Source organism: Dysidea avara, chromosome 2 (genome assembly GCF_963678975.1).
Source record: "Dysidea avara chromosome 2, odDysAvar1.4, whole genome shotgun sequence".
In the NCBI taxonomy this organism is placed as follows: Eukaryota; Metazoa; Porifera; class Demospongiae; order Dictyoceratida; family Dysideidae; genus Dysidea; species Dysidea avara.
The window spans coordinates 16,755,057-16,827,145 of NC_089273.1; the positions used below are offsets into that span (position 1 = coordinate 16,755,057).

Below are 72,089 nucleotides of genomic sequence, written 5' to 3' on the forward strand. Positions count from 1 at the left end.
ACATTGAACGGATACACAAAAATCAAGTATTTTGGGATGATTGTGTTAAAAAAGCTAAGAACTTTTTTAATGCCTGCCTACTTCCAGAGCTGATTGGACACTGGTATACACAACCTAGAATCATGGGAAACAAAAGTCAACATACAGAGCTACGAATCTGCTACCATTATCACTCCTACCAGCAATGATGTCTACTGTTATTGTCATGGCCCAGAGAAGGGCAGGATGATAGGATGTGACAACCCAGATTGTTCTATCCAGTGGTTTCATATAAAATGCTTAAAGTTAAAAATTGTCCCAAAAGGGAATTGGTACTGCCCTGACTGCACAAACTGACAGATTATAATGTTAATAATCATGATCATGTATTAATATGTACATATTATATATATATGTGACCGGGCCTGCGAAAACAGGGCATGTGGGCACAAACTACACTCCGTGACTCTACATGTCATATCTCAGTACTGGAATAGAATATTTGTATTCTGTAACTTGCATCATAAAGCCAATTAAATGCTTACTAAGAGCTAAAAATTGCATTGCCATAGCATAATAGTACAAAACGTTATGAGTGATGAAAGTTTGAAAAAGTAGGCAAAAATCATGTGCCCACATGCCCTATTTTCGCAGGCCCAGTCACATATATATATATATATATATATATACAATGTATAATTTGCTGACCTGCATGCTGCTGTTTAACAGCACAATAACGATAATATGTACATATTATATATATATATACAATGTATAATTTGCTGACCTGCATGCTGCTGTTTAACAGCACAATAACGATTTAGTCAAAATGTACCACAGAGTCACACACATTATTTAGTGCACAGCACACACGAACAATACGATCTATGAGAGGAATCTCTTCATCTTTTCGTTTTGTAACAAAGTGTATGGGTAAGGTGCAGTGAAGTATGGAAAACCGCTGTCTGACACATCCAATGACCCGTTCTACATGTATCCTTACATTAGCAATTTTCCTTGTGTCTTCAACTTCAAAAGCAGAAAGTTGGGACTTACCCTTAGTAAAAGCAGGGATGTGTAGCTTAGCACGCATGGCTGCAACTGATTCAGCTATGGTAAACCCATGATCTACAAAACAACATCACCTGGGAGAAGATTCTTGAGGATACCACAGTGTTCAGTAAGGTATACATCACTCACACGGCCTCCCCAACATTCCGAAACAAATGATATTACAACCTTGTGGTGTGATTCCAAGTAACACCTTTGCAGTGTTGTGGTGCTTATAACTAGACCAGGTGCAACATCTTGCCTTCAATTTTGATGGCCTTTCAATGGACAATTCAAAACAGTCTATTATGACCACAACTTTGGTCCCAAATGACTCTCGAAAGCATCCAGGCATTTACTTTTGTAATGCTTCTCGATCAGGCCAGATTATCAAACCTTTCAATTTCATGTCTAACTGTTTCATCCATTTCAAAAAAATCCTGGAGACAATGGCATTTGAAACATTGAAGCGATAACCTAAGTCATCAATTACTGCATTGGTTCTCAGCTTGATTAAAGTACAAATGAACTCCTGAAAAAGTGTTAATCTTGCATTTCCATCCTGACTCAGGCCTTTCGAACAATGTGTAAAAATAGACCTTACAATACCAATGTTTGGCAAACCATTATAAAATTTAGTAAAATCATCACTTTTAAAACTTTCTTCACAGAATGGAACTGTGCTTATTCGCAATTGCTCCATTAAAATATAGCACAGTAAGCTCACTGTGGCGCAGCTTTTCTTCAAGAGCTTTGATCTTGGCAGCACATGCCACACACTTTCCATGGCATTGTTGTGTCCCAGTTTTGATATACCGCTTTCCAGTCTCTATCTCTTCTGATCCTAGTGCATTGCTCTCTTCTATAACGACCTCTTCAATTAGCTGTTCAACAATAGATGGCACTTGTAGCAACAACTCCTGCAAATCCTGGGCTAACACCTGCACCCTACGTTTCTCTTTCTCTCTTTGCTTGGCTCTCATGCATCTTGCAACATTCTCTATAGCTTTGCAAACTGCTTCATCGCCATTTCCTCCTTCATGGCGGCCAAGATAGAGTGTTGGTAACCAGTCGGGGTTCGTCACGTCATACAGTCCTGCTGGTTTACCACTGATGAAATGCTTCGAACAAATCCTAAAATTGTCAATTGCTTCATCGCTGGCATGTTTCCTTTGAACAGCTGCTACAAAGCCAGCCCGCCTTTTCTTTCTCAGCTCGTACCCTGCCCATCCGTATCTACTTGTATGGCAGGAAACCTGTAGTATGACACATCGCGGTCAAGACTAGAATCCTTCTTACAACAGACAACCGCACACTGGACCATAAAGGTGTTTAATAATTTGTTACAACCACTATACAAGACTCACCACAACTTTACAAAATAACATGTTCAGTGCAGCTGGTTCACCAACATGGCGACAGTTGGCGCAATACGTAATTATCTCATGTGCGTGAAACTGCTCTATAGTCACGGGCAATCATTCAAAATTTTGAATGCCTATCGATACTTTTTGAGAAGCCCATAAAACCAGTCTAGCAGCGTGAAAAGTTTTAAATGAAGGTGAAGCCTTCATATTTAATGTTTTTATGTAGCTACAGTGTAGTTTGAGACAGGTGGAACACTACAATTTGTTGTAGTAACACAAGTAAGCCAGCCCGTACATCGCTCAGCTCCAGCTGTCACTACCATGTTTTTCCACCACCAAATACAGCAAAAGCTATAGGCTCTATTGGCATTTCTGGGGGATAGTGATGCTGTATATTAAATTTATTAGATCCTATGGAAGCGTTTTTGGTGTATTTATTCCCAGTGACTCAGATACAAGCCTCCAAAGAGCTTGTTTCACTCGAAAAAACTACTAAAAGTTCAATAAAATGTCTATACAACCAGTAACTTAAAAAAAAGCTTCCACAAGACCTAGATATTTTAGTTGTTTAGTCACTTGTGTTGAAATTATAAGGATTCAGTAATCTGTTAGTCTGGTTTTTGGCGCATTTTTATAAAACATCGTTCTATTGTGGACCACACACCCAAGAACAGTCGTTGTTCTACAGTAAAAACAAACAAGCACAATTAGTTGTATTGCTAACACAACACAGTTGTTGAAATTATTTATCCCTGTTTGGTTTAAAGCAGGTTTTGTAATTTGTTCCACCCACGCATTATAAAACTATTCCGTAACCTTAAACACACCTCACTATTTTAGCCAGTCAAATTAGTATTATAGATTTTTGTCAAGATACCTTGACAAACAAGCGATAATCGCTTGACGTATTTCAATATAGTATGTATGTCATGCTGCTATTGAGAGTATTATACAGTAACACATTCAGTTGTTGGATTAAAATCATAACAGGTTGGTGATCACCATCACTCATACAAAGGGATTGTTAACACTAGAAATAATTAGTGATTATAATTGAATAACATCATGTGATATATCATGTGATCACATCACTACTAATCCATACCATATTTTACCAGTTAATAGTCATGTAAACTAAGGATAGTAGCTACATCACAGAATTATAGTCATAAAAGCTGCCTTTAAATAAGAGCCACTATTTGTATCTGAATATTCTGATAAAAGTGTTGTTAGTATTACATGTAGTTTGAAGTAGAAACCATACAAAGAGTTGCTTTAAGCCAGTTGTGTTGTTGAAGTAGCTTATTAGGAACCAAATGGAAAGATGATTAAATGAGGTCAATCATTAAAATAATTCATATACACACAACTAGCTTACTACTACACAAGCTCATAGTAACTATCCTCAGATAGTAACCACATTCACATAGTAGCTGTATACTATTGTGTTGAATGGTATAGAAGTCACAATTATTAACCCTTTAAGGACCGCTGCCGTAATATTACGTCCAAAGTAGGTATTGCTCGAAAGACCAGCGCCGTAATATTACGTCCAAGATTATTGGCAGTAAACAAAGAGTTATAACTCTACAACAAATGAAGATATTAGATCGAAACAGGGGCCATTGTATTCGCCATTCATAGGCGATTCTTTTGATATATAAGGCCAACTTATCACGCAAAACTAAGCCTGTGTAAAATTCCTAACAAAGTACAAACATTTAATATTTACACAACAATAAAACTAACCTTGTAGAAATCGCTCCATAACTTTGGCTGTGTTCATCGTATTAACTTCAAATAAAGCTCAGAGTGCTCACTATTTAGAGGCGAATAATTTGATATACAAGATCACGTGATGCGGTTTTAAAAAACTAAAATGGCAGACTGTTTTTATTGATTGTGTCACGAAGAAATCAGTCGCGTGTAGGTGTTTGAAACTCACCTTAGTGCTTTTAAGACATTGGTTCTACACTTTGGTAAGTTAGATAATGTAGTTTATTATTGTCAGGCGAGTCTTTTAGTATAATTTGTTATACAATTGAGCATTTGTAGGGGCTTTGTCAATGCTATAAACTTATTATATTTTTCTAAAACACTAAATGCACAATAATCATAAAACGTGTGGGCTTTCAGGGTAGACTATGCACACAATTTTTGGTCCTTAAAGGGTTTTAACTGGGAACATACAGGTATGGTTTTTGTGTTATACTACCATGCCATTATACTGGATTAGTATGTAACAATACTCACAAGTTTTAAACGAGCATTGATATCAATGTTGTTATCTATTATGATAGTTTTAATCCCATCAGCGTCTCCTTTCCTAATAGCACCACACAGTCTATCCTCCTCCTCCTACAACAATATGTACCATTGCTCACACATGTATCACATGACCTTCACCACACCCACTAATTTCACAAATAATAAACTAGTTTCACAACACCTCTATACCAACCCTACATGTACCTGTATAGTACAATAGGAAATGTATATGGTGTACATGTTGTGATCATTTGTAATTTTGAAACTGGGAAGAGTCCTACACAGGACTACAAGTACATATTGAAGCCTATGATATGTAGGAGTGTTAGTAGTGGTATAGTGGAAATGAAGAATTTGGTAGTTGCTACAGTAAATCATTCTTAACTGACACTACAGTAGGTTGTGTCATAACAATTCTGTACTAGTGTATATTACTGTGACAACTGGACTGTCTGTGGATAATAAAACTTCTTCAAAAATTTTCTTGAAACTATTAGACTATCTACAGACATGTACACACAATAAATTATATTACTCACCAAAGTTGGTTTCCTTCCTCTCCCACGTTGAGCCATACCAGCACTACTACTATAGTAGTAATAAAACATCTCATAATGTGTGCTCTATACAACATTATAATGTACACACATGTTCAGACCACAACACAATCATTAACAACACAAACTGAATTACTCATACTCAATCATTATTATGACACACATACATACACATCTAATGGTAGGTGTGTGTACACCAGTGGTTCAGGTCACCTGGGTCACATTCAAGTCATCCAGGTCTCACCCACTTTATAGAATATTCAGGTCTGATTCAGATTGGATCACATGTGAAATGTGTTAATTAGTTTGATGATGTGTTAACCCTTTAAGGATCACTGCCGTAATATTACATCCAAGTGTATAGGATGTAAACAAAAGGCTGTAACTCGACAGTAATTAAAGCTATGAGCTTGAAATAAAAGTCATTATATTCGCCACCATTTCCATTTTTCACTTCCATTTTCTGTTTCCAGTTCCATGTATTGTTTCCAATTGCCCCATTCAAGGTCTTCAGGACACATCAGACACTGTCTGTCTGTCTGTCCAGCCAAATCAAATTAAAAAATCAATAAACAAACAAATGTGTCAACATAACAAGGGAGTGTCACATATGCTGTAGGTAAGTCTGTTATTGTGGTCAAAGACTGACTGGCCAAAGTATCACTTAGACTTGTGACTTGTACCCATACCCTGAGTATTACCTGTTACTTGATGACAACTATTAAGTTTTATGTACTTATCAATCATGAGTCAAACTTGTATCTTTGATCACTGACTTGGTATAAATCTAGCAGGATTGACTTGCAAATTTTATAACATTCACACATCAATCTACATGTATCATACCAACTGGCTTATACCCAGCTTTTAATAAATATACAGTACACATGAGTAATAGGCCTGGCCATAGTTACAGTGTTATTTTGATTATGGAAACTATGATCAACCAACGATTTGGTAGAGTTTAAACTGCTACCCAGGGATTGGAGACCGGTTGTTGATGACACCTCTAGATACCATCACAATCCAGTTTGTTTCCATATATGGAAAGTTATTTGAAGCTGTATACAGAATCGCATGTAGCGACATTACAAGATGGTGGTAGTGTTCCCACTTGAGGGCTGAGCTTTGTACAGAGTACAAGGAGATGTACAATGAGTGAGCCAGCACCAAAGTGTGCACAGTTAGACAATGAAGGGACCCTAAGGCACCATAGATCAAGCCAAGGAAGGAGACTGGCAGTGACGCATGGTGATGGTGAAGTTGGCTGAGTCTTCATTGTGGTCCTTCTCTTCTTTGATGGTGGTGAACTTGTCTCTACCTTGACCTCAATTAGTGTAGCTGGAGCTGTTACATGTTGAATCACACATGTCAATTACATAACCATTATTTTGTATGATGTTCAGCAGATTTTTGTAATCTTGCCATTTCAAATATGCATGTGTGGATTTTAAAACAGCCATGTGAGCTGTTTGAACAAAGTGATGTATTTCTGGTGAGATGTAAAGTTCTGTTATGATGGTTTTACAACGAAAATCTTCAGCTCTGGATGGCATGAACTCAACCATGATATTTTAAAAGTACATGTACATATTGAAAATAGCCATTGGGATTGCGCACCTAATAAAATTTACTGGTTTTAGCAGAATTCCACATATCTACCAACATGGTAAGGCCAAAAACGCATGAGAAACCCACTAAAAGTTGGTTTAGCAAACATGATGTCTGTTTATATAGGCCTACAGAAACTAGAACAAAGTCATTATAAACTAAGTTACTAATGCAGCACTATTCTCGAAGCAGCTCTCCTTAACTTTACTGAATGGTCCGCTCTAGGGCAACAATTCTTCATACAATTCCCTCGAATTACTGAAGTAATATTTAATGTACACAATGTTCCATAACATTTTTTGTATTTAGACTAATCAGTTTAAGGTGAATTCCTATAGTCTTTGTAACGGGTGAATCCCACAATACATTACACATTGAGAAAAAAGACAAGCCAGGGTCAGAAAATGTGCCGGGCCCATGTATCTACAACCATGAAAATAAGGTGGAGTATTCCTTAGAGGTATGTGAGTAATTAGTAGACATTTTTGTGGGTACCACTATTAATGTTGTGGGCGCTTCGAAAATATATGAAAATCAATGTGTGTTTTTATGCCATTTTAAGCATTTAACATAATTTTGGGGCATCTCCCATTTGATATTAATGTATTGATTATAAACCAAATAAATTCAATGCGAAAAATCGCTGAAAAACCACTGTAAAGCTATTTATTTCAAATGCTGTTATGTAACTATGGACTGTCACAGAACTCAGTTCCATGCTCCATCAGTGGCTAATAAGCTCCTGACTAGAGCTATAGAAAAAAAGAAAATCCTAGGTAGAACACCAGGCCTTAAATTAATGTGCGGTCAGGACAAAATCTGCACAAATAGCACAATGTTCACACATAATGAGATTTGGACGGACACACATGTCCTTGCTAAACCAATAGTGGTACCATAAAAGTTGATGTGTACATGTTTTTTGTAGTGCTAACAATAACTGTCACTTGGTTGCTAGGAGATACTACATTTTCCCAACCCAAGGATTTACAGGTAGGTATAAACAGTGGACCTGGGACCAGGGGAGCCTGGGGACCCACGAAGATCCAGTTTTTTTTGGAATTTATACAGTTCACAATATTCTATACTTGTACTAGGTACCTCTACAAGTAGTCTTGCATGGCCAATCCACTTTTTCCCCATCACAGTGTCTCACATGATGTTTATACCAATTAGAAATTATAAGCACCTCTGATAAAGTGTCTGAAGCTGACTGCATTTATAGGCCACTTTGACTACTGCACAATAAGCATACTAGTCTATTATGTTGTCTGGCTACTAAAGTTTAGAAACATTGTGAAAATGCACTATTTTGTATGAGGTCCCGTTGTAGAGTTCGCTCCAGGGATGAAACTTGCCAGCTACAAGGCTTTGTTGGAGCATGCATTAAAATGTTTGTCAGAAAAAAATGGGCAATCTTACAGCAAGATCCTGTACTGGTTAAGATGTAAACTGAGATTTTCCCTACTCTCAGCAGCCATCACTTGTTTGAAAGAATCTAGATCTTCCTACCACCCCTTTGGCATCAAAGAGTATGCAGCTATTGACCTTCTGTGCACAGAGAGTAGGATCAGTTCATTTCATTGAATGTTTATCTTTAAGTATTAGTCTCTTTGTGTGTAATTGTTATTTGTAATTTTGCTTGTTTATTCAGTGGAAAAAAACAGCAACTTTAAAATGTTTGTGGTAGCTAATTGTCTGGGTAGTGTAATAGGGGTCACACCACTACAGGTATCCAGGTAGAGATGTACTTTGTAACAGCACTTTTGTTTTCTCCATACTAAAAATCATATCAGAACACAATAACTAATTGTAACATCACTATAATACACCTGTAGTTTATTGACATTCATTGTGTATACAAATTAATTTGTATACACAGTGAATGTAGAATTGGTACCAACCCTTTAAGGTACAGATAAATAAGATATCGTTACTGTTATGTTGGCTAGTACCAGTCACAGGGGCGGTGGAGCAGGTCAAAGAGTGAGGGGGCCAGGCCAGCTGTAAGTTGAAGACAAAAAAATGTCACAGCCTGCTGACGATAGGTTCTCTCCACCAATCATATTTCCTTATACATACGTAGCTAAGTAATTTTGTTACACTGCTTCTCTGAATGCTGTGACTACTCTATCCAGATTCTGACTGTTCTATTAGAGTATCTCAATCTTTTCTTGCAAACAGTGTCCCAAAAGGTGGGGGGGGGGGGGCATCCCCCCCCCGTCTCCACCACCTATGACCAGTCATAACATTATAGTATTGTGATACAGTATTGTATACTTCAGTTTGGACCATTCAACAGAGGAGACTTTGTTCTCCTTCAGACCTAAGTTTTAATTAACCCTTTCTTACCAAAGCCATTTCGTAAAACTGCAGAAAAACCTCAGGAAATGAACTTTTATGGCTTGTGTGATCTTTGCCTGATACGTGAGGATCCCAGCCATTAATTAACACGGAACACAACATACCATATGAAAGCCATCTTTCCCTTCTACACAAGCATCTAAAAATCTTACAAGAAAGCACATAACTCACGCGCTTTGAAGTGAAGAAAGGCGTGTTGTTATTCTTCCCCATAGCAGTGAAAGATGGGCACCACCATCTTGTTATAACCCCAGATTACATCATACTGTATATTTTTAGAATGTGAGGAACAATTTTATTCTTAGTAGAACAAACCATGATGCTCAGAACAAATCATGATGCTCAGAGCAAAAGTTATCAAAATTTAAACAGGTACAATTATTTTTTTGATGCATTTTTGCGCATTTATAAGTGTTGGTAGCTCCCCATACTCATTCTTATTGCTTCGCGTTGAACTTTATTATAAACGCCAGGGCCTACTCAACAAATTAGTGGTTATTTCAACTTCGTAGCCCTCAGAACGAAGGAGTTATGGGTCCATTTATACAGGGCACTCGTAACACATGTTTTTGGCAATATATTACCCATTCGGTAATAAAGGGTTAAACTGGACGAGTAGGCCTCCAGTTATAGTAAAACAGTAGCACCTATAACAACCACAGTTTCAGTCTAACTCTTGTGAATGGCGTATTGTCTGTAATTCTCTCACAAGTTATTGTTCAGTAGTTGGACATCATCTCATAGAAACCTCATAGTAACAGGATAATTCACTAGTAAGTTATTCATTGGAATGTGTGACCTGTTTGAACATTGATCAGTAAGCGAAATATTGCTGTTAGAAAATATGTACCAGAGTTTGAGGAGTGGTAAACCATAGGCTCTACTGTTTCACACACAATTTGCAATGTGCTAGCTGGTATTAGCTATTTCAGTACTCCATAACTCTCAACTGTCAAGCCTCTGGCATGATTCTCACAATTTGAGGTGCAATCTCAAGCTCAAGGTATTGAATCTCATGTCTACAAACAATGTAGCTTAACTTCCACAAATATATACTGTACATTATACCGTTTGTGTCACATGATCCCTCTCTGGTGTTTAAATGAGGAAACGATGCTGGATCAGAGTACTGGATTAAGACATGGCTGGGGTCAACATGAGATGTAAAATAAAAGTAACAGAATGGTTCAACTGTCTAGCACCTACAAGTGTTATTTGAGTAATGTTATGAGTTGTGCCATGTGTCATAAAATGATCACGTGATACCATGGATACACTGCAAGATGAAATTTGGAGAACAAGTGGTTATGTGTAGCTGAACATTAAGATACATTCCAGTGCCTTCAAAGGAATATATATAAAAGTGCACTACCAGAATTCAATGAATACGTCAGTATGGACAATTTATTCTATTTAGAAAAATTTATGTAATATTTCCTTTGATATCTAAGGTTATTAAATCCAATAGAAACCTGTGGCGGGGTAAATAAACAGTTAGTAACCTGTGGTCTCATTAGTGGTTTACCACATTGATCAAACAAAAATTGGCAAAGCCGGAACAAAATGTCCTTACTGATAGCCTACTTTCTGAACAAGACAGGCATCATTAGTGTTCAATACTAATGTCCAGCATGGTGTGGTGGTGACACACCAAACCTGAATGATAAATCTTTATGCTAACACTCACAATTTGCTTCTTAATAGCTTACTTTCTGGACAAGACAAGCATCTTTCTAGCCCAGCATTGTAACTATTTGATGTTAATGTCATGCCAGAATTTGAGGGTAGCCTCACACACACCGTCCTCGGGTTTCTAAATAGTGTAGACACCTTGACATCTAATACATAGTGTGTGGCCATAGATATGGTGTGGCAGAATGTATGTACAAATACAATTAATACTCAAATTAATAGCACCTTAGCCTGCATAAACAGGTGGATATAATATTATCAGTCTAAGAGCACATTTTATATATGTTGTGTTTGTTCTCTCCATCAGCAGGTTGCACGGGATGGGTGGCAGAATTTGTTGATCTCACTCCTAGCAAAGGCTACAGGTTGAGAGCAATGGTTATCCTTAAAACTTGGTACCCAGAGAGACTAAAGGCTGCTTTGTTGAATAGTCCATGTGTTACTTAATGAAATGAGTTTTAAAAAGCCAGTTAATGGCGACTTGATTACGCTACATTCGTATGTCATCATTACATTCCTTTATTCACTGACATTGTCCCAGGGTGAGGGGGCATCTCCAAATTGATATTGGCTCGCTTAATGTCATAATGACATTAAGGGGGAAGGGAGTTCAGCTCATAACGTTAATTTTTTAAGCCAGGCACATTTCCGAAAAGTGTGTGTGTGTATGTATGTATGTATGTATGTATGTATGTATGTATGTATGTATGTATGTATGTATGTATGTATGTATGTATGTATGTATGTATGTATGTATGTATGTACGTATGTATGTACGTATGTATGTACGTATGCATACATGCATGTTTGTTTCTATATTTGATTGTCTTTCCACACCCACATGAGCAAAACCTTGTTCATTAAAAGCAGAAATAAAGACCATATAGAGCCTGTATTAAACTTCTGGACAGGTTAGCTTTGGTTTGAGATGGTTAATACTTGTCGGTTTGAAATACGGGTGAAACGAGTCTATGAGGATGCGGTGAAGGTCTTTCCCAATGGGCTCTACAGATGTCAAACAGCAGAAAAATAACACAGCTGGCCTCCTAGGTTACCGGGTATAATGAATTCATTTGAGTTGAAAAGGGGCATGCCTATACATATACGAATGAAAATATACAGCAGTTTTGAGACTTTTCCTGGAGAATTTGTGTAAGAAAATATTAGAGGAATTATTAAACAGTTAAGAAGATACTTCTGTGCATTTTGTTCAAGGTATGCCTCCTTAGCAGTGCTTAACAACGTAATTACAGAATTACAAAATATTTCATCAATTACAAAATTATTTATGTAGCAAAACCCAATATCACTATTAGTTTAGTATACTGTTAATTAATTCCAGTTAGGCTTGTTTGCTGCATGGCATCTGGTTTTTAGAAGTAGCACAACAACTTGTTATTAAAGCAGTTATAGTGTAGCTAAACAGCTAGTAATAGAGATTAAGCAGCTATACTGTTTGTAGACTATGTTTTCGGGTAAAGAATATAACATTTTGTGCTTCTATTGCTAATGTATTGTTTTCATAGTGTGACGTTAAGGACAGGATGGGACGAAGGGGGGAGGGTTCTGAAGTTACTCGGTGTCATTATGACGTTATGCACCTATCAATGTATTGCCCCACCACCTCCCTCGGGCATATATGGGGCTACAGTAGGGATATGACACAGCCGAATGTCAAATGCCCCATAGCAGACATGGGGCCAAGTACATTTAAAAGTACTTAAGTAAAGTACAAGTACTTTTGAATTTTCCAAGTACAAGTACAAGTACTCCAGCAGCAATCAAGAGAGTACTTAAGTAAAGTACAAGTACATGCTGGAAGTACTTAAGTAAAGTACAAGTACATTTTGCTGTAGTAAAATATATGCTGTATTCAGTGTATTGTAGTATGTAAGTGTGCCTAGGGGGGTTGGTTTTTGTCAACCATTCTCTCTCTTAAACTCTTAAAACGCACTGACTTGAACAACAGCATTGGCGACATCGTTAATCGTGGCAACATGATACATAGTAAGGTTGGGGAAGACAGTAGAAGAATTGCAAGAAGTTGTAAACTGCACCTTCATAAAATTTTGATATTCTCATTGTATACCCACTGTGTACAAACTATGTACAATGTTTGCAGTACTTACAAGTACTTTAAGTACTCAAGTACATACAAGTACTTAGCAAAGTACTTGAGTATAAGTACAAGTACAGTGGGGAATTTAAGAAAGTATTTAAGTAAAGTACAAGTACTTTCAAATCTGTACTTAAGTGTACTTAAGTATAAGTACTCATGTACTTGGCCCCATGTCTGCCCCATAGTAGGGTAAACCTATTGTGCCAAATCCCCACTGTTGGCCCCAGTTGTAAAAAGGGGATTTGACATAGTGTAGAAAGTTACAACAAAAAAATACTTGGGTGCTTAAATTAATGAACAATCGTCAAATGCCCATAGTGGGGCATCAGTTTCGTGTCAATTCCCCCTGTAAAGTCCCACTTACTCCCGAGGGGGGTAGTGGGGCAACACATTGATAGGTGCATTAAGCGCCGGTAAAAAAAATCAGTTTGGAGATGACCCCATACTGATATCCTGTTGCTTTGTTCTACTTCATTAGTTTATCGTTATCAGTTGTTATCGATCAACCTAAAAGCTGAAGCTCGTGTTGCCATAAAGTTCTCGCTCGCCAGACTAACCGATTCAGAAGTCAACTACCTACCGGTAGTTTATCAGTGTGGCCGGGTCGTCTCGCTACTGATACCATAGCTTAGTTACACACTATGGCGTACATACAGTAATACACTCATGTACCTGTTATGTTCAATCAATCGGCAATCTCCACTGAAAACTCAAACTATATAGTAGTGGGAAGGTACTCCAGAGTACGCCAGTGACTTAGAAGTAATATGCATATAGTAGTCTCTCACAAAAAAAAAAAATTTAGGCTTGTTTAATTAGAACTAACTACTGCCTAAATAATTATTTCGAGGGGGGAAATTTTCGCTGATTTCGCGGTTTTGGAGTTTATCAGTGAAAATTTTAGGTTTGAAATATTTGCGCCTCCATATAGCTAGTCTAATCAGGGGAGGATCTAAGGGGTGGGCTTTGGGGGCTGAAGCCCCCCCTCACCCCACCTTCACATTTAGGCTTTACTTGATCAATATGTTGAGGATTATAATGAAATTTTGTCTTAGCATAATTATATAATCTTATATACATCTTTCCAAGGCACACTGATGATTATTAGTGGATTTATGCTAAAGGTTATGCAACAAGGACTCGGATCAGCATTGGAGGTGTACAAGATCGAGATACTCTAATAGAACAGTCACCTAACTACTCTAATAGAACATTCAGTGTGAACATAAAACTTATGGAATTATTCCAAATCTGCCTGCGCCTATACATACAATGAAGTGCATTGATCTGTTTCAGTACACAAAAAGACTTTTTCATCTACATGTGTAGTTATCATTACCAGTACTGGTATACTTAATTCAGGTAGCTAAACGATTTCCATTGAAAATGCTCTCAGATTCAATCTTGTATCATTAAAATTTCTAAATTTTCCAGTTTCAACATAATTATTCCATCATGCATGCAATTGTGGGAGGGTGCATCGTGTATTTTGTTGTCTGAACCTACCCAAACCTTTCTAGCTATTAGCAATGCTGCAGAGAGCCATATATATCTAAAGGCAGTATATAAAATATCTACAGGCAGAAATATGCATTTTATGTGGAAATGTCTCCAAATTGCAGTATTTTAGCATCTACATTTTTGACAGATTTCCTGGAGGGTCATGCCCCCAGACCCCCCTAGTTCCAGCATGCTTCACATGCTGGGAGGTGTGCTTTGCACACCTTCACCCAAGAGATTAGTACCTTGAGTTAGTCCCCCCTTTTATAAATCCTAGATCCGCCCCTGCTAATACATTTTGGGAGTGTTTGCAAATCCACAAAAAAATTATTTTTAATATTGCTCAACCTCGAAACATTTGCCCCTCGAAATATATACGGTAGCTCCTCCTCATAAGGCAGTTGTACAAGTAATTTTAGCCGTAACACTGGTAAAAAGGAAATATGGAGTATTGGGTTGTTGGATAACACTACCCAGGGTTAATCCAATAGAACACACAAGGAAACACCACCTGAATCGCTTTATCCTGCCACAAGCCACCCTTAACACTTATAAGTACAGTTTCTATCCTAGAACAATTAAAGCAAATAGTTAGTGGAATACTTTTGGCAATGTTTTATTGCCCGAATGAAAAATTTGCCTTTTTGTCAGTGGCAGAACTTAGTTGGGATATATACATTTTTTCAGCTATTTTCATGCTAATGAGGCGTCTATGTTTTTTTTGTGTGTTTATTTGCATATGGGGAAAGGTCTTTATTATGGTGGGTATAGAAAGATAGAGGTATGATATGTGGGTATAGTGATATATGTAATTATGGTAGTAACGGCATTTTTAGGAAAGATTGGAACAATTTATCAATTAATGTGAGTGAATCAATAGACATAGATGAATTTACTTACTTAATTAATTATTATAATATTAGTTAGTTTAATTAGCTATAGGGTTGTAAGCCTTTAAAAAAGACCTTCTGTGCACTTTTGGATAAAAGCATGAAACTTGGCAATAAGTTTGTGTAGCTATATGACAAAGATTATTTTTTCGATAGGGAACCACCTCAGATTTGACCTTTGGTGACCTTTACAAGCAATTTAATGTTCAAAAATTGCCAGTTTTGTTTCTATATTTCATGTTTGCATGATCCAAAATCCACAAACTTCCCCGGGTGTTAAATTGAAGCATTTGCCCTAAAAAATAAGTTGGTTTTTACAGAAAGTCTATAGCTTATTCTGTTCTAAAGTTACAATGATTTTTGTGGTAAAATATGCCACTATTGTCTCCCTCCCACACACAGTTTTGAAATATGTACAGAAAGAATGTTTACTTTTTCAATTTTTTATTAAGGCTTTACAGCAAAAGTGCTGAAGGTCTGTAGGACACCTGGTCCTACAGCCTGTTGAAATTTGTTGTGTTTGAAAAAGTGGAGAAAGGAGAAAAAATCCATGACTGGAATGACCTAGGCAGCCTCAAACCTGCAGCCATCCGATTAAAGCTCAAACACTTACAGGAATCTGCCAGGCAGCCAGGATGTTCACTTTCATGCATGTAATTGTATGTATCCATAGGAACTCTATAGAGAGTGACTTATTATCTCAAAGTATATATACCCCAGGTGGAACCAAATGGACATTTGTATATTTATTAAGGCACAAGTACTGAAGGTCTGTTGGACACCTAGTCCTACACCCTGTTTAAAGTTGTTACATAAGTGTACTTATTCTGTATAACAATTTGACATGTTAAATAGGCATATGATACTTAGAGATAGATCAATTGATTGCCATGGGTTACATGCCCATGCAGGTCATTATTCTGAATGGTGGGTTTATGTATGAGGTACAATTTGTGTAAGTTTTGCAAACTCTTGATCCACTAAAGTTTAGCTGCATGTTTTTGTATGAATTCACACATTTCAACTAAGCTTTCTGGATTCTACTTTTATTGAATCATCATAGTGAAGGCAATTGCTTGTGTTTTGTAGACTAAAGTTTGCTGCTGTGGACTATTTAGATTTATATGAACTCTCAATTATATAGTATCACTCAGGGGCAGTGAAACAGGCCAAAGAATTAGGGGGCCAGGTCAGGTCAGCTGTAAGTGAAGACTAAAAAAAAAAAAGGTAATTACCTGCTGACAATATAGTTGCCCTCTACCAACTATATCTTCTCACAAATACGTAGCTAAGTAGCTTGCTTCTCTGATACTGTGAACTGCTCTATTAGAGTATCTAGATCCTGATTGTTCTATTAGTAGAGTATCTCGATCTTTTCTTGCAAATATTATCCCATAAAAGTGGGGGGGGAGGTTGGGGGCATAGCCCCTATTCCCCCCCCTCCCCCCCCTCCATCTCCACCGCCTATGGTATATATTACTAATGTTTAGTATCTATCACTGAAGAATATTTGAAACTACCCTATACAATAGCAACTCAATATATTAGTGCATATCATACTATATAAGCATTGTTCTTATTATATTTTTTAAAGCTATTACTGTGAAACCTCTCTAATTCAACACCTGCATCTAATCCAGAATATCTCTGTAATCTGACACCATTTGCTGCACCAATGAAATAAGACTCTGTCTGTTTGATATTGCTTGATAATCCAACATCCCCACACAGATTTTTGAGCAAAATAATGGGTGATATATAATAGGATAATTCTACACAGGCAACAGCTAAACTATATTGCTCATACATACCATATACAGGTACTGGTCATGGTACGGGTTTTAAAGTCAAAACATTTGTCCAAAATTAAAGTAGTGTGACTATTTATGCTGTACATTTTAAAATAAATTGTCTGGAATGTAGTAACTTAGTAGTTTTCTTAATTCTTAATTGTACAGTTTACTGTGTAATGTCAATAGGGGTGATCAATACGTGCAGATATTATAATGCTGTTTGGCTAGTGGTGTTTATACTGCTATTGTAAATATACTACCAATTCCTTTAATATCTCATTGCACCAGGTTAGTAAGCGCTGCATAATTCTGGTCCTTGTACTAGCAATCACAACACGCCAACATAATTATTGCTTGGTATACTGTATATACAGCTTAAGGATACACATAGAATGGGGCATTGTTACAGGGTGAGAACTAAACATATACTGCATGTATATATAAGTGTAGCTACTAGCTATTTTATATTCCATAACCATTAGCACCATTTTAACCAAGTGTTCTATCTTATGTAGACAGGTATGCAGTATGTTTTACTGTACAATGTACATTCTATGTCTTGGAAGTTAACTTTTATAGAAATGTGGTCTCTTAATACAGGTGGTCACTATATGACAGGTTCCACTTTACAATTATAAATGATATCACATATCTAACTCAGCATCTAATAATTATGTAAATCTGCACCGTGTATAAATACCATACTGCATGATGTGTGTGGGCGGGAGAAAATAGGGCTACTTTTTGCTCTTATAAATGGCTATAACTTTGCAATAGTAAAAGCTATGGACTTTTTAAAAATGTTAGTGTGCACTTCAGAGCAAGAGCATTAATTTAACATGAAGTTTGTGAATTTTGAACCATTTATGGGTGAGATAGATGAAAAACTGACCATTTTAAGCATTAAATTGGATGTAAAGGTCACCAAAGGTCAAATCTGAGGTGGCTCCCTATTCAAAAATAACCTTTATGATACATACAAACTATGTGGAAAGTTTCATGCTTTTATCCAAAAGTGCACAAAAAAGGTCTTATAGCACACTACTAGCTAAATAGAATGTATGCATATGATTGTATCTACCTTTGGGTTTTTCACCCCTTGGGAAAACCAGCTGCAGCTGAGCTGACTGCCCAGTATCTGATCTTAAATTTTAGAACACATCTGCATTCAGGCTAAGTAACGATACCTGCTGCAGTGGTGGGTAGAATCTACTCATGATGCAAGTAGACAAGTTTCCTGTCTGCATTCCAGAGATGTTTGCACCACAGAAGTTGACATCCACTTTAGTAGTAGAGGGTCAGCATTTCAACCAAGAATAGCTTCTTATTGAACTTTAGCATCCTCAACCATCTCATTACCCATCAGGGGCGTCAGAGTAAAGGTGAAAGTGGTAAGGCTAAGTATGGAGGCATGCCCCCAGAAAATTCTAAATTTGAGCATTTAGAGATGGACTGTAGTAGACTAGTAGTACTTTTTGGGCTGCAGTAGTACTCTTTGGGATGTAGTAGTACTCTTTGGGATGTAGTACTGTGTGCAAAGTGCTAGTTAGCTAGCTAGCTACCTGACAGATGCTCAATGATAAAACTGGAGACTGACCAAAAGACGCATCTGTAATAATTAACCTTTTATCATTTGAGTCTATTAATAAACAGTACGGAATGTTTCCAAAGCAGCTACAAATTAAGAGAAAACAAAGCCAAAGCTATTGTAACGTTAACTATTTTTAGAGGCGCAAGTTGACATGAAGCTGTTTTGAAAGAGAAACAGGTTAGATAAAGTGTTGTTTCTGTCTATTGTTGTATGCCAAGTATTGCATGTTAGTTTTGGATTCGTCACGTTTATTATTTTTATTTTAGCCCAAAAAGTGGTGAGGCTCTGGCCTCACTGGTCACACCTACTCTGATACTCTTGGTACTCATAAAAGTATACAGGGCATTAAAGCAATGAGCTAGTTAGAGACTGTACATTCATGTAACCACATTATTATTGCATGGACTATAGCTAGCATTTAATGACAGCCATACAACAAGTACAAGCTCATGCTTGGTCCTAAAGGAATACAGATAACTACAAATTTAATCAACCAGTCTATACTACCATTGGAGACAGATGAATGAAAATAGTGAAGCCAGCTGAAAGTAGTGAACATTCTAAGCTACAGCTAGTCTTATAGTTTGTAGGCAGAATCCTTCAGACCTTACATCACTAATGCAGCTTCCCTCAGAAAAGTCTTGAGCAGATATAGCTACTGGTCTTCCCCTAGGCTTGTGTTCAAAATTTTGCTTTCATGAATTTCCCAAAATTTTCACCTATAATGCTGTTCAGTGTTTCCATTATGCATGCATTATGCTTCTAGATTAGCTATCAACGTTTCTTATAAATAATCATCTTGGAACATTTAATTAGTGACTGGTCCCTAGTGGGATAGAAATCATTAACAGAATGATCTATGATGAGAATGTGACTGTTCTATTAGGACTACCAATCTAAGGAGTCATGTACAATACATTTGAGTGCTCTATTACAGTTTGCACTTCCACTGACTGCTCTATTAGGGAGTGTTGATATATTTCCATGTATTTAAGCTCCATAAATTGATAGATCAATGGTTCAATATAATTATTCCTAGCATAGCACTCCAGCCTATTATGCTTTTATTATGTTGGTATATTATGTGATGTAGGCCTACACAACTATGTCCCTGTCATTCTCTTTGAGACTTTGTTAGTGTTGACTCTAATATAAGTAGTCTGGCCTTTGTTTCCCTCCTGGCTCAATCAGATTCCCAAAAAAAACCACAGATAGATTGGATCCTTAAAAATAATATATCATGAGCACTTCCTGATGACCAATCCTTATTGGGAGTCCATACATACTGTATACGCATATGACTCCTCTTTAGGCTCAGCCAAGGCCTTCACTAAAGGTAATTCCAGCTGTGAGTTTATATACAAAAAAAACTTACTGGGGAGAGAGGTCTCCATGACTCTAATTTACCTTCCTTTACAGTCACAATGGTACCCACTGGGCTAATAGACTACTTATTAATCAAATCAAGGATTGGTGAGATATATTTTCTAAACCACAATTTGGACTCCTAACAAATTTGCATAAATGACCCGTATGGGTGCATTTGACACCTAAAATATTTAATGATCAAATCACTAACTTTATAATGCAAATCTACTTATTAATGGTTTTAAGCCATTCGGCATTCTCAATGCTTTAAATTACCTGTTCTCTGCTCTTATTAGCACCACACTAAACATAAAAATTCTAATTATCTCATGTGTGCTCATATAGGTGATTTTCCAAAATTCAGTCTTAATGAAGTAACACCCAATCTTGCTTACCAACTACAGAACTATTAATTTTAAAGAAAATAGAATAAGTGTGATATTTTCAATAACAGTATCATAATGCTTGAAGAAGGCTTGTGTCAAGTACGAGATGGCCTTCTCCTGTCTAATAATCCAATCATTGGCAAGCATTGTTTGACATCAGGACTAATTTACCATGCACTATTCTTGTTATCACCAATCTGTTGTAGGATTTGCCATGTAAAATATCCCAGTGTGCTGGAGATTGACTGTTGGGTTGGTGACTACGATGCTGGTGTGTATTATGTATATTGTTACCTTGCACCTTACTCCAGTGTTCCAGGATATGGAACCTGATGTTAAGAGGGAGTGACATGTTTGTGAATATATAAATGGCATTGTATAACTGGTCATTTTTAGCTATTAGACACTTTTATAATAGCTACTGTAGGTGGTGTTGTGTAGTTTAATTGATCTCTCCATAATTTGACACTACAATAAAATTATGGTCAAACAAAGAAAACTTGTGTGTGTGTATGTCCAGATCATGGACAAAATTTTCTGAAAATTCTTCCTACGTATTATGCTAGCTTGATGTTTTCTGGTATCTGTGGGCAGTCTGGTACATAGTATAAATAGCTATATACAGTTTGACAGTTCTTTAGTAAAATATGTATCATCCATTAATCTGCAAATATGCTGTATGTATAGCAGCTGGTGGTATGCTAGCTACAAGGAACATTAAGCAATCTCAGAATCATGATTGATGTTCTAGTTGATATTAAAACAGAGACTTTACTGGTTAATGTAATTATTGTATGTGTTTGAATTACACCAATATAATTTTATCACAACAGCCATCTTAGTGTGAAATAAAAGTAACCATCTTCTTACAGACAGCTATGCAGATCTTCTCTGAAAAAAGATTTCATGCTACTCATTATGTATAATGGGCTGGTAATATTAAAGAGAAGTCCCTCATCACACAATGTGCATAGTATATGTGTATAGCTAGTCAATGTCATGGAGTTGCATGTGTGTTAATTATTTGTCTGTTGTTATGAGATGTTAATTGTAAAGATATGCTTCCCGTCATGTGCACATCATTAAAATACCATGAGATAATGTAATTGACACTTGTTAGAACTATATTGAATAAAGAATTTTAGCAGTTCTATTAGAATAGTTGACTGTCCTATTAAAGTATTTCAAAGTTTAGCAGTTTTACCCTTAAAATATGCATTTGTAGAAGAGATTAGCTCTTCTCTTTATATGTTTTCATTTCCTGTGTATGTAACTGCACCTGTGCTGCATGTAGCTTTGATTTTTTAAATTAGTTTATTAATAGAAAAATAACGTGGTCTCTCATTATGTCCATGCATGCATATCCAATTTCTGCCCAAAACATATCCACTTCTACTATTTCTAGCTAGTAAATAGTGAAGTTTTGAGAGAGGGGATGTTTCAGCCCCCATGCACCTTTAAATCTACCTTTGATCATAGTCACAAAACAATTTACAGTTTAAAGTTATTGTCATAATTTATGCCATAGCTAAATTAGAAAACATGTATAATAAATATGTGCAAGTATAAATTTGTGGATTGTATGATATCAAAATTTCATGTGTCTTGCCGATCACCAAAAATGTGCACAACAATATAATAGCCACCATGGCTACATGCACTAGTGCTGTATCTATGACCTGCATAATTATTTTAAAGAAAAGCTATAATATCACTGTGAAAAAAGAGGAATATAAGATGGTATATCTAATGGCTTAAACTATACAAATAATCTCAGTATAGTCTTGCATTATACTAACTATCTTATACTTTAGTATAAACCCCATCTTATATTATGGGAAACAGATTATACTTTAGTTTACTACACATTCTTTGTATGGCTTTGTTTACTTAACTAAATGTGACAACTTTTAGCTTCACCATCAGATCTCATTATTGTCTCATTTTTAGCTTCACCATCTCATGTGACTTAAGATTTTTTTTACTGTACCAAACAAAGTCATGATGATTTTACAATAAGTAGCTACACTTCTGTTAATCACTATAGCTAGCTAACTAGCTTCAGTTTGTTGTGATAATTTCATACGCACACATTTTCATATGGCAAAGCATAAAATACCAGAAAAATTAATTATTCAATCTAAGAGTCATACAAATCTAGATTTTCTTGCACAGTTAGCACACCTGCAAAAGTTCGTAGTAATGCCTGTTAAAATTGAAGGGGTCAGTGGTGTGCGCATGCGTATTAGATGCAATTAAGTCGCCATCTTTGTCGCTATTGTTGTATCAGAGGTTGTAAATGTGAGTGATATGACGGTGTATCTCGCGGAGAGAGTGTGCGCGATCGGCGCCATCGTCCAATGAGCCACGATGATAGTTATGGACCACAACTGTACATCCCGCGGCTGGCTGTAGCCAGTGGTGAAGTGGCGCGGCCAAGTGGACAATTCCTTCGATGGAAGCAATCAAAAACAGCTCTAGATGAGTAAGTATTAGACTAAAATGATAGCTTGTACGATAGGTTTAGCCGTATTAAATTGTTTATTGTGTATTGCATGACAATGGCCTGCAAATGATTCGGCTTTGGTGTTGCCGTGTACGTATTACATGTTTTATATCCTGTTATCTCAGCTTATGGCGGATGACGAGTGGACACAGTTCATCAGCCATCAGTGGTAAGAGTATGCATGGTCTGCTGTTATGATTTTGTATATTATCTCTTCAGAGGTACAGTTTCTTGTCGAACCTCTTAGTTCTACAGGCTGTCAGTGTACAACATCTGCAGTGTTAGTTTCCTTCAATGGCAGCTGCTTCCTTTAAAGAATCTGGTAGCGACCATATGTGGACAGTTTTGTTCTTTTTTCACAGAGTTGTTCAACGTCATCTTCTAATTACTTACAGCTGTAAGTGCATTAAGCCTGATTGTGTTTTTATTCATTTTCTTTTCAATAGGGTAGGAATTACAGACTTGGTCTCAGTTCTAGGAGATTCTTCTTATTGCTAACATCTATAAGTAAGTATACTGAGAGTGTCCAGTATACAATTTATATTTACCTTCGTTTTAGGTTTGTGGAAACTGGTCTCATTTCTTCATACTATTTATCAACAGCTGACGGCTGCTACCTCATCTGGCACTGTAAATGAGTTGAGTGCTTTCAAGAACCTGTTCCATCTTGTTTGTCCTTATTTCACTGACCATGCTCGTGTTGCTAACAAAGTAAGTTCACTGAGAGTATGCAAATTATATTATATTTAGTCTTGTTTCAGTTGTACTTAGTGATTACAAGATTCTTGGACTTGGTTATCAGGGTATCAGATGCTTCTTGTGAGCTTACGTACACATTAGCCCAACAAAGTCACATACTAAGTGGCTGTTTTATGTCTGGTTAGACTCACTGATAACACCTGTAAGTACACCAAACAATCCAGAATATGAATTATGTTTGCCTCCATTTATGGTTGTGAGACCTGGTCTTATCCGACTTGTCTTAGTTGTACATGGATTGTCGGTCTCAGACTCGGTCTCAGTTTTAAAAGATTGCTACAAACTGTAAGTACAATGATTGTTCAGTATACGCATTATATTTACCATCTTTAATAGAGTTGTGGGACCTAGCCGCCATTCTACATGGTAATACTAGGTTTCCAAACAAGGTCTCGGTTTTATGAGATTCTTATTGTTACAAACTGTAAGTCCAACGATTGTCCAGATTACACATTATATTTACCATCTTTGTATTAGAGCTGTGGGACAGTTCTACCAGACAACTAACAGATTGTCACAGAGTTCTACATAGTGATGATAATACAGGTAATTTGTAATGGAACTTGTGAATTGTATTTACTGTCTTACCTGCTGCAGTTGGATAAAGACTGATAAATGACGAAATTGATTTGATACTGTCATGGCCAAGGAGACATTGATTTACTAGCCTATTGTGGTTTTAACATATTTACAGAATTAAATTCATTACAAATATAATTATAGAAATTATTTAATTAAAGTAGCCACAGATTATAGGAAAGTAAAAAAGTACAGTAGTATAGCAGCCAATATATGGTTGAAATAGGCTTAGTATAGTCTGATAATACACCACACTATACTAGTGATTTAATCTCTAATATATGACTGTCTTAAATGTATTCAATAAGATTGTTATAGTAAAGTCCTAATCTATTAATATATGCTGTACTATTTCATTCCAATACTAACATAATAAGACTGTTATAGACTTTATTATTCTGAGCTTTTTTCACAGTGTATCTTATAGGTAAATGCATGCACATGGCTATAGGTTGTATGGTATTTTGTCTTTTAATGTTATGACCTATAGCTGTGGCTACAAGTAATTGTCTTAATTACATTTCTGTTTCTTTGACTGAGAAAGGTGCCACACATATTCCAGTGAGGAAATACAGCTAACATGAATTATGACAAATTAATTTCCTGAAAAATTCATTTAGTTAAAGAAACATCAGAGTTGAGCTGAGGTAATTACTACTTCAGTAAAGTAACAAGTTATACTTGTTACTGTTATCACATGTAAGTCAATGGCGGATCCAGGATGGGGCATTTGGGGCAAATGCCCCCCCCCCCCCCCCCCCCTTCAAGAAATTGCATACAAGATCGAGATACTCTAATAGAGCAGTCAGTTACTCTAATAAAGCAGTCACAATGTTCATGAGGCAGTGTAGCTTACCTATGAAGCTATAAATAGGATTTTATTTTACATAACAGACGTGATATATTTAGTAAAGGATCACTAGCTGTTATTGTTGTGACCTTTTTTTTTTTTCAGCAAGGTGCCCCCCTCCTTTCCAAACTCTGGATCCGCCCCTGTAAGTTATGTGGTTGCAGTTACTATGATAACTTAACACAGCAAAGCTCGTAATACTGAATCTTGAACAGTGATCAGTAATCTAGTTTTGCCTCAAAGTAGTTGACAAAGTGGTCATAAGATGGAGTATAATATGGAGTAGGAGTAAATACAGAGTCAGTATCAGTCAGTATTAGCATTATTATGAGTTTTGTTGTAATAAGTTATTAGTTACTTTCATACAATTGTTTGTTAACTTTGTAACATATTTTCATGATTGTATGCTTTAGCAAGGAAAAAAGATCAAGAGAACTGTACATATGAAAATATAGCAATTCTCAGGCCATACATTTAATATAGCTCAGCTTCAACTATTGTTCTGTCTGTTGCTCAAGCTGAATCAAGAACAATACACAGCATGTGTCTACTTAATGTGGCTGTAGTATGTCTGATACAATGAACGAGTATGATTAACAGTTACTAGCTATATGTAGCTAACTACATGACTATAAGCACAATGCCATGGACATGTTTAACATACTAGATAATTTTTGTAAGTGGGATCACTTGGAAGATTTTCTACAACTGGGGAATGCATACGATAACTGTTTTATTAGAGTGTGCACACTGTTAAAAATGGGTTGTGCCTGACACACGCATATCGTGTGGTAGCCACACGCCCACCTGCTCACAAGTGCCAGCCCGGTGTGACGGTCACGCGATTCAATTTTGTGTGGCTGCCACACGAGTCCGTGTGCGGTACCCAGTCTAGCGTGTGGGTGGTACACACAAGGTGGTGTGAACTGGAGGGATGATTCTTGACCTGTCCTAAAGTGAAGCAATCGCTGTGAGAGGTATGTTTCGATGTATGTGCTGGGTTGTACACTTTATGCACGTACATTCCGGAGGCCCAGTGACTCCTTTGCGACACTCCATACCAGTTTTAGTTCCTGTACTTATGAAACTATCTTCTTTATGGTAGCCTCGACGGTAGCGACTTTAAACCTTACGCAAATTTCTGTGATTGAACTGACACGCGCGCTATTTGGAATCTTGAAAGTTTTTGGAATCACATGGTTAACCGTATAATTACCACAGCTAAAGGTAGTGTATACTACATCACTGCTACACAGGTCCTAATTCCTGTTGAAGTATAATAAATATGTACGATGATGGCTAGATACGACCTTGTGTGCACTACGCAGCAAAGCTACGGCTTCAGGTTTCATAATGGTTTAGGGCAAAAGTATTGAGTATAAATCTTTTTAAGTGGAATAACTCACCATGGCACAAGTATGTTATGTACTTATTACCTAATAACTTTATAGCAGCACTATATCTTTCAGTATGATTCCTTCAATTCGTATTAGCATTAAAAAATTTTTTTCTGAGCATATATAGAATGTGTATGTTTTTGCCCTCAAAAGTTGGTGGATGCATTATTTTAATGATGTAATAAAGTGCCATGTCTTAGTGCACACAAGGTCTATAGGAGATACTGAGAAACTATAATAACAGCCTGGTTGCCGGAGTATTTGGGTGTTAAATTATGGGATATTCTATTTTATGTTTTAAAAGACACAGGAGCCGGCCCTAAAGGCATGCCCATTCAGCACACTGTAACACTATGCTAAGATGTTCTGTTTAAAAGGTTGTGCCTATACCTACACCTACAAACAGAAGCTACAGAACAGAATAGAACGAAGGGAGCCTAGGTAAATTACAAACAGTGGACACCCTGGACTCAGCAAGTATGTGGTCTGCTGGAACAGGGAGTGCAGGGTGTCCAGAGCTTGACATCTGGAGCCACGGATACACATGATTGAAGACTTGAGCAATAACTAACCAATTCTTCTTTGTATTAACTGTTTGGGAGGCTCCCCTACGAGTCTTTTGTGATAAAACTCACTAAAGTCCCTAGTAAGAGAAGAGACACGCAAATAAGAGAAAATGAAAAGGACACAACCTGTGCAGGCCCAGTACACAAGGCCTGTGATATATCTACAGTGTATATGTTGGCTTGAAAGTGAGCCATGCAAATGGGCTGATGTACTGGTATGTTATTAATTGGCTCAAAGCAGTATCATGTAGGGAATTTTTTGACTTAAGCTTTAAGACTACAGCTTCTCATTTTGTTGTAAGTTAAGTATAATCTATTTTCAACTTTTCTTCAAGGTTATAGACTTTCGTAACCTCTAAAGCCTGTAACAAGCTGTAAGCTCAATTTCATTCTTATTTTTGTGTATACAGTAAGTATGTTGTAAATTTCTAGAGCAAAGTACTTCTATAGATTCAGTAAAGCATGATATGTCGTATGCAAGCCCTATTGTTGGCTTGCAAGCCAATGTTTGGAAATATTCTGGCCCTTCTTAGGCTCCGCCTCATTGTTGACAAGTGTAGTCCGCCAGCCAGATATATTTCAACCAGGTGCATGCTATGAAGCCAGCTAAAGACTAGATGTAGGGTGTGTTACTGGTTTCTGAAATCGGTTTATGAACAATTGTGTGTGTGGTGTGGGTATGGCACTAACTGGGCTAGTAACATTTCTTGTCAACGTTTTCCACATTGAGAAAAGTAGTTAGAATTTTTATATGGATTATAGATGGTACAGAAATGGATAATTATCTGCTCTTTACGGATCTCAAACTCTATACTCCATTATGGGTTGGAAAATGTTAAAGTATGCTGATTACTGCTCGGCGGTATTGAAATTCGGTATTAGTAACAGGAAAATATTGTGGTATATCGGTGGAAGCCTGTATTCCGCGGAATACGAAATAACGGAATAGCAGAATTATGGAATAAGCGAAAATCACGTTCTAAATATTTTGTTATTGTTTATAGCCTCTATAACATTTTAATATACATTCCCCACCTCGTAGAGAACACAATCATGATGGCACTGATCCTCGGGGCAATCTTTAAATAGGATATGTACAAAGATATTCACTCTAGAACAATCTAGCTAAGCTAAACTACCATCAAATACACTTCACTACACAATCGCTAGAAAACTAGAAGTCCTTTGTGCTATACTTACTCATACCAGCTGTCACACACGAATAACTGCCCAAATTTATTAGAGTTATATACAAAGTGTTAGAGCCGAGGTTGGAGCTCTGATGTTGGGAGCTGAAAGCAGTATTATTCTCCGGGTTTATTTGAAACACTTTAGGAAACGGTAACAGAGTTATAAGAAAGGTCAGATTATTCCATGCATGCAGGGTAGCTAGCTACCTAGGGGGTGGATTGTTTTGTCCTCAGGCCTAAACTATTCGGCCCGTTAGCTAGCTAGCTGCTCGTGTGTGACAGCTGGTATGAGCAAGTATAGCACACAGGACTTCTAGTTTTCTAGTGATTATGTAGTGAAGTGTATTTAACAGAAGTTTAGCTTAGTTAGATTGTTCTAGAGTGAATATCTTTGTACATATCCTATTTAAAGATCGCTCCGAGGATCGGTGCCATCGTGATTGTGTTCTCTACGAGGTGAGGAATGTATATTAAAATGTTATAGAGGCTATATAAACAATAACAAAATATTTAGAATGTGATTTTCGCTTATTCCGTAATTCTGCTATTCCGCGGAATACAGGTTCCCTATATTGGTATATGGTTAGCTTGTTATTGTAACTACTGCATCATTTCTTGAGCCTAGTATGGAGTGATATGCATCCTAAAAACCTAAAATATAAGTACAAGTAGGCATGTGTTGTAATGTGACAAGCTCAAGTTTTTTAGGGCATGTCTGCTAAACCATCAACAAATAAACAGCAAAGGCTGGATTAAAATCAATCCTATACTGGTATTCATTAAGGTTACTGGTTACCAGATAAGTAATTTTGTAGGAGCTTTGCTTATAGTTCTGTTTTAAACATTTTGCATGGAAGAACATACTAAAAATACGTGGTATATTAATGTACAAGTGATACCATAATAGTGCAGCGGCATACCAAAACTATTGTGCACTAGCACCAAAATTGGTACACATTACCTAACAATCGTTCTTGGATATGGAGGCACTCACAATTGTACTCATGGTAGTCATAGCAACAGTTTACAAAATGGCTGCCACACAAATGATTTCAAACATGCTATTAGGAATTTCAGTGCTACCAATGAAAAGTTCATGGCAGCAATTCTGTACAAAAGTGACTGTATTTCCTCTAGTAGAACCATACTAAATCTTTATTAATGCAAATAATTATTGGTCATTTTATCTTATTCATAACGGACTATTACAGTACGATTGATTATTGTAGTTATAAATACTAGAATAATATATTATAAACTCTCTGTGTGATACAAAATTGAACTTTGTTCAGTTTATTGGACATTCTCCCTCATGCTTGCAGAGAGTACTGCATTGAAGACCAGGGCTTTTTGCACTTGCAGGTGGTATGACACCCCTTCTTGCAGCTACAGCAGATCAGCTCATAAGAGGTTTTCAATGCTTTTTGAAGTGTGGTGCAGTGTGGTTCATATAGGCCACCATCTGTCTTGATCCAACCCCAACTACTTGGAGAAGGAAGCACAGGGTCTGGGGACCCCCCTTGGAAGGCAGCTTGTTTGACATACTGCTCCAGAGCAGCGCATGTTGGTGGAATTCTCTTTCCAAATGCTGTCTTTGCAAAGAGCTTCTTCCTAGCCTGGTTAACATCAGTACAGGTGCTTGTTCAGTCATAGATAAGAATGACAAACCCCTCAATGACATGCATAGTTTGTTCTGAAATTTCAGTTGGTGCATGTGCTAGCTACATCAGTGTATTAGTAAGTTCTGGGAACGAATTCCATATAGTCCGTGCAGCATGTCCAACAAACACTGACAATGGTGTCACATCCAGTTAGTGCATGGAACAGAGGAAGGGCACGTGACTTTTCTGATCCCAGACGAGCTTCAATTTGATGGGCTGCTATATATCGGAAAATTTTTCCTGATCCAAATGCTACCTTAACTTCATCTTTAGCTGGTAGAGTTTCAGCTACCTTTACTACCAATATCACAACATCTGTATCAACAGTTCGTATTAGTATTTGATGATGGCCATGTTGTTTTCTTGTGTAGAACTGTGACGGAGAGATGAGATGGCATCTACCTGTTTATGCATATGTTCAACACTGTTATACTTCAAAATCTGGGCAATGGAAAGTGCTGCTGGTGTTGAAAATTCACGAAGTTGATCCTTGATACTTCGGCCTTCCAACACCATGCATACTTACTAGTGAAAGCAGCAAGTGTACATGGTACAGACCTTTCCTGACAAATGATCCAGTGAAGGGTGTGGGAGTCAAACATGTGTCGGCGTACAATCTGTGCAGCATGTGCTAGATGAACAGCTTCACTGTTACTGTCTTGGTCTCACAAACTTTGTCAAGTGCAGCACCAATATCTTCATCAATAACATCTCTACCCTTACTCTGAGCTTGCATATCTGGAAAATGTGTTAACAGCATTGGCTTCAATTGCATTGTACATGTATCTGAAGGTAACAGATACCATCGGCCACTGTCTACATTACACTATATACACTACTTATTTACATGCATATATGTACAGTTGAGATTACTTACTATTTAGTTATGTACATTGTATATCATGACTCCAAACTGTATTATTCTAGACATGTACAGTTGTGCCAAATCAGTGAGTTTGAAAACTGGTGAAATGCTTGCTTCCAAACAAGCTTCTTCAATATACATTACAAGCTCAGCAAACACGATTCCTGATACTTCATCATCTTTACTATTTATTTGTTACTGAGCAGCCTGCACCTTCCTTGCACAGTTGAACAGAGCCAAAAACACTTGGTGTTTAAACTTCTTAGAGGATGACATGGTTGTGTTAACAAGCTAGTCAACACTGGGTCCAATGGAACTAATTTAAGAATGACGTGATACACAATGGTGCAATAATATAATACTGTATGCATATACACATGCACACAAACCTTTCTGTAACTGCTAACTTTAGAACTTCCAATAAGAAACTAAACCAAATACTGCTGAGCTGTTCAATTAGAAAATGTACCATGTACTTTGACAGTGCTCTATTTAGCCATGTGTTCTCTATGCATATGATAATTTATGTTTGCTTGTTATCAGGGGCAGCTCCAGGGAGGTTTCTAAGGTTTCCAGAAACCGGTTACGTTCAGATCGAGATACTCTAATAGAACAGTCAATCACTCTATAAAGTAGTCACAGTACTCAGAGCAGCAGTGTAGCAAGCTTGATAGCTACAAATAAGGATCTTTATGTACTTTATCAGTGATATTTTATATAGTTAGTGGAGGGCAGTTGTTCTCAGCAGGTGATTACCTTTCTTTGGTTTTCATCCAAAAAATCTAGCTATGCTCTCAGGCTTGATCAGAAACCAGCCACCAAAAATCCTGGAGCTCCTTATGGTTATTGTGTAGTTTTTTACTTGTTTATATGGTTATTGTGTACTGTTGTGGCAAAATTTTTTAGTTGTTTCAACAAGAAAGTGTGTTTCCATAGCAGCCAGGAGGACTTTTACAGTTTCTTCAACTTTAATACCATATAGCTGGAAACTTTGGAGGGAGGAAACTTTGGCGAATTTGCCGAGATAGGATTTTGGCGAGAACAAAGTTTGGTGAATTTGTTGAGCTAATACAGATTTTTATTGACAAACGATTTGGCAGATTTTAGTTTGGCGAAACATCATTCACTTGCCAAATTTGCCAAACTTTCCAGCTATACGGTACTATCCATGTTTTTGACTTAGCACAGACGTGTGTAATATAATTATCACGATAGTACAATTGTATACTACCATTATCACAATAATAATATTGTTATTCGCTATCACAATGATCGATAGACACAACTATTGCTCAGCTCTACTGAACTCGATGGTTTTAAACACAATATGCTGTGTGGTGGGCATTAACTAGAACATCTGAGTGAACAATTTCTAGCGTGCTTATAAATATTAACTAGCATGTTTTGGCATGTTATCAAAATCTGTTCAGTGTAAAAGTAGGGATTTTCCAGAGCCATGTTATAGAGCTGTCATTCGTATCTCTGTTTGCTATCTGTTATTGCTTGGATCCCTTCAACGCAGTTATACACTGTTATGTACAGCATAGATACATGTATAATGTACATACACACAGCCTGTATACCCAATCTTCACATCTCAAGTTGTTCATCTTTTTGAGTGATCCTCTGGTGGTACATTATAGTCGTTGGAGGTGTGGTCACTGTGCTTTGTTTTCTGTAGGAGAACCAATGGTTATCAGTGCAGCCATAGAAGATGGTTGGTAAGGTTGGAGTCTTTAATGGCGAGACAAGACACAAAGGGCAGAAATTTCATGAAACCCAAAATGGCACATGCCACTTGTGAGTTATTTTTGTGGCTTAAAGTTCAGCTTGGTTGTTCAGTGCATCAAACGGGTGTAGGAATAATTTGTGTGTGTTTGGGGGGTCATGTATGTGAATGGTACACAGTGTTCACCTTTGTCAACTTGTCAAATCAAATCTTGTCAAAATCTTGTTCCTCTATTTTCCAAACTCGTTGGACCCTGAGTGCATTCAAATAATCGAAACGTTTGGGTAAATGAAGCCCCATTTGTTTACCTACCCTAATACAATGCACACCTTAGACAAAATATTCTAATACAACATTCATTTCTACTGTTTTATTTTCAGTCAATCAATGGCCGATAATGGACTCAGGAGGGACCCCTGTATTTGGCTATTTGATAATACCATTTGTGATTGTTATGTCACCAATTATTTTGTGTGGCTTCGCTACTGGGTAAAAAGATAACTTTACTAATCGCACAGTTGCAGCCACTCTGTCTCAGTTATAACCAGTGCATCACTTCAACACTCCCATGTGCTGGAATCTAGTGTATGGTTTAATGTACATCCCAACTGAATGTGTACATTTATTTGCCAGGCTAATCTTTTTGCACCAGCTCATAATTTAAATTACTAAGGGTATTCCTTTCATAATGATCTCTTGTTTGCACAATCTTTAAATCGTAATTTAAGATGTGTAAAGTTACAGGAAACTCATATGAGATCCTTCATGTTACAGTTTCAGAAGAAATCATGAACAGGTAACTAGCAATACTTCTTGAGTGCATGTATATATGTGACCGGATCTGCAAAAACCCGACACAATAGCGCAAGCCTAAATTTCCAGTATAAAGAATTGAAAACAATGGGTGAAATCACGAGTTCATAATATATATACTGAGGAGAGTATCCTACTCTCATATACCCATGTAGAAGGGCGTATCGTGAAGTTATGACGTGACGACAAGATGTTGCGGTTTGTGACGTACAAGCAGCCATAAAAGTACAAGAATTGTTAGCACCATTTCACACTCGTGACGCTCAGGATAGCCGTATTCACGAATGGCCTAGCAAGAAACGCCTACAAAGCGGTCTTAACCCATGAAGGAACGATTGTAGTTCGGTGAGAAACGCTTAGATTAATTTGGCTGCTAGAGACGTTGTTAGGCACGCCTTCAATCAATACCATGTTCAACTAATGACATCATTAATTATACAAAGAAAAACGGGCAAACTCAGAAGTGTTATGTCATAACTTCACGATATGCCCTTCTACAGGGGTATACGAGAGTAGGATACTCTCAGTATATGTGACCGGATTTGCGAAAAGGTACCTTTTCCACACATTTGACATACCAGCAAACAAAATGATGTAACACTTGACTCCTTACACTGATTAACTTGCTCTTAGTATCAAATTGTAGCCAGATACTGTAGCCACATTTAGTGAAAATTGCAAGCATGTGTATGCCATGATCAAAATGTTATGCAGCTTTAAAGTTCAAAAAATGGGTCAAATTTTGTGTGTGAAAAAGGTACCTTTTCGCAAATCCGGTCACATATATATTATGAACTCTTGGTGAAATATTTGTGTATTATTGAAAAAATTCTGTAAATTTTTTGAATACCTCTTTCTTAGTGAAGGAAGGGAGTAACAATAAAAACCTGGATATCTTCTTATTCGCCTACTCAAGAGGAGTTGGAAAATCTTTGTTTCACTCCAGTAGACCCAAGGATATGCAAGTTATGAGAGTTTGTTTACGTCACATTGAAGCGATCGTACATAATCGATTTCTCTTCACAAATGTTTCCTTTGTATGCACTGAAGAAGGGTGATAGAAGGAAAAACTTACCCAGTACATGATTCCCCTATCCATGGCAAACACGTTGGTGAAAATTTCAGCCCAGTACGTCAATTCGTTCGTAAGTTACAACCGTTTTAGTGAGCTAGCACCTGTAATTTATTTCCCCATGCTTACTGTACAAATCGATTTTCTGTTGTTGCTACTTTGTAGGGCTGTAACTCTGAAAGTTGTTGGCATATGAGGCTGAAACTTTGCCAGAAGGTATACTTGGCTAAGTAGATTATAAATATTTAATAAACAGGTATTTGAAAATGCGCTATTGTGTTGGGTTTTTGCAGATCCGGTCACATGTTTGTAATGATGTTAATGTGCACCATATTATTCCTACAGATTCCAATCGTGTCGACCTTAGAAAGAAAACAGGTCAGAAAAGCTCTCATAGAACAAATGTCCATTCACTCAAAGAACACTCAAGTAGAACAAAACATTAAAATTTGTGTATGGTGATGTAATTGAATTTGTAAAGATTTAGGTAATCAATATCATACTGAAGTATGGTTCATTTAATGTTCTGTATTCTGTGTAATGTGTATACCATGCAAATTTTCTAAACATTTTTTGACAAAATTATAGTTTGTCAACATTCTGTATTGCAGTACATGATACAGTATTCGAGAAGTCATCTATGCATGGATGTGTTGAAGGATGCTGTTATATTGATTTCCTGGTGGAGCTTGGTCTTAATCTCGCATGTGTGCCATATACAGGAGCCTACTGTAGTTGATCACCTTTGAGGCAAACATTTAACCAAGGTCAACATATGCATTTCTCATGTGGGAATTACAGTTAGCCTAGCAGTAAAGATTGAGATACTCTAATAGAACAGTCACATATTGAGAAGGGGTCTTCCATGCAACCAACTTTGATGACTCATAACTTAAGATTGGAAAAGGGTGTTGACTGAAATTTGGTCAGTATAGTGAGCAACAGCATAGTTTAGCGGATGGAAAATCTTTCAGATTAATATATTTTTTAAGCACTGAGTTATGGTCTTTTGAGTTTATAGCATTGGATGTGTAGTGTGTGTATTGTTCTGTATATGTCTGTGTGTGCGTCTGTTGTCTGCAATGTAGGTCTGTATTGCATGTACTGTATTTGTTGTGCCTATTTGTGCATGTACTGTATCTGATGAGGTGGGACCTCAGGTGACCACACGAGACATGGTACCTATAGAAGGAATTAACATCTTTTGGACCAAGTGTCCTACAGACCTTCAGCACTAATAAAAGTCCTGTTCCCAGAATTTGCCCACACTGACTTGTAGCACCTGATAGCCCATTGTTTCACTGGGTAGACATGACCACATGTATATTATGGTTACAGCGGACCAGTCATCTTTGGGACAAAATATTTTGGTCTTAATAGGTTGCTTTAGACAAGTGGATTAGTGTGTTAGTATTGGAAATTTGAAGCTGGCTTTTTTTGGAGAGGTGGCCTTTCTATACAGGTGGCAACTATGACAGGTTCCACTGTAGTTTTCAAGTGTGGGTGTGTATTATATGCACGTGCAGACTTTTCCCCAGCAAAGTAGAGTAGTAAAATTGTCAATTTACTACCAACATCAGTCATTTATTAATTATATACATTCCTTTTACCACATCAAAACAAGGTAGAGCGGTGCAGCACCACTCTACCGCTCTTTAGGGAATACCCTGCACATGTGTAGTGTGTGTCATATTTATTAATAGTTGCATACACTGCATGTTCACAAATAGTTCACCTTTTAACTAGACGATGTGTTTGGTAACTTTGGTTCTGCAACTTTGCATAGTACATTGGTGAAGTATGTTTTCACACAGAAGACATGTAGGCAACAATTACCACTATTATTGACATAAGATGTGTACTTCACACATCACTTATATATTTGGATATTGTAAACACCCGAGCATGGATGAATCAGGAGTTTATGAGGCATCTCATAAGCTGTTGGATGAGTCTATCTTGCTTCTTCCCCCTATTTTTCTTTCCAACAATTCTATTATTCTCACCTATTATGCTCCTTTGTTTAGCATTAATGTTTGCTAATTGCCCATTCTAAGAGCATAGTTACAACTTCACCTCAAAGTGACTGTTGTATTAGAGTATGTTGATCTTACCAGCAAAAAATGAGTCTCACATGCACACGGACATACACAAAATAGTAATGTGGATCAGATTGCGGTTTAATTAAAATGAAGTTGTATATATAATAAAACCTAGATTTTGACTACTGTTGGTTGGTTATGTGAGAGGAAAAGATAATTGGGCTAAAATCTTGGTCTGGTTTTAAGCCTTCAACTGTATTACCAGTCACTATAGTATAGCACTGTAATAGTGCTTCCTGATCATTGAATAGTAGTAAGAATTGTATACAGATAATATGAAAATACCGTATTGTCTCGAATAGTGGCCCGGGCGTTGATTTCTTTCGAGCAACTTTCACCCAGACCCATTGCCTTGGGTGAAAAGCTACTTCAGTGAAATAAACGTGTAGACAACTACCCAGACCATTATTTGAGACCAGGTTACTATTTGAGACTGGCCACTATTTGAGGCAATACGGTAGTTATCTTTTGAGGTGTGAATTATCTGATTACCAAACATCAGAATAAGCTGAACAGTCACTGTTCTAATGAAGCTGTCAATAATAAACTGCTCCCACAACTCTGATCTACTTCATTTCTTCTTTAGAACACGCTTGCCAGCAATTAAGGATATCACTGCAGCACCACCATCAAGCAAGGCCCTATGCACAATTAAAATTCTTATTACCTATATTTTGCACAAAACTTAATGTTACAAAACTTATAATCTGAATCTATAATCACAGATATTAGGAACTTAGACAGCAAATTAAGCCTAAGGACAAGAAACAGTACATGTAGCAGTAAGTATATAATTATAAAGCTAACAAGGGAGGTGCAGCTATGCTAGTGTACATTTGATTCTTACTTAAGTCATATACAGAGTTAGCCATGATTGGAGTAGGAAATGTCTACTAGAATAGCTGTAGTAAGAGAAGCGCCTCTGAAACCTATTCATTCACTACAGAGAAACTGCACCCCAACCACTGAGAAGTGATTCCGCTTTGTTTTCAAGAATGAACATTCTACTCATTATTACACAGCATTACAAATGAAGAACAGTACAAGAAGCACTTCTGCAATCAATCTAGTCACTTCAGAAACTACGCATGATTCCTGTGATAGCCATATGCATCCACTCATGAGTTACCATATGCATGAATCAACATGTACACAATTGTGGAGAAAAAATTAGGACACAAAGAAGGACAAAGATATAGGTCCACAATGCAAGCACTGTAGTTGCAGCATACTCATCTCATGATGAAGCGATGTCAAACAGTGAAGAAATGAACCCTGTAGCATTGTCCATAATCAGGGCATCATTGGGCTTGGTAACTAATACCGCCAAGCTGTTTTGAAGTTAAAAGAGGCTGCTTTTGGATGATTTTGAAAGGGGAAGAAAATCCAAATCCCTACCATACAGTACTACCATATAACTGTATGATTAAGCATACATTTATACAATAGTACTGTACCTGTTCTTGTGCACAATTGATCAGGACTTTAGTAAGTTGTTGAGAAGATACCCAGCAGTGAAAGGAAAATGTGAAGCACATGAAATGGTGAAAGTTTAAAATCACGCATATTAAATTGTGCTTGATTGTTGACCAACACTTTGACCGGTGACTAGTCGGCAGTTAACAAACTCAATCATGCGTATTATTTGTGTGACACAGTAGTAAAGTTTAGTCCATCTGACATCAAATACAGCATTACAAACAACAAAACACTTATGGGTGGCCGGATATAGTCATTTTATAAAAAAATCACCAATACTTAAATTTTAGTTTCACAGCCTGCAGTCACAAGGCTAGAGGCCAAACGAAGCAGCGCATGGCCACCATTTTATGCCACAACAACAAAGCTAAACTCACCAGCTAGGATGTGCCTTTTGGGATTCTGACGAGCATGCGGCCTGTCTTCCTTTTATCTTCAATCAGGCTATTCTTCATCTTCGTCATGCAATGAAACCACATTGACTCAAGGCATTAATTTTCTGTATCAACACCTTTCTTGAGCAGCATATTTAGACACCACAACATTATTTAAAGTGCTTGCGCTACTGTAGAGGTACTGGACACCCGGATACCTGTAACTTCACAGTAGGTTGACTCATAAAAGTCGACAGCATACACTATGCATCTTAACAATCTATTTACTCAAACACGGATGCCATAACACTTATTGGTCTGGCTGTACTATAATGACCACACCCCTTGGTAGGCTAGAAACTGACACGAAACACTCTAATACAGCACACACCCTAATAGAACAGTCACACGTGTTGATGAATGATGGTATTGCAGTATACACTGTAGCTTGGGGAGAAAGCCAATGTAAGGATTTTCTTATAGAGCTACGCTGTAATACCATCACTCATCTCTTGTTTCAGTACTTTTTATAGCTTGGATCTCTACTGCATTTTTACTGAAAATAACAAGTCTTAAAAACACTAGTTTATTACGAACTCTTGCTATAGGAAGAAGCAACTAGCTACTGCATGCCAAGACCCCTCATGAGCAATCAGCCAAGGCTTAATTTTTTGCTGCTGCCTACCAAGCCATTCTCAAGAAATAGTCCACTATATGTGACAGAAATTAGTTGCATCAAGGCAGGTACGTATCACGTGTGTTCAATGGACGTGCTCTTGTCACAACATGTAAGCCAACTACCGCTTACAAGCAAACATCACTTATTAGACGAACCTGTTATACAGCTTTCCTCGACCCGAACAAAAAAAAATCGATGTCTCAGCTGGCATCTCACTGCTCAGGCGACTGACAGTCTCGATCGCATATCTCGAGTCCTGTTCTCGGACACCCACCGTACTGAAAATCGAGAGTATAACAAACAGGTTTGATGCTGATGTAATCACTCACCTTTCGAAGTCTTTAACCACAGCAACATACTGCAAGGCTGATTTTGGAGTGGTACCGAAATCTAATTTTTTTACACGCTAACCGCACTTTTTTGTGTAAAATTACCGGGAACTTTAGTTTCCTTGGTTACTTGACGGGCTCCGACAGCTAGAGTTTGCGTTGCTTTTCTTCACTAATGAATAGTCGCCTTAGTTGGACCTCAGCTGTTGTTAACGACTGGAAGTGCTATGCCGTACGGAAGTGACCGTACTGCGGCGTCGGAACTGACCCAGCCTAGCTCTGCTGCTCAGTCTCGCTGTAGCTCGAGCTGTAGCTGACGTGGAAATTTGTTGCCAAGAATGACTGTTTGTGTAAACCACACAGTTCCAGCGTGTAAGTTTTGTACTTGTGGCAAACCTGGTACTCAGCCGTAACGTCAGTGTAGGTGTTTCTAGAATTGTGGAATTGCCGTGTTCTGGATAATGCAGACTTCATACAGGCTGCAGCTTGGAAGAAGCAAACGACAGTTCTTTTTGTATAGCTACTACTCAAGCTGTTATAAAGTTGGTTTCCCATTAAAATTTAAATTGTTTGTAGCTACTCACGTGTTTTTTTAGGTGGCAATGTTCCATGCATTCCTGAAGAGTTTACCACCATACGCCCCATCACTGATGTAACCAAATTACATTGACGATGGGTTTGTCCGTTTCATTGGTGAGTCACCGACCTACTGCTGTTGTCATGTAACTTCATTGATGCAGGAAGAAAATAATGACCAAATTCAACTGTACAGTTATACAGCCGAAACAGGTACGCCAGTGCTATTTCCTATACAAAGTATTACCAAATTGATATTAATGCAGGTTTGAGATGAACCACTTTATAGACTCGGAGTCCTTGACTGAGGTAATAAGATTCTTATTTTTGTGTCCATTGTGACTTTATTACATTTAACAGAGCAAGATGTGGTGTGTGTGTGATGTCATGCCCAAAGATGAACTGATATTTGCGGTGTTTGAGGTACGAACATTGTGTACTCAAGATATGTTCATTATTGCTACATTTTTTATGCAGTGTAAAATAAAGTCAAGCTTGGTGCTGACAGAAGGAGCTTCTCTAGATGGCGGTTGGGACCACATACTTTCTCACTCAAGATGGTAGAGGGGTGTCTGTGACTAGCCGCCTATTTTACTCCTACCCACCTGATTCTGGTGCCTACAAAACAGACCAAATACATACATCACAAGTTGTACCTTTTATTGTATGTTTTTTATTGCTTTAAGGTATTGTATTATGGTAAATAACACGAAGCTAGTGTGGGGGAAACACCTAAATCATGTATGCATCTCATGGCTGTCATGTGCTAGACACACAAAAGTCATGTACGGGGTACACAAAAATATGTGGTCCCACCACACAAATTTTGTGTGCTAAGCACACAAGGAAATGTGTGAAATAAGTTGCAAGTGTTTCACACAAGATTTTGTGTGGTGGGCACACGTTCTTTTTAACAGTGCAGGGTTGAGGATATATGGGTATATGCATTAGTGGTGCCACAATATGAAAATTTTCATATCACGATAATCATGATTATAGGACTTAAATCATGATAATCACAATAATAAATGAATTGAATTTGTGAATATTTTCACAGGACAAGTTTTATTCAGTTTATATTCTATTATGCTTAAAACAATGATGGGTCATTCATGCCAAATCACCAAGGAATCGTAAGTTCACCTCTCAGATTTTGATGAAGCTCAGTGTGTTTGGAATACCTATGGTACTCATCACCCATACCAATTTTTGGCCCCATGCACCACATAGTTTCAGATGTATTACCACAAATATTTTGAATATTTCATGAAAAATTGGTCAGTCAGTTTTGAGTTACAAAATCAACTGTAGCTCATCACTGTGTTAATATTTTAAAGCAAAAATTTCAGTGATTAAAGACTGTTGATTGACCTTTCAAGTGATCCATAAATTATGGGATATCAACTTAATTAAGGTCTCTACATAGGCGGCGGAAGGGGGGGGGGGGGGGGGGGGTGGGGGGATAGGGGGCTGAAGCCCCCCCCCCCCCCCCCCCTCAGAATGATCTTGGAGTGGGGCTGAAAACCGTGATAAAGATCGAGATACTCTAATAGAGCAGTCACTCTAATAAAGTAGTCAGTGTGTAGCGAGCTATGTAAGGATTTTTATGTAGTTTATCAGCTAGAAATGGTAGCTGGTGAGGTGGAAAGCTCTTGTCAGTTGGTTGTGACCTTTTTTTTTTTTTTTTTGGTCTCACCTTACCAAACTATAGAAATAAGTGTGAGTCAGCCCAGCCCCCCCTCATATCAACTACTTGCTCCGCCGCTGGGTCTTTATAAAACCTTTAAACCTTAATACACTGTACTTCAAAAAGTGCTGCTTCAAATTCTTTGAATAAGTATTGGGTCATGGTCTATTGTTGATAAAATTTTGTAATGGGGCCACAATGGGTTTAAGAGATATAATTAAATATGTTGTGGTATGTAGTGGCTATTATTGCTGTAAGGGAGCATACACCACTAATAACCACTCTTAATAAAGCCATGCCAACTTTGTCTTACACAGTGAAGATGTCCAAGTACAGTGCAATTTGTATTAGTGACCACCTGTATTGAAAGACCACCTTTGTGCTTAGTCAGATTTACTGTTTTGTTTCCTAATGCAGCTGGCTTATATAGTGATCCTTCTTGAACAGGTGGATTTGAAAAAAGCCTTTCGTATTAAGTAAAAATCCACACTTCACATTATTTACCGATATTGGGTATTTTATAAATGAATAAATTAGTAAACTGTCCAACATTTCCCCCCAAAAAAAAAATTTGTGTGGTGCATCACCCCTGATTTGGGGTGGATGGCATGCAACATTTAGATTTGTATGATACTATTGTTGTCACAATGCTTCACATGGGCACATCATGTGGGCAAGATAATTCAAAGACCCATTTAGAGAAAGGAGTGAAGATTAATCAACCCACCACTGGCACCAAGATCTACTATGCTACATGTCCATAACAGTGGCGGATCAAGAATTTTTAAAAGGGGGTTTCTTAAAATTGGTATAGCTAAATAAGGCATCTGATGACAATTCTCCGGAAAATTTTGAGATTTTAGAAGCTCTGAGATCGGATTTTAGGCTATTTTTAGTTAGCAGTTACAATAAATTCAATACTTTAAACCGTAAATAGTTACTAAATACTATATAGCTAACTAGCTATAGGGCAAATATGGTGACTACAAACTGTAGCTTTGATTGCTCTATTAGAGTAGTTACTTGACTGCTCTATTAGAGTGTCTCGATCGTTTTTAATGCAGTGGGTGATGAAAACTGAAGTGTTGCTGATGGTTTAATAGCTATAAATAGTGTTAGTTAAGTGCAACTGCATGCATGCTACTGGTATATAGTGTATGCTACTGGTATATAGTGTATGCTACTGGTATATAGTGTATGCTACTGGTATATAGTGAATGCTATTGGTATATAGTGTATGCTACTGGTATATAGTGTATGCTACTGGTATATAGTGTATGCTACTGGTATATAGTGAATGCTACTGGTATATAGCGTATGCTACTGGTATATAGTGTATGCTACTGGTATTATAGTGAATGCTACTGGTATATAGTGAATGCTATTGGTATATAGTGTATGCTACTGGTATATAGTGTATGCTACTGGTATATAGTGCATGCTACTGGTATTATAGTGAATGCTACTGGTATATAGTGTATGCTACTGGTATATAGTGAATGCTATTGGTATATAGTGAATGCTATTGGTATATAGTGTATGCTATTGGTATATAGTGTATGCTACTGGTATATAGTGTATGCTACTGGTATATAGTGTATGCTACTGGTATATAGTGTATGCTACTGGTATTATAGTGAATGCTACTGGTATATGGTGTATGCTACTGGTATATGGTGTATGCTACTGGTATATGGTGTATGCTACTGGTATATGGTGTATGCTACTGGTATATAGTGTATGCTATGACAAATTATTAATACAACAATGTTTATGTAATGAGAGTGCCACTAAGCTAAATTTAGAAAGGGTTTCTTACCCATCTGGATCCGCCACTGCATCAGTATATGTCATCATTTCAAATTGAGTATACAACTCAGGGGCGGATCCAGAGTTTAGAAAGATGGGGCCATGGGGGCACCTTGCTGAAAACAGTTGAAGACCAAAAAAAGAAGAAAAAAAAGGTCACAACAATAATAGCTAGTTATCCTTTACCAAATATATCACGTCTGTTATGCAAAATAAAATCCTATTTATAGCAAGCTACACTGCCTCATGAACATTGTGACTACTTTAGTAGAGTAATTGACTGCTCTGTTAGAGTATCTCGATCTTGTATGCAATTTCTTGAAGGGTGGGGGGAGGAGGGCATTTGCCTTAATGCCCCATCCTGGATCGTCATTGCAACTTCAGCAGTGTAGCATTTTCATTTAAAGTGAACTGTTACTATTACTTTTTTTTACAGCTAAAATCCAAAATGTTTTAGTTTAAAAACAGCTGACAGTTTTGGAAGTTTTTGAAAATTACAATATGTGGTTTGCATAGGTACAGTGGAATAGTAAAATGTAGGTAGCTAGATAGCCAGGACTCTGATTAATTACCCCAATTAACAATACCAAAAGAATTAACAATTTATTTAATGGTGCACATGCATGCACTCATACCTCTGGACAGACACTTTATGAGTTTTCTAATATGAACTATTTATCATGGTTCCATATAATCAAGACTGCTTGTACTGTCTTCAAAGTGTGCACAATAGTGAAATACATTTAAAATGCCTTAGTAAATTTCACACATCTATTGTAATATGTATAAAGTAAAGTCCTGGAGCCAAAATAACAATATGAAGTCAGTGCCGATGTGTGTGTACTCCATTAAAATAATGAGCTAGTGTCATAGTTCTCAAGCTGACCACATTACAGGGTGGCTACATAATATTATGTAGTGTGGCTTTGGCCTATGTAAGTGTACTGTACTACTGTGGTGGTAAGAAGATAACTAATGGATACATGGTGGTGTCCATGTTTGATAATGTTTGCTATAGTCAGGACAAGCTTAAGGTGGGACGGTGGGACTATATGGTAAATCAGACTAAAATGGAACTAAACTGAAGCACAAAGGTGGTCTTTAAATACAGGTGGTCACTAATGCAAGTTGCACTACTGGAAAGTTGGCATGGCCTTATTAGGAGTGGTTATTAGAGGTGTAGACTCCCATACAGCAATAATAAACACAAAATTCCACTACATACCACAACATATTTAATTATATCTCTTAAACCCATTGTGGCCCCACCACAAAAAATTTTAACAATAGACCATGACCCAATACTTATTCACTAAAAAAATTAAAAGAATTTGAAGCAGTACTTTTAGAAATATTAAGGATTGAAGTTTTTAATCCCATAATTTATGGACCACTTGAAAGGTCAATCAACAGTCTTCAATCACTGAAAAATTTATTAAGACAGTGATGAGCTACAGTTGATTTTGTACCTTAAATTGAGGTGGACCAATTTTTCATGAAATATTTGTGGTCATAAATCAGAAACTATATGGTATATGAGGCTAAAAATTGATATGGATGATACCAAGTTTGGTCAAAATCTGAGGGGTGACCTTACGATTCCTTTCCTGATTTGACATGGAATGACCCTGATGTGACAAAGTTGACCTTGATGTGACAATATTGACAATGATGTGACAAAGTTGACCTTGATGTGACAATATTGACCTTGATGTGACAAAGTTGACATTACCACATGTTGACAGAGGAGTTGACTCATTTTGAAGTCACTTTCACTTAATAATTTGTGTTTTTTAATATCACTTTATGATGTTTGGTCATTGACTATCATAGGTGGTGGAAGGGGGGGCTCTGCTGAGGGGGTCTCAAGAATGATGTCATGCCAAAATTATCCTTCTTGGAGTGGGGTTGAAAACCATAATAGAATGCTCAAATACCCCAATAGAGCATTCAAGGCCTTAATGTGTTCCTAAAAGTATAGCTTCAAAAAAAAGAAAATATTCGAATACAATGGGACTTGTTTTTTTCTGCTTGTGGAGGTATGGGACCGACTGCAACCACAATGTATAAGAAACTTGCTTCCATGTTGGCTGACAAATGGGAAATGAATTGTATTTGGTGTTTGCACTGGATGAGATGCAGATTTTGCTTCTCTTTATTTAATATAAAGATCAGCCATTATGTGTTTGAGGGGTCATCGTACATTGCCCAACATCTGCCAGTATTGATCTGGCCTATTCTGAGGGCAGGCTTAATACTGATGCCCTCGATCGAATAGCTTTGTTCTTAATTGTCACTGGTGTTATCCAGTTGTCCAGCATTTGACAGCCAGTGCTGGGGAGCCTAGGGTTAGCGGTAAGGGCATTCCATCTAGCCTGTCTTACCACTGTATCAAGTGTTTCCAGGTGGCTAAGGCTGTTTATATTGCTTATATATAATATTATGTTCATTAACACTGTAGTCAACAGCTAAAAGCTTTGCCAAATAAAAATTTTAACTGGCAAATAGCCTATTTTACATAGTTTTGACTAAAAGTTGGTGTTTTAGTTAAAACGCTTTAAACAGTATCTATAAAATTGCTGTACATTAATTATGGTGAACTTTGAGACATTGTGAAAGCTATAATGGCTACAGCTTCTGGGTGGCTGTGCCCCCAGACCCCCTGCTACCAGAGACTCTATACTCTGGTCAGTTCTCCCCCCTCATATCAACTACTTTCTCCGCCACTGTTGACTATTCATTAGACAACTATATCCACTCAATGAGGAACCTGAATGGGGCAGTAAGCCAGTGAAGCAGGGACTATGACAAAAGAAAATGAAATACATGGCTGACTCATTAGGCTTGGAAAAACATCAAATGACAAAAAATTGTCTTGGTGACATCACGGCAAAAAGGTGACTGCATTACAGGCCTTCGGCATGTGGATCAAACTTTCATTAAGCCTTTTATGCAAACAATTTTCAGCCCTTTACTATAATTGGCTGTATATACAATAGTTATTCCAGTAGCTACTGAGTTGTGTGGTAGGATGTCCTGCTTTCGCAGGCCTGGTCTCGTATCCAGTCGAGCCTGCGCTTGCGGCTGGTAAGTGGGGCGGGAGCCATTAGTTGGCATGGTTGGCCACGTGGAACCTGTCAGATCTCCAGGTGTGTGACCTCAGCTGGACTTCCCGCTGCTTGAGTCATAGAGCGAACCTCTTGTGCCTATGAAAAGAAGACTAGCGAGTGGACTTGGAACTTGTCAACAGCTCAGTCTTGTAAAACCGGCCGGGTGAAATAGAAACTGAGGACTCGACTGAGGAAGTGGTGAACGTTTTTATCAATCACCTAGCTGGCTAGGTGCGTTCAGTAAGTTGTAACATAGTTTATTGCCAACAACTGAATGTGGTTGCCTTTTCGTTGATTTGTTAATTTTTGCGAACAGATTCGTGACATTAGTCTCGACCGCTTATCGAGACTAGCGGGGCCAACAGAGGAGGGTTGACACGAATTAAACGCTATCAAAAAGATTCTAAAGGTTTCGTGAAATTTGACGAAGCATAGCTACCACAAGGGATAGTCACTACCAATAATTCTTTAGAACGATTTGCGATTGGGATCAAGATTTTTGATTGACGAAAATGCACCTTGGTTGCTTGATTTCATTATAAATGTACCTTGACAATCTAGCATAGAAGCCTCGCAAATTCTCGGTTTACTTACAAGTTGGCTTTCTAAGGTGCTTGATTGTCCTTTTTTAGGATGTCTTGATTGCTTGATTCAGTGTAAAATAACCTCTTGATTGTTTGATTCGATTTTGATCCCGGTGAAAAATGGTTCTACAGGAGTGTTGGTAGTGACTACCCCTTGTACCGTATAGCCTAAATATTTCGAGGGGCAAATTTTTCAAGTTGGCCAAAACCAAAATTTTGACTAACTGATTTGCAAACACTCCCAAAATTTATTAGACTAAATGGAGGTCTAAATATTTTAAGGATAATGTTTTCACTGGTAACCCCCAAAACTGTGAAATCAGCAAAAAGTAATGTCTCCCTTGAAATATTTAGGCTATACAGTAATGTGCCTATCAATGTAATACCCAACTACCACAGATACGGGCTGAGGGTGGGGAAAGGTCAGGGATGGATTTTATCGCTAAATTTGCCTGATGTAGTGGGAATTTGTCTTCACTAAAGAAATTCACTCAGGTAGCAAAAGTGTGTACTTTCAGTTTTTAAAGGAGTGTGTGCTAGCTACTGCATTCATACTAGAATCCACTCAAACTACACTTTAACTCATCGCTAGACCAACGCCACATGACCTTACAAGTCCTCTCCTAGCCCCAGTATTCCCGGGGTTTACAAGTCAAGACTTGGTCATGGTTTGCACTGCCAGTACATCCCCAATAAGTGGGGAAATGTAGTTTTCAGTGATGCATATCCCCACCTGAGGTAGTTGGGGATTACATTAATAGGTGCATTTAACATTGGCTAATCAGTTTACTTTAATTTGTCAAACATCTGTAAATGTCCCTAAAAGTATTTGTTTAGATGATTGCTGATATTTGTCAATATTTAATTTGTCAGTACTGATGAAGTGTAGCCAGACCCTATTTCTTCACATGGCGCTTACCTGCTCCTTTTGGAGCAAGCTTTTATAATTTGCAATTGATAAGTGCTGTGCAGAGAAATAGGGTCTTGCTACATGAGACTAGATAAAGTGTGGTTTCATCATATTTTCCTGCCAAATTTCCTGTTGTACAGTACTACATTGGAAACTTCTAAGTGCCACCTAATCCATCCCCATTTTGCACCCTTTATAGTCGTTTGCATTCACCTGAGCCTCATTTCTTGTTAATAACTCTTGTTACTTGGGCCAGCTGTGGACCAACTTTACAACATGAAAACATATAGTGTTCCAGTACAAAGCCATTGGGAATGAGCACAAGCTCATCTCTTTGATATTACTATATTTGACAGGGGCTCAGGTGAACACATACTCTCTGTAGTACAGTACCAGTAGTAGATTGAATAAACACATGTGTAGAGTACAGAGGCTTTTAGGTTGGTTATCCCACTTCACGAATATGTTCTAATGGTGCATAGCGAACATGAGAAATGGCAGCAGAAAGGCAAGTTGTTATAAAAATCAAAAAGTGTCAAATGGACAAGGATGTATTATTGTTACTCCGTTATCGTCCACCCTTACTCATTTACCTGTCAATTCTATGACTACTAGTGGAAGCACAGTACCTCAACTGAGCACTCAGGTTGTGATTAATTGCATATTGTTGAAAGCAGTGCCAAAAGGAGTAGGAAAAGAAGACATTCACTCTACACAACGTTGACATGAGTACGATATGTGGCTGTGAAGAATTGAAAGGTTTAATTAAGGGTTGGTTCAGTACGGATATTACAACAGAGGATATATTGATGTAAGGTATTTGGATGTTGTAATTTTTTTTTTGTTTTTAAAAATTCAAACTAAAAAAATATTTGTTTGAGATGACTACATTTTTGATATCACCTGACCTTCAATATTTGCTATACAAAACTGAATAACAATGGTGTTTACATGAGATCAACATATTACTCTTCTCAATAAAATGAATTTTGCATAATTTGTTTTAGTGGCACTCACTTGGCCTAGATACTTTAGAGTTGGTACTTATAATCTCTAATTGATAAGTGTTATAGAAACTACATGAGAGTAGTGTAACATGGAACACAATGAGGTGTCACTAAAATATCTATTGTACTATGATCTGTGACTGTGGTCAAAACAAAGGTCAACAAACTAGACTGATTTTATAATTGTCTAGCTGTTTCCCGGGGGGCAATTGGAAACAGTGGAAATTGAAACCGAAAGTGGAAATGGAATATGGAAATGGTCAAATCATCATATAAATGTACCCTAGAGTGAAACCCTTGTTTAGTGACCACCTCTTACAGACCGCCTTCTTATAAAGACCACCTCTGTACAAAGACCACATTGTAATTAGATCACAAAGATGGCTAAGGACCACTTTGTGGTCACCTTTGATAACTAAGACCACGTGCACCCTCGTAATATTTGGTAAGCTTCAAACATGTATTTCAAATCAATGTCATCTCTTTGTCCACACTTCACTCAAGTCATATACCATCATCGCTTAGTTTGTACCAGCGTAGATAATACTATGGTACTAAATGTGTCATACAAAAATATTCCATGCAATTTACATGTAGCTAGTAGTGGTCACTAGTAGCTGGCACACTAAAATCTACTGTATCAACAAAGAGCCTATATAGTCTTTTACCTGTTTTGATAAAGCGGTCTGACATATGATGTTTGGAACCTAGCAATGTGAAGAGGTGGTCTTTGCAAAGAGGTGATCTTTATAAAAGGTGACCATGAAGTGGTCAGTATGTCATGGAGATCTAATTATAAAGTGGTCTCTGTACAGAGGTGGTCTTTAAGAAGTGGCCACTAAACAAGGGTTTCACTCTAGGATACATTTCGAAGGTTAATTCGAATGAACAAACATTCGAATGTGGGTTGAACAATTCAAACTATAGCCACTAATTAGATAGTGATACAGTTAAGCTATCCATCTTGCTGTGTTCCATAATGATGTGGGGGAAGCTAGACATATGGTATTTGGCATTTAATTAAGTTATGGTGGGCACAGGCCGTGCCTCTATGAGGTTTTAAGGTTTCTTTGTGGTGCCAGTCACTTCTCTCAATTGTATAACAGTAGTAAAATGTATTTAAAACCTAGTGACCACAAGCATTGTTACTTGTGGTATTCAATTTCAAGTTTTCTCGGTAAAACTGTTGAGTCAGTACAACTGTATGTGTGTGTTACAAACTTTTGAGACATGCATTTAACATTTAATATGCTGTGATTTATAATTTGTAAAGAGGAACCAGGCCCATTTAAAAGTTCGAAAAAATTCGTGAACTTTAGTTGATGAATGTTCGAACTCTGACAATCCAAGTTCGTTTGGGTCCTAGACTATTTGATACCTAGCTGAGTGAGAAAATGTTTGCTCACATTTCTCTAGGCCACCCAGCTGTGTATTAATGTGTACCTGGTGATAACTGGGGAAGCAAATGCCAACTGTACACATCTCATATAATGGATGATGTTCAGATACACACCATCACCTGTGAGACATGAAACAGCCTCTACAAAGTAAACTCACAATATACCATTATCCCCCACACATACAGATAGTCTGCTCATCCTGTGTACTAATGATGGTAGTGTGTTGAGTGATCACTTGTTGAAGTCAGTTCAGATGGCTAGCCTTGATAAGAAGATTGATATACCAGCTACTAATAAGGAACGGTATGTGTGGTAGGGATTATGAATTGTATAGTCCTGAACTTTAGTTATCCAAGTGATTGCTCTATTAGAGTATTTTGTCATTAGTGCTCACTCTAGTAAAGTAAATGAATTTTTTTTTAATTAGAGTAATTGATAAAAACTTGATAATTTAATTATAGCTGTGAAATTGGACAGAATATCATAACTGGCTACTGAGCAGATCATAACTGTTAGTTATCTGGTAATAACTGAATACACCAAGTGATTATAATCCTACTACAAGTGTGATATCAATGTTAAAGCATGAGAAGAAGACCCAAAGCATATATTTGAGTAAGTATCTTGGAGATCAGTTAACCGTTTATGCAGAAAAATAACTGATAACGGCAATAACTTGCCAGTTAATTGGTTTTCCCGGCAAAGTTTCACAACTCTAATATAAATCAATGGGCTTCAGTTATTGAACACTTTCAGCTAACTATATGATGTTAGGATAACTGAGTATGTGCTTGTAGTGTTAAGTGCAGCAGCTATGTGTGATGACGTATTTAGTCCACAGTATTAACATACGTATTGTTTTCTTGTGTGTTACTGTAGATTCATGACTTGGGAACTATCACACATATTTGTAGCTTTGTGTTCTACCTATTGTCTTGGATTATGGATGGTCCAGTTTAGTTTGTGGGATAAATATGTAATAATGTGTCTCAGATAGGAATTAACATTGTGGCCATTATTTGATGTAATGCAGTCTCATAACAGGATTCACATTAATGTATTTATCACTCTCCCCTATAGCCTACAGGCAATGCAGCACTTGGCAGTCCATCATGAGCTCAGAGTAGTATCCTCCTTTAAAGCTGGTCTAGCTCTCAACCTGAAGGACTAATGCATGGACTCAATTCTGTAAGGAGTACACCTCATCCACCATAAAGTGCTCTGACCTACTGGAGTTCTTGTCCCTTGTTAACAGACATCCAAGTAGTCTGATGAGCCTGACAGTGTCTGATGATAAGGAGTCCCTGACCACTGAAGCTGGGAAGGTTGTTATGGGATATTCTTTGTATCAGGTGATCTATACTGTAGTATTGTAGTGACATGTTGTGTCTGTGTTCATGTGTACTTGTTACCTAGCTTGCATACATAGGCAAACACTCTACTATAACATCTCCTGTACAGCATATAATGGCAGTATTCACAATATTGTTGTAATAAAACTGGTCTCAGATAAGTGTCCCCATAATTGGTGTATCTTGATTTATGTACAGTATATACAAATGGGACCATATGGGCTGGAGAGTGTAATTCAAATAAATTTATTTGATGACACCCTGTAATTACAGGCAGGAGTTCATAAGCCCATAGGGCGAGGAGTATACAACGACCAAATAGCGAAATCTAAATTAACGTAGGCGATCCACTGTCTGTAGCAACCCTGTATCTAATAATAGTAACTATCTATTTATTCGATATACCGTATACAGGTATATTTGTTTTTTCTTTGCGCAATAATGGCAGATAAAGAGCCCTGTACGTCTTCTCAAGTGAAACGGCCCTCCTTTCAGATAGATACTCCTAAGATACCAAGGGTTACGTGAAATACGGTTGAAATAATTCCGTATAAGGCGATTTTATTTATAGTAGAGCTCTTTGCCATGCCACTACTCCTACGTTAATTTAGATTATGCATTTTGTACTATCGGTATGGTCGTTGTATACTCCTCGCCCTACGGGCTTATGAACTCCTGTTACAGGCTATAAGCATTCTCACTGATGATAAGTAGTATTAACAACGATCATGTCACTTCCTAGTAGGACAAAGAGAAATACAATGATTTGAATTACTGAGGAGGTGGACAAGTAATCTCAAGAGTATCATAGGTGGGATGGCTAATGTACCAGACTCATTGCTATAGTACGTTCGCGTTGAGCTGAATCCTCAAAAACATTTAATAACTCATGGATGCAATTACACACGATCTTGAAATTTGGCCCATTTGTAGTACTGCTTGACCCGCTAAAAATATTTCAAAATCTTGTTGTTCAAATGTTTGACATAATATTTACGGCCAATCAAATTTTTCACAATACATTTCCTATGGAGAAGCCATATAAGTACAGTGTCCATTAGAGTCCTTTCCCGAACTTGTAATGGAGCCAAACCGTACGTGTCTGTTGTTGACACCTTTGCTGTTACCAATAATCATCTGTTGGCAGAAATGTTAACTCTGTTGAGAAAAAATCCAATTTTAATTTTTAGCTGTTTTTCAGGGTTCAGCTCAACGTGAACATACTATAGCTGCAGTACATGCACTAGAAGATGGAGACACCGCAAATGAGTGGTTGGTGAATGAGGAACCTAAGAAACTGAATGATTACTTAAAAGTGTGTAACAAGTTGCTGTAAGAGTGGCCTGTACTGGTCATCTGTCTGAGCTAGCCAACTTAAAATGTATGTGAAGTGACCTATCCAATATACCCACCTGCTTAATGAGGTCACTGTGTAATAAGGTCACTGTGTAACAAGGTCACTGTGTAACAAGGTCACCTGTTAACCATTATGACTTCAATATTGTGGTTTACTAATAATGCTGGTATATCATCCAGCTCTACATGACAGTGAGTGTAATGTATTGTTATACGTGTGTAACATGCTGTGATAGATCATTTGTTAGTTGGCATGTAAACTCTACCTTCAAATATTTATAACGGGTGTGCATTACTTAGATAACAACTTTGATGTGCTTTATTTAAAATTGAGTCTTCAAATAATTACTTGTGTATTAAACATTGTTCCTAACATTTTCTACAGCAGGCACATTTATTTGAGACCTTCAACTGGACCACTACAGAAAATTTATGGATATAATTAATCTAATCAGTAATTTAGTTTGTTGTACATGCTAGGAGACCCTGAATGTACATGTGCTATTGATGAATTTTCATTGTTCACTACCAAGCTTGACGACCTTTATTATAATATATATTTATATTTAAGACTTTGCAACACAGTCATATGCTGAAGATCTGTATGACTCCTGGTCTGTTTAAGGTTGTTACAGAAAGTATGTTTGAAAAGGTGGACTGGACCTCAAACCTGCAGCCATCCGATTAACGCTTGAATGCTTACAGGAGTCTGCCCGGCTTTGTGTAATAGAAAAGCTTTATCAAAATCTTTTGGTCCAAAAGTGTCTGTATATTGGATAGAGAAGAGGCAGAGGAGGTATGACGTGGTTCATGTGAGCCATGGTTCATGTGAGCCATAGGGTTTATACAGATCAAAATCCTATTTCAGAAGGATAATGCTAAACACTAGGTACCAATCAAAAGCTATTTTTGCCTTGTATTGTTATTATTGTTATTAGAGCTTTACAGTGACCAGCACTGAAGGTCTGCTGTCCTAGGTACTAGAATAAACAAGATAATAAGCTCTTTAGATTGTATGCAACTGCTAAACGTTGTTAGCAATGCTTACCAACAATTTGAAAGTGTCCATTGTAGTGAAGTTTTTCAATTAGTATGTCATCATAGTGAATGTTCTATTAGAATTGTTTAATTTGTATAATTTATTTTATTATTGTACTGTCTGTAGTTGTTATAATGCATTAGTTGTGGTTGTATTGTTACAGGTAGGAAAGAAGAGGTGCTACTCCTGTAATATACGTCAATACATCCTCATCTGTAGCACGCCATCTACTACAACAAGAAATTGTTAATGTCTTAAAACAAGATGAAGATAATGGGTATGTGGTATAGATGTGTGCAGTATCTTTAATCCAAAACAGCCAAGTTTGTAGCATTAACTGTGGCCTTCAGCATGAGATATTGTGGTCAAATAGTGGCTGATAAATGACTACAGACAAGTAGCTGTGTATTGACATTTATGCATTTCATGTTGACATTGAATACCATTTTGCTAGTGACAGATGTTTCCTGGTACATGTATTAAGAAATTTCCCAACTGCCTTCTCAGCTTAAAGTCCAACTGTGCAAGAAATTTTGTACTTACCGAGCTATTTCAAGGTGGCCCAAAAACTTTGCTAGTGTTTCACTTAATCTGTGCCTAATGAGTTGTTGTGATAGCCTGTGATGCTTTAGGTTAGCATAAAAGTTTCATGAAGTAAAGTGGTTCACACAAATACAACTCTGGTGTTTCAAGCCTTTTTTCAATAACTTGGTCGATTAGCAATGTAACACTAAATAATAGTTAGACACCAAGACCAAGGGAACTAAGCGATTTAGTAACCCCGGTGGCTCAAGGCTTAGCATCCCGAGTGCAGCGAGGGCACTACTAAGGACCTGAGAGGTTACTAAATTGCTTAGTTCCTGTTGGTCACGGTGTCTAACTTATTTAGATTATGGTTTAAAGTACATACCTTTATAGCCAGAGCATGAGTGTGGGGTGGAAGAGCAATGCAGAACAGCAGAACAGTTTCTTCCTGAAGTCCTTACAGTGTCCACAAAAATAATTATTCGACCAGTAACCAATGTAACAGCTAGAGCTACAGTAGATACACCATTTAGTTTACTATTTGTCCAGAATAATTTGCAGAACACGGAGAAGAAGTGAATTACAGTATTATCAAGTACTGCAGTATGCCTTTCACGTTACAATTATTTATCATGTACAAAATTGCTTGAGGGAGGGTTACTAATTGAAAATATTTAGGTGACTAAGTGAGCATGTCGGGTGACTAAGTGAGCATGTCGGGTGACTAAGTGAGCATGTCAGGTGACTAAGTGATTTAGTAAACCTGTAAATGAGCCATACCATAGTCAAAGTCATCTCAGTTCTAGCCATTTAAAATGCACACCTGTAGATTGTAATATTTGTCTGTGATATTGAGGTGTACCCAACATCAGAAATCTAATAGTCATTGAGATAAATAATTTTGAAACCAATAAAATGCAAATTTAATATACTGATATAAGTAATAGTTGTAACACACCCATGAGGTTTGTATCTGATTTGTAAACATGACACCTGAGGGCCGCAGGCCCGAGGGTGGAGTGTTTACAAATCAGATACAAACCAAATGGGTGTGTTCTACAGTAACTGATTTGTGGTATGGGACGTGCGCAGGTCAAAGGCACCCATTTGTAACATGGAAGGAGCAAGAACGTAAGGCTAATATTGGCTACCGCTGAGCACTGTGTACAAGGAACAGTTTTACTCACTAATTACTGTCTTGGTGGTTAGTTAATTCATTGTTAGCTAGTTTATTCATTGGTAGCACCTCATTGATGCCAATCATTCCAGCCATTGTATAGCTTCCACATCATTTATATGTGTATAACTGAAGTGTCTGATATTCGTTGTTGAGTGGTGCAGCCCTATAATAGTCTTGGTTAGCTTAATTTATTGGTGAACAGGCATGTGGCTCAGCCCAGCAGTATTGTACTGCTTCCCATTCATTCAGGCGAGTGCAGTGTTGTGTGTTCATTCATTCCAGAGCGATTTACCTCCTTGTCAGTCCTTGACATTATTAGCCTTTCATTTTGACTTCCTGTGTTGGTCTGGTGTTTGGTTTCGTTTGAAGACTTTGAACTAATTAGTGGCCAGGGACTGTGTGGCCGAAAGGAGGTACCTAGCCATGTTATTATTTGTGAGCTGGTTTACAACTGATTTGAAACACTGGCAGCAGCCTTTGATCTGCACACACACCATACTACAACTACTATTAACAACTGAGACAATAAGTTAAAGGCACCAACAGATGTTTTAACATATGTCCCTACCAAACTTAGTCTGTTTTACTTTATAGCTTGTAAATATGGCTGATTGTTTTATGTGTTGTGCTCTTTGGTTCATCTTATTCATTGCTGCTTCTCCGGGATCAACACTATGTTGTAACCATCTATATACTTAGGTGGCTTCATGTTGTGTAGTACTGTTGGACAAGAAAGATAACTAATATTATCCAGCCTTGTAGCATAATGGGAGTATACTGTGGCACAGATAATTTAGTTGTATATTGTATCTAATCAAAAACAGCCAAGCTGTAAAAAAAGGTGCGGCCCCCATAAAGGCCATGGTGAAAAAAGATGTGAAATCCAAGGTGGCGGCCAAGAAATGGCTGTGATGGTAGGTTAATGGTTACATTTTAATAACAACAATTCAGGTGAATTTGGTGCCAAGAACAAGCGGCACAAAATTCACCCGAATTGTCGTTATTAAAATGTAACCATTAACCTACCATCACAGCCATTTCTTGGCCGCCACCTTGGATTTCACATCTTTTTTCACCATGGCCTTTATGGGGGCCGCACCTTTTTTTACAGCTTGGCTGTTTTTTTGATTAGATATCACTTCTTTTTGTATTTGTATACTGCAAAGCCGGCCTATGGCTGGCTTTGGGGCTTTTTTAACCCATGTGTTTTTTCTTTACTACAGGAAGAAGAAAAGAACTTCAAGAAGAATTTTAGTACTTCAATTATTTTTGATTTTATTAGTAATTATACAAATAATATACATATATTTATTACATGCCCATTATGCCCCACAGGATATTTTTTTGCAGCTGATCTCTCTACTGGGTGACTTGAAATGTAGCTGAACTATATACAGGATGGTTTCTTTGTAGCTGAACTCTCTACAAGGTAACCTCTTCTAGCTGGTCTCTCTACAGGGTATTTTGTTTCTAGCTGAACTCTCTACAGGTGATTTGTTTGCAGCTAAACTCTCTACATGGTGGTGTCTTTGTAGCCGAACTTTCTACATGATGGTTTCTTTGTAGCTGAACTCTCTATAAGGTGACTTCGTCCAGCTGATCTCTCTACGGGGTGATTTGTTTCTAGCTGAACTCTCTACAGGTGATTTTTTTGCAGCTAAACTCTCTACATGGTGGTTTCTTTGTAGCTGAACTCCCTAAATGATGGTTTCTTTGTAGCTGAACTCTCTACAAGGTAACTTCTTCTCTACAGGGTGATTTGTTGTAGTTGAATTCTCTACAAGGTGGTTTGTATGAGGCTGAACTCTCTACATGGCGGTTTCTTTGTAGCTGAACTCTCTACAGAGTGATTTGTTTGCAGCTGAACTCTCTACATGATGGTTTCTTTGTAACTGAACCATCTACAAGGTAACTTCTTCTAGCTGATCTCTATACAGGGTGATTTATTTGTAGTTGAATTCTGTACATGATAGTTTCTTTGTAGCTGAACTCTTTACAAGCTGACTTCTTCTAGCTGAACTCTCTACGGGATAATTTCTTTGTAGCTGAACTCTCTATATGATGGTTTCTTTGTAACTGAACTCTCTACAAGGTAACTTCTTCTAGCTGATCTTTCTACTGGGTGATTTGTTTGCAGCTGAACTCTCTACATGGTGGTTTCTTTGTTGCTGAACTCTCTACAAGGTGAATTCTTCTACCTGATCTCTCTACAGGGTAATTTGTTTGTAACTGAACTCTGTACAAGTGCATTTTTGTGGGTGATCTCACTGCAGGTTGATTTGTTTGTAGCTGAACTCACTAAAGGGTGATTTTGCTTGTAACTGAACTCCTTACATTGTATCTAGTTTCTAGCTGATCTCTCTACAGGGTGATTTGTTTGTAGCTGAACTCTCTATAAGGTGATTTGTTTGCAGCTGAACTCTCTACATGGTGGTTTCTTTGTTGCTGAACTCTCTTCAGGGTGTTTTGCTTGTAGCTGAACTCTCTACAGGGTGATTTGTTTCTAGCTTATCTCTCTACAGGTTGATTTGTGTGTAACTGATCTCTCTACAAGCTGATTTGTTTGTAGCTGATCTTTCTACAGGTTGATTTGTTTGTAGCCGATCTCTCTACAGGGTAATTTGTTTGTAGCTGAACTCTGTACAAGGTGCTTTTTTGTAGGTGATCCCACCGCAGGTTGATTTGTTTGTAGCTGAACTCACTAAAGGGTGATTTGCTTGTAGCTGAACTCCTTACATTGTGTCTAGTTTCTAGCTGATCTCTCTACAGGGTGATTTGTTTGTAGCTGAACTCTCTATAAGGTGATTTGTTTGCAGCTGAACTCTCTACATGGTGGTTTCTTTGTTGCTGAACTCTCTTCAGGGTGTTTTGCTTGTAGCTGAACTCTCTACAGGGTGATTTGTTTCTAGCTTATCTCTCTACAGGTTGATTTGTGTGTAACTGATCTCTCTACAAGCTGATTTGTTTGTAGCTGAATTCTCTGCAAAGTGTTTTATTTGTAGCTGACCTCTCTTCAGGGTGATTTGTTTCTAGCTAATCTCTCTACAGGGTGATTTTTTTGTAGCTGACCTCTCTTCAGGGTGATTTGTTTCTAGCTGATCTCTCTACAGGGTAATTTTTTGTAGCTGACCTCTCTTCAGGGTGATTTGTTTCTAGCTGATTGCTCTGCAGGTTGATTTGCTTGTAGATGAACTCTCTACAGGGTAACTTGCTTGTAGCTGAACTCCTTACTTTGTGTCTAGTTTGTAGCTGATCTCACTACAGGGTGATTTGAACTCCTTACATTGTGTGTAGTTTCTAGCTGATCTCTCTACAGGGTGATTTGTTTGTAGCTGATCTATATACAAGTTGATTTGTGTGTAGCTGATCTCTCTGCAGGGTGATCTGTTTGTAGCCGATCTCTCTACAAGGTAATTTGTTTGTAGCTGAACTATCTATAAGGTGATTTGTATGTAGCTAATCTCTCTGCAGATTGATTTGTTTTAGCTGAACTCTGATTTGTTTTTAGCTTATCTCTGTACAGGTTGATTTGTGTGTAACTGATCTCTCTACAAGCTGATTTGTTTGTAGCTGATCACTCTGCAGGTTGATTTGTTTCTAGATGATCTCTCTACAGGTTGATTTGTTTGTTGCTGATCACTCTAAAGGTTGATTTGTTTGTAGCTGAACTCTCTGCAAAATGTTTTGTTTGTAGTTGATCTCTCTACAAGGTGATTTTTTGTAGCTGACCTCTCTTCAGGGTGATTTGTTTCTAGCTGATATCTCTACAGGGTGATTTTTTGTAGCTGACCTCTCTTCAGGGTGATTTGTTTCTAGCTGATCGCTCTACAGGTTGGTTTGTTTGTAGCTGAACTCTCTACACGGTGATTTGCTTGTAGCTGAACTCCTTACATTGTGTCTAGTTTAGGGACCAGTCTACTTTGCTTTTTTTTCTACCTATTTTTCTTTCCAGCAATTCTTTTATTTTTCCCCTATTATGCTCCATATTTTGCTCAAGAATTATAAATTTTGCTCAGTACTGATCTTTGTTAATTGAATATTTCCAAGTGCAAAGCTACAGTTTCGCCTTAAAGTGACTGTTCTATTAGAGTATCTCGATCAGAAATTACTTCTAACATGTAAAGCAAGAAGCCAGCTAATATTGCTTAACATGTGTGGCTGCTTTATTAGGGTATCTCGATTGTCACTTGTTGTTCCTGTAACAATTAGCTATGTATTGTCGATATTTTAGCGTGTCTGACTGTTCTATTAGAGTATCTCGATCTTTTGTGCAATTTTTATGTCCACTCCACAAAAGTTGCACCTATTATGCCAGCATTTTGCTCATTGCTTTTACCCAACCATTATGCCAAAAATTTTGCTGGCAAAATCGACGGGTCCCTAGTCTAGTTTCTAGCTGATCTCTCTACAGGGTGATTTGTTTGTAGCTGATCTCTCTACAAGTTGAATTGTGTGTAGCTGATCTCTCTGCAGGTTGATTTGTTTGTAGCCAATCTCTCTACAAGGTAATTTGTTTGTAGCTGAACTGTCTAAAAGGTGATTTGTTTGTAGCTGATCTCTCTGCAGGTTGATTTGTTTTAGCTGAACTCTCTACAGGGTGATTTATTTGTAGCTGAACTCCTTACATTGTGTGTAGTTTCTAGCTGATCTCTCTACAGGGTGATTTGTTTGTAGTTGATCTCTCTACAAGTTGATTTGTGTGTAGCTGATCTCTCTGCAGGTTGATTTGTTTGTAGCCGATCTCTCTACAGGGTAATTTGTTTGTAGCTGAACTCTCTATAAGGTGATTTGTTTGTAGTTGACAGGTTGATTTGTTTTAACTGAACTCTCTACAGGCTGATATGTTTGTAGCCAATCTCTCTACAGGGTAATTTGTTTGTAGCTGAACTCTCTACAAGTTGATTTGTGTGTAGCTGATCTCTGCAGGTTGATTTGTTTGTAGCCGATCTCTCTACAGGGCAATTTGTTTGTTGTTGATCTCTCTACAGGGTGATTTTTTTGTAGCTGATCTCTCTACAGGGTGATTTTTTGTAGCTGACCTCTCTTCAGGGTGATTTGTTTCAAGCTGATTGCTCTACAGGTTGATTTGTTTGTAGATGATCTCTCTACAGGGTGATTTGTTTGTAGCTGATCTCTATACAAGTTGATATGTGTGTAGCTGTTCTCTCTGCAGGGTGATTTGTTTGTAGCCGATCTCTCTAAAAGGTAATTTGTTTGTAGCTGAACTATCTATAAGGTGATTTGTACGTAGCTGATCTCTCTGCAGATTGATTTGTTTTAGCTGAACTCTCTACAGGGTGATTTGTTTCTAGCTTATCTCTCTACAGGTTGATTTGTTTGTTGCTGATCGCTCTAAAGGTTGATTTGTTTGTAGCTGAACTCTCTGCAAAGTGTTTTGTTTGTAGTTGATTTCTCTACAAAGTGATTTTTTGTAGCTGACCTCTCTTCAGGGTGATTTGTTTCTAGCTGATATTTCTACAGGGTGATTTTTTGTAGCTGACCTCTCTTCAGGGTAATTTGTTTCTAGCTGATCGCTCTACAGGTTGGTTTGTTTGTAGCTGAACTCTCTACACGGTGATTTGCTTGTAGCTGAACTCCTTACATTGTGTCTAGTTTCTAGCTGATCTCTCTACAGGGTGATTTGTTTGTAGCTGATCTCTCTACAAGTCGAATTGTGTGTAGCTGATCTCTCTGCAGGTTGATTTGTTTGTAGCCGATCTCTCTACAAGGTAATTTGTTTGTAGCTGAACTGTCTATAAGGTGATTTGTTTGTAGCTGATCTCTCTGCAGGTTGATTTGTTTGTAGCCGATCTCTCTACAGGCAATCTGTTTGTAGCTGAACTCTCTATAAGGTGATTTGTTTGTAGCTGATCTCTCTGCAGGTTGATTTGTTGTAGCTGAACTCTCTACAGGGTGATTGCTTGTAGCTGAACTCCTTACATTGTATCTAGTTTATAGCTGATGTCTCTACAGGGTGATTTTTTGTAGCTTAACTCTCTACAGGGTGATTTTTTGTAGCTTAACTCTCTACAGGGTGATTTGTTTCTAGCTTATCTCTCTACAGGTAGATTTGTGTTGATTTGTTCATTGCTGATCGCTCTAAAGGTTGATTTGTTGCAGCTGAATACCCTGCAAAGTGTTTTGTTGGTAGGTGATCACTCTAAAGGGTAATTTGTTTGTAGCTGAACTCTCTCCACAGTGACTTGTGTGTAGCTGAATTCTGTGTAACTGAATTCTCTAGAGAGTGACTTAATTGTAGCTGAATTCTCTACACAGTGCATGACTTGTTTATAGCTGAACTTTCTTCAGTGTGACTTGTAATGTTCTGAATCTCTATAGTGATATATTTGCTTAACTCTCCACATGGTGACAGTCCTTTTGTTGAACTGTCTATAAGATTAACTGTTTGCAGCTGAACTCCCTACAGAATAACTTGTGATGTAATAAAATTCTATAATGGAATAAATAAATTAGCCGAATACTCTATTAGGGTGACTGTTCTATTAGAGTATCTCGATCTCGCATTTGCTACGCGGAGTTGGCTTTCGAATCATAACTCAGTGGTTTGTTATCCGATTCTTCTGTACTACTGCAAGGACTTTCTATGAAGGTTATTCCAGCTATACACCGATTTTCAGCTCATTGCTCTAAGCGGTTTGCCTAGTAGGCGTGAAAACTAATACTTTTTTATTCATAAAAATCGATCGCGTAATTGTGACACAGGTTGGGTTTTGTGTCATATCTCCGTGGTCTTTATCTCGATTCCTTTCAAACCACCAAAAGGCACTCCTACGATGGTTACTCCATCTACATAGCAATTTTCAACTCATTCCATGAAGCGGTTTACCCTGTAGGCGTGACAACAAATCGATCTTGTTTTACGTGAATAATTGGTCATAACTCCTGAACCATTCATCGGATTTGTACCAAATTTGATGCTAGGATTCGCCTTTGGACTCCCTTTCTGTATGCCAAATTTCAAGGCGATCGGAGTACGCATTTGCGTGTTATAGCAATTTTTGCAAGTGTGCGAAAAGACAAAGAAGAAAAAAAAGAAGAAAAAAAAACGAAACTTTGGCAGCTCGTATCTCGGAAATGGCTTGAGCGATTTCCTTCAAATTTGGAATGTAGACTCCCTTGGCTGGCGGGCAACTGTGTAGCAAATTTGGTTCCAATCAGATAAGTGATCACCGAGATACAGAGGTGTGAAAATGACGTTTTCGTTCTTCCTGTCAATATACTCACGGGTGTGGCGCGCCGGCTTCTTGGGCCGCACGACACACTACCGTGTGTCTTGATATCATATCAGCTTATAGTAGCAATTATCAGGTTCCGTCGATATTATGAAAATTACTATATCAGCCACCAATATGATATATGTCAGTATTCTTTTTAACAACTGCCAAATCACAAAATTTTGAAGCATAGTATTGTAGAGTAACATTAAGTGAAGAGGAGACTGTGTGTGGGCTAGCCAGGGTGTGCTCTATATAGCTGTGATCATGTGATGCCATTTGCCAGTGAATTGAACATAAATTGTGACAAGCTGATGTCATTAAAGGTAGAATAACATTTGTTGTATCAACAACAGTAGCTTGGTGGTTTGATAGAGCCTGTTGTATTAGTTCTCTGGGATACTTTGTTATTTATGGTCTGTGGGTTTCTGTGTACGTTCATGTGTGACCACAAACCGGCTGTTCAGTTAATTTGTGGTCAGTGTTATTACTGGAGGGTAAGACACATTAAAGTGATATTTAATTAGACAGTTTGTTAATCGTCTAGTGGTGATGATAAGTCTAACCAAACAGTCCTGATGGTAGGATACAAACAGAAACAAAAATGAAACCAGAACTTGAATGTTACACAAACTGAATATGTTAGGTACTGCATCATTTCCAATGATAATACATTAGCTATATAGACTTTTTAAACACTTTACAGCACGAGTGCTGAAGGTCTGTAAGACACCTGATTCTACAGACTTAATCTAAATGTTCTAATAGGATCTTGAACAAGCACTGAAACTGGATCGGGTCAACCAGGTCACGTTTTGTCCGGGTCAAACCCGCTTAAAAAAATTCCATACCTGATCCGGATTGGATCACATGCGAAGCAAATGTTGGATGGTACGGAAGTGTATAAATGCATCATAGTCAAGTTCAAATTCAACCCAGCTTATTTTGTGAGCCACGCCCACTTATTGGATGACTGCCTGCAGCCATACATGCAGCCACACCCATTTATTGGTGATATTAAAGCCTGCAGGTATGCACGAAACCATGCTCATTGCTGGTTTCTGTGGAGCCACACCCATTAATTGATTGTTGTACAAGGTACGGTCAGGCCACCTTCTTTCGTGAACCACGCCCTATTATATCGGAAAAGTATCATACTTTTAAAAATTATAGTGTGTTAGGTATGCACAAAGCCACACCCACTTACAGGAAACGTATCTTGCTTTTTGCAAACTTACATGGAATCATTCCCACTGACTAACATTGTTAAGTATAGACACTCTTGTGCTTACACGCTAGTCAGCACTCAAAAATAGTTCTTGGCATATGTCTCACTTTTAATTAATCCAGGTCTGACCCGGATTGTTATCCAGGTCAGTGGGTCATCTGGGTCAACATTAGTGACCCGCTGTTTTGAACATCAACTACACCAAGTTTCTATTTAATACCCACCACATTACTTTAATAATAAGCCGGTGCTAAACTGATCAAGTGCAGCAATATTGACTAGCAAATTTAGAGCACTGTTGATCAATAATAATTAGTAATGCAATATTAATAATGGTATTCTCTAGAGTGGTCACCAGCTAACCAGTCAGGATCAGAGAGACATGGACAGGATAGCAGGACAGGTAACTAGTACTGTGTAGTGAAGACTAGAGGTGTACCAATATGGGTTTTTGGCATGTACCGATATCTGATATTGATGCCACCAAAAGAAGATGATAACTGATAGTCGATCCAATATTTGCATTATAGTCAAAAGATAACTCACTGTCTGGACCACCATCCCTAACAATTCTCTACAAAAGATAACTCACTGTGAGATTTAGATACAATAGGTACAACACTTTACCTCAAGGAGGTGAGCCTCGTCTTCTCACTCATAAAATGCTTTATTGGTTGCTGGATGTATCTCTGGAACATACATGAAGTCCTAAAGGGAACTACATTTTGTTCATAAGTATAAACAGGATGAGTATACCCCAGTTGAGATAATATGATTTAATTTGATCACTCAAGGTCTCAGTAACTGCTACAAATGAGCGTATAATTTAAATAAAATACATTTTAATTAAATCCAACCTTTTTGCCAAGTGCAGTATCCAGAAGGAACTGTTCTAGTATGTAGTCTTTGTATAATATCTTCCCAGGATTTGCTGTTGGATTCCATGTACCATATCTCTTTCAGTAAGTCTTCTTTAACTACATGATTTGACAGTTCAGCTACCACTCTACCATCTGGAAGTTCTAAGAGTTCTCATAAAGGTAGAATACTCTACTTTAGAACATTTATACTTTTCGGTGTCAACATTGCTAGAAGCTTTTTGCATGAAACCTTGCCAAATTTCTTCTGAACATCTGCATGTATCTGCAATACAGTAAGTGGCCATGTATATCCTCTTAAATGCAGATAATTGAACTCTCCGTCACTTACAAAACCTAAAATAAAAGTAATCTGCAATTCTGTAAGTATAATAGATCTACAGTCATATATCTACCAATATATCTACAGTGTCATATGGCTATATAGACCAATGTAGTCAGTACAATGAAGTTGTGAAGTACAGTAGTTATGATACAATACTTGTAGTCAAATTGATGTGTTAGATAGTCAGGTCTCTATTCTACATTACAATGACCTTTGTAGTTATGGGTTCAATAAATAGTCAGTGATGACATTGTCAATGATCCTTTTTATATGTTGACATGATATCCTACAGAAACCAGATCACTTCAACACATGGTACAGGCTATATAGTCTGGTGTAGCCTACCCACATAAAACATTGGTGTCCCCCATTAAACACTGGTACAATTAAATTCAAAATGTTCCTGTGAACACATCGGTTGCAGTGTAATGGTGGCACTTGCATGACAATTAATGACCTCACTAGATGCTGTGTAGTCAGTATGTATCAGTTGTATGGTGTACACAAATTAAATTGAGGCTGGCTATAGCAGAAAGTAATTCATAGAATGCTATTAATTGATGTCCTAGTGATTTGATTGGATCCACCAGTTTTTCATAAGACTGGCACAAGTGTGTAATGAGGCTGTCACCAGACCCTTGTGCTCTCCATGTGGGTCAGCTATGCCATACTACAGGCTGTGCTGACGTAAGACACTCTACTCTCGTGAACTCTTGCACCTTGTTGTTATCACAGTTATTGTGTTGAATAATTATTGTGGGTGTATATCACTTATTGCTATATTCGTTTATTAGTATGTGCTGAAAACTTTTGTAAGTGCATTAACAAGAGCACATAATATATATTATGTACTCTTGGTATTAAGAAGTAGTATAGAGCCATACCATTGAATCATTTTATGGAGAAGAAACCATCAAAACTTCTTCAGATGTCTGTACATGTGTTCATAACACAGAACAATAAGTGGTGTAATTTACTGACATTCCATAAAAGGCTGCTATGTATATATTTGATTTTTTGTGCATTGTCCATGATAGAGCTGAATCGTGGTGTTGCAAAGAACTTTACAGATTACAATTGGAAAAAGAAATACTAGGAATCAAGGAGAAGGACATGTAAGAAGAAGGGACAAACAGAAATGCCAGAATAAACAGAATCAAGTTAAGAAGGAGCTACAAGACAACAGCAGGAGATTCAATTTGTCAGGACATTATAAAGTCGTAATTTCAGGCTCTGGAGTGTATTCACATGATTGCTTCTCTGTAACAGTTAGTAGAGCTTGTAAGGTTTGCAGTTGAGCTTACAAAGTTTGAGGTTAACCAACTGAATTTCTAGTGTGTCAAAATGTGCTGAATGACTGGCTACTGTAAACGGGGAAAGTTTTGGTGGCTGAAAGTTTTGGTGGCTGAAAGTTTTGTGTTTTTCGTGGTTTCAAAGCAAACCGTGAAAGCGTTTTCCAGCTAAATCAATAATTATCAATAATTTACAGTGTACTATATAGCTATGTTTAAACGTTACTGAGGAATTTTCACCACGAATAGTCTCAGTAAACCTTAATCATGAAACTTTTGCTCAGTGAAACTTTCCCTATTTACGGTATTGACTATGTTACCAGACTGTCTTTTTTCTTGACCAAATAGCAAATCAAAAAAACAGGCTGGCTGGCGACTGGTTTCTGATATCCATATTGAGCATGACACAATCCTTTACTAGATTGTATGGTAGTTGTACAGGAGTATGTCATGATAGTTGTGACGTGTATGTTCTACCTTGAAGTTTAAGTCTGCAGTCATGCTAGAAGTGTAGCACCTTAGTTCAATCAGAAATTGCTTTGATCAATCACTGTTGTATAGCATGCTGCAATTTTTTTGAGATAACGTTTGTTTGCAATGGTTTTAGTTACTTTATACCATACCTGTTGGCTACTGGTCATTATTGCTTCACAATGTTGTCTACATAGGCACCTGTACATCAGTCCCCCAAATAGTGCATGCTCGTGACATCATTGTGGATATAGTCCATTAATAACAAAGATGTTCTCCAAATGTGAATTACATTTATCTCAGCCTCTTCAGGAACCAATTTTTTGTGCAATCAACACATCAGTGTTTCAGGTTGTAAAATTGTTTCATGTCAGAGCTACTGACTTTGTTGATCTGTTGTGTTTGCAAAATTTAAATAATTGTGAACACTTACAAGATACTGTACGTCATCATATGTGTACGTACAATGCATGTACTGTGTATATACCTCAGTGTTTATACCTCAGTGTTTATTGGAAAAGTCAATTTGGTAACAATTTAAACTCCACCATGAGCTACTTATTGCTTGAAAACAATGTTTAAGCCCTTATTTTCAAAAATAAATGGAGGCACAATTCCAGTGCGACGACTATAGGTGCGGCACTTATCCAATGAAATATGGTACTTTTTAAACAATGTATACATGTAATCAGCTAGCTAACTTTTTATTGTTGATTTTCCATTTGGAACAGAAAAAAATCTTAATATTCATTAGATGAAGTGATATTGTGTGTGTAATTGATTTGGTAAAGTGTCCATTTCACTGTTTATACACTCCCCCACAAGTTGTGTGATATGCTGTCTATCACTTGGTTTGAAGGAATGTATGTCTATTTTTAGTTTTGTCCATTTTTGTGTTATGAAACTTTCCTGGTCTATTAGGTATTTGTATCTAAGTACAAATATGGCAAAGGCTAATTATAATTAGCATTAAATAAATGAAGAAAATTAATGAGGAAGAGGAAAAGTCACAAAACAAGAAGGGATCACTAGATAATATAATTATCCTCACATGTTAAATCCCTATTCTGATTCTCTGTCACAATGGCTTCATTTATCCTTTTGAATTAGTTGAATAATAATAGGGATATAGTTTCCACTACCACCCCAGGTATCCCTTCTTGTTTTGTGACTTGTGGCTATGTTGACCAACAATCACATGTATTTTAAAAACACTCTTGATAAATTAAAATTTGACAAATCAGCTGATCCGTTAACGTTTTTTTTCCCCATTATAATTTCCTGTCACAGCTATGCTACGGTAATCTCTATTCTATTAAGCACGCTCTACTGTTCTGGCCCCTGTCTGTTGTTTAGGAGAGCTACTTATTCATCACTGGATAGCGTAATTAAAACTTGCTATAGTTACAAGTGTATGTAGTAGTAGTAGTAGTAGTTATATTTCTTTTAGTAATATGTCATGCTTTTCTTTTGTGTAGAACATGATGGTGAAAGCTCAAGTGTTGATCCAAGCCTAGTACATCACTGATAAATGGCTAGTCAGGAGTCTACCACTTAAATTGGAATTGACACCAATCCAACTAAGATATTTCTAAGAAAAAGTCCAAAGTCACTGAGCCTGGTTGAGGTTGAAGCTTACTGATGTTTCATCTGTTGCGTCCTCTTGAGACAACCATCTCAGCTATCATGCTATGGAGGCCAATCATGTCATTCTTGCATTGATGGTAAATGCAGGTTAGTGATGATGGTATAACTAGACAGATGCTAAAGCATGTTAGGGCGAGCCTGAGTTTTCATAATAATAGCTAGCTAATCTGTAGTCGTGAAGTGACAGCTAGCTAGCTACACGATTGTTGTGCATGTCAAAAACAAACCTTTTATCCATTCTTCAGAAGTTTCTAGTATCAGTTGCAGTTAGTTGCTCTACATGTACCACACTCAGAAAATTATCTGACAGACATGAGACAGGCAGTACACAATTAATAATTTCATTTCAGTAGGTTTTCAGTAGCTAATGTGGTCAAACCCTACATGTTAGAGCATTTTTTTAATTCTGTTTTATTTTATCTAGATGACCAAAAGAATGGTCAACCAAAGTTTCAGTCCTAGGTGCTTAATTACAGTCATAGCAATCCTCTACAGAGATGCAACTTAGACCATCATGTTCTTTATGAACAAGCAAATCCATTTCTGGGTAAGTTATGTCTTCCTACGATCAAGATGAGGGTAAAGCTTGAGTGGAAAAATAGAGGAAATCATCCCCCTCCCCCCAATGCAAGGCAGACTAATGCTCTTATTTTCCATCTCCTTGATAGGATTGAGATGAAACAAAACACTTTCAATTTTTGAACTCCTCTTGCTTTGGGGAACACAATACTACCATCTTTTATGCCATTAGTGCAAAACGAATGCTCAAAAAAATTTTCTTCATAATTCTTGAATATTTCCTTCAATCTTGACTTTTAATGCAACTGTGCAATACACAACCTTTACTGGTCAAATTGCCTTTAAAAGTGTTTAGTATCATCAACATTAAGTGTTTAGTATCATCAACGTTAAGTACATCAAAGCTGATAAAGTGAGCATTTGTCAACTTATTCTTTCATTAGTTAGAGTTCCTCAGATAAATGGAAGATGATGATATATCATATAATTGTTAATTCTAATACTTTGTTCATGCAAAGTGGCCAGCTGGGACAGACATGTCTAACACATTTGTGACTGAATCTACAAGAATCCTGCATCATGTGCATGACAAATTTTATAGTAGAATTCATAATAATGCAATGGAGGTACTCCACTACATTTGAGTAATAGACCAACCAAATATGTACATTTCCTTGTGTATTAGTTAAATTTGTCCATTGTGTATTATATGGCTTCATGATACAGGTACACCTTAGCAACCACCTTAATTAAAGGAATATTATCATCTGTAATTAGTAACTCATGGTTTGTAGCTTAAGAGTCACTACTCAGTTTTCTAGAATTTTTATTGTGGGTTTCTATTACTAGACTAACTATGAAGGACGGATATACAGTCTGAAATAAAGTAGAATGTGGTCCAAATTATCCAGATGATCCGGCCGTTGTTCGGTTTGTCACAAGGATTAACTTAAATGGTGTCAATGCTGATGGAACAGTAAGACTTGTACAGTAATGTGTTGTAATTAGATCACCTATAGGATCCAATGTTGAGGCTGTGTTGTACTCATCCTTATTAACAAATCTGGCCACTGTGAATTTTAATAGAACTACACTTTTCAGCTGGGAAGTATATCCAGTTGCAAAAGCTTGTACATCATATAAATAATCATACATAATTTTGCAATACTGTAGGCCTTGTACTTCATGTTTGTGTGTGTGTGTGTGTGTGTGTGTGTGTGTGTGTGTGTGTGTGTGTGTGTGTGTGTGTGTGTGTGTGTGTGTGTGTGTGTGTGTGTGTGTGTGTGTGTGTGTGTGTGTGTGTGTGTGTGTGTGTGTGTGTGTGTGTGTGTGTGTGTGTGTGTGTGTGTGTGTGTGTGTGTGTGTGTGTGTGTGTGTGTGTGTGTGTGTGTGTGTGTGTGTGTGTGTGTGTGTGTGTGTGTGTGTGTGTGTGTGTGTGTGTGTGTGTGTGTGTGTGTGTGTGTGTGTGTGTGTGTGTGTGTGTGTGTGTGTGTGTGTGTGTGTGTGTGTGTGTGTGTGTGTGTGTGTGTGTGTGTGTGTGTGTGTGTGTGTGTGTGTGTGTGTGTGTGTGTGTGTGTGTGTGTGTGTGTGTGTGTGTGTGTGTGTGTGTGTGTGTGTGTGTGTGTGTGTGTGTGTGTGTGTGTGTGTGTGTGTGTGTGTGTGTGTGTGTGTGTGTGTGTGTGTGTGTGTGTGTGTGTGTGTGTGTGTGTGTGTGTGTGTGTGTGTGTGTGTGTGTGTGTGTGTGTGTGTGTGTGTGTGTGTGTGTGTGTGTGTGTGTGTGTGTGTGTGTGTGTGTGTGTGTGTGTGTGTGTGTGTGTGTGTGTGTGTGTGTGTGTGTGTGTGTGTGTGTGTGTGTGTGTGTGTGTGTGTGTGTGTGTGTGTGTGTGTGTGTGTGTGTGTGTGTGTGTGTGTGTGTGTGTGTGTGTGTGTGTGTGTGTGTGTGTGTGTGTGTGTGTGTGTGTGTGTGTGTGTGTGTGTGTGTGTGCACGAGATGGTTAAGAGCACCAGCCTGGTAATTACTTGTAAGGTTCCAGGTTTGAAGTGCAGTATTGGTCAGTTGTTCTGATCCTTAAGCACAAGGAACACATTGTTCCAGTCTACTCAGTTGTATAATGGGGACCTGGTGGTCTGATGTCAACTAAAGAAGCAAATGACCAATTATCCACTCAATTTAGCAGTGTTGGGGTCCCTGTGAAACTTTTGTGTTCTACAACCTCTATGTATCCATAACACTTGGACAGAGTACTCCTGTGGATAGTCCTGTACCATGGGATTTGACTCTAGTACTTGAATCAAAGGTACCCCGGTACTGGCCCACTGCTGTAAGTCGCTGGATAGCAATAGCTGTGCATATTTGACTGGTTAATAGCTGTGGCTCGTATTATAGCTACCCCAGAATAGTAACCGAACAGCTGCCCTCAACTAAGAACCACGGCTTGAATATGAATATACTAATGCAAGTGTTTATAAGACAC

General features: G+C 37.6%; 6 long non-coding RNA genes across 9 annotated transcripts; 3 read left to right on the top strand and 3 right to left on the bottom strand.

The window, feature by feature from the left end:
- Positions 1–4,649: 4,649 nt before the first annotated feature.
- LOC136243445 (uncharacterized) lies at positions 4,650–13,802 on the bottom strand. Its single transcript, XR_010694873.1, has 3 exons — positions 13,680–13,802; positions 5,204–5,252; positions 4,650–4,754 (listed from the first exon to the last, which is right to left on the bottom strand). It is a non-coding gene; the product is annotated as an uncharacterized lncRNA (long non-coding RNA).
- Positions 13,803–22,271: 8,469 nt separating this feature from the next.
- Positions 22,272–24,517, top strand: LOC136243451 (uncharacterized). Its single transcript, XR_010694874.1, has 9 exons — positions 22,272–23,020; positions 23,167–23,210; positions 23,261–23,438; positions 23,488–23,548; positions 23,601–23,752; positions 23,803–24,085; positions 24,137–24,224; positions 24,278–24,346; positions 24,398–24,517. It is a non-coding gene; the product is annotated as an uncharacterized lncRNA (long non-coding RNA).
- A 1,553-nt stretch (positions 24,518–26,070) lies between these two features.
- LOC136246716 (uncharacterized) lies at positions 26,071–35,116 on the top strand. 2 transcript variants are annotated; one of them, XR_010696770.1, is made up of 4 exons: positions 26,071–26,206; positions 32,590–32,708; positions 33,382–33,433; positions 34,868–35,116. It is a non-coding gene; the product is annotated as an uncharacterized lncRNA (long non-coding RNA). The 2 variants fall into 2 exon arrangements; XR_010696769.1 differs by having other exon boundaries at positions 33,376–33,433; positions 34,868–35,115.
- Positions 35,117–37,030: 1,914 nt separating this feature from the next.
- On the bottom strand, positions 37,031–39,579 carry LOC136246719 (uncharacterized). Its single transcript, XR_010696774.1, has 3 exons — positions 39,486–39,579; positions 39,312–39,434; positions 37,031–37,265 (listed from the first exon to the last, which is right to left on the bottom strand). It is a non-coding gene; the product is annotated as an uncharacterized lncRNA (long non-coding RNA).
- On the top strand, positions 38,782–40,800 carry LOC136246717 (uncharacterized). Of its 3 annotated transcripts, none has more exons than XR_010696773.1 (7): positions 38,782–39,857; positions 39,920–40,027; positions 40,082–40,178; positions 40,226–40,274; positions 40,328–40,370; positions 40,422–40,484; positions 40,539–40,800. It is a non-coding gene; the product is annotated as an uncharacterized lncRNA (long non-coding RNA). The 3 variants fall into 3 exon arrangements; XR_010696771.1 differs by having other exon boundaries at positions 38,783–39,857; positions 39,905–40,027; XR_010696772.1 differs by having other exon boundaries at positions 38,783–39,857; positions 39,910–40,027.
- Positions 40,801–56,579: 15,779 nt separating this feature from the next.
- LOC136243499 (uncharacterized) lies at positions 56,580–65,658 on the bottom strand. Its single transcript, XR_010694882.1, has 4 exons — positions 65,341–65,658; positions 65,111–65,290; positions 65,030–65,057; positions 56,580–56,740 (listed from the first exon to the last, which is right to left on the bottom strand). It is a non-coding gene; the product is annotated as an uncharacterized lncRNA (long non-coding RNA).
- Between the last annotated feature and the right edge of the window lie 6,431 nt (positions 65,659–72,089).